At 37.1% G+C, this 72,089-nt stretch overlaps 1 protein-coding gene across 1 annotated transcript; it reads left to right on the top strand.

Moving 5' to 3' along the window:
• The first annotated feature begins 38,415 nt into the window (after positions 1–38,415).
• Positions 38,416–57,682, top strand: LOC149775196 (uncharacterized). Its single transcript, XM_089943875.1, has 7 exons — positions 38,416–38,535; positions 39,043–39,073; positions 40,746–40,925; positions 45,971–46,141; positions 47,818–47,934; positions 51,443–51,578; positions 56,079–57,682. The coding sequence occupies exons 3-7, from the start codon at positions 40,773–40,775 to the stop codon at positions 56,240–56,242; spliced, it is 741 nt and encodes a 246-aa protein (XP_089800001.1). The 5' UTR covers positions 38,416–38,535; positions 39,043–39,073; positions 40,746–40,772; the 3' UTR covers positions 56,243–57,682.
• The last annotated feature ends 14,407 nt before the right edge of the window (positions 57,683–72,089 follow it).

Here is a 72,089-nt window from a genome sequence, read left to right as displayed (position 1 = left end):
AGGACTCCGGCTGAGTGTTAGGTTGTTTGGTATGGAATATGTCTGGCTTAAGTTAAAAAAATACTTTCTACATATGCCCATTGTATTTTCCTCTTGACTACATTGATAAACTACAGCAAAAAGCTTGATGTGTCTCTGGGGGTACCGAAATAGATAAATACATATAGAACAAAGAAGGTCTATCTTTTAACACTAATTGATCTATTATCTCAAAATGTGGATAAGATTTTAAATGACACAAACAATTAAAAAACTCTCAATAAATGAGTCGAAACAATTACTGAAATTAACAATGATGCAACAATCACAAGGAAGACAATCAACAGAAAGCAAAACCTAGCTGCGACATGTCCAAGAAGACTTGTTAAATGTCAGCCTTGGTTTGACTCAGATTGCACAACCGCCAAAAGCAAAGCGTTAAGATATCTAAGACACATTAGATTAAAAGGCACCATTAAATCACTTAAAAATTATACATTTGATAGAAATGTGAATTAATGTCTCACAAGAAGCAAGCAAAAGCAATACGAATTAAAACAACAACAAAAATAGCCTTTTATCTGCATTAGACTCTAAACATACTAAACTTTTCGGGCACCTTGTAAAGAATCCAAGTACTGATATGCAAAGGAGCATCATGTCTGCAACTTGGTATGAAAATTTTTCAGAATTATTTAATTTTTCCAGTTCTGTTGACCAAATACAGGAAAATGAAAATATTCAACTAATTCATGAGACTTCAGATAGAACAGACACTGAAGAGGAGACACGCCTGACATTGAATAAACTGAAACACGACAAAAGTTCTAGGAATATATGCATTGTCCAGCAATTTCTTTATATGTACTGGCAACATAATAGCACCAATATTATTTAATACACTATTAGATGTTGGTTATTATCCAGAATATTGGTCAACGGCTATCATCATACTAATTTGAAGAATGGGGATGCAAATGAACCCTCCTATTACAAAGGCATTAGTCTACTACCTGTATTAAGCAATAGGATAAATGAATGGGTGGAAGAAAACGAATTGCTGATGGAAGAGCAAGCCGGATTTAGAACGGGGTATTCGATGGCAGGTAATATATTTATATTAAATGCATAAATTGGTAAATATTTAAGAAAACGTAGGGGTAGATTCTATAATTTATTTATAGACTATGAAAAAGCCTTTGATTCGATAGAGAGACGTTTACTGTACCCAAAGCAAGTTCTTGAAACTGTTGGTGGAAAAATGTTAAGAAAAATTAGGGCAATTTATAATGATGTAAAAGCATATGCTACGTCCAAAAATCTTACTACCGATGTGCTTAATTGCCCTTTGGGCGTATGCCAAGTTTGTCTTTTATCGCCTTTACTCCTTTCTTTAGTTTTGAATAATTTGAAGCCCTTTTTAGCTGAAGAAAACAGGAGAGGGTAGAAACCTTAGAACTATTTTCACTGTTGTATGCAGACAATTTAATTAATTAATGACACTGTTCACTAGTTGCAAAATATGCTCAACAAACCGCATACATATTGCGTAAAGTGGACATTAAACGTGAATATGGAACAATAACCAAAAGTGATTGTATTTCGCAGTGGTAGGTATCTCAGAAGCTACGAAAAACGATGATGTGGCTATACAGGGGTAAAGATTGAATCATATTAAAAACATTTATGATGCATATTTTCTTCAAAACACTTTAGTCAGTAGATGCCACAATATGCCACTACTGGGTGATTCTAATAGCCTTTTTAGTAGTACAATGGCTAAATTGAGACATGTACCGTAATTGTGATAGTCACAGCTGAAACTGCATCTATAACGTGAAGCCTCGTTTCATTTTAATGAAAAATTTATACATCTCGTGGTATATCATTCATACAGCGTGCATACTATATATATATATATATATATATATATATATATATATATATATATATATATATATATATATATATATATATATATATATATATATATATATGTGTGTGTGTGTGTGTGTGTGTGTGTGTGTGTGTGTGTGTCCTTTCTTCCCCGATTCGTTTATTTACATTAGTTGTGCCCTTAATGTAAGCTGTTGTACATTTCTTACCTCTTTATGTATTGGAAAAGGGTATATATGTAATATGACGCTTAAATCTTAAAACAATATTCTATATTTTTTATTTTTTCTATCACGTAATTCTGTAATGCAAACATTTACATGTTCTTCCTGGACGATAATTATTTACTTCAATGATTTTTTTTAATTTCGACTGACATGAATTAATTAGTAGATACAAAATAATGTATACACTAGAAGAATACAACTAAATATTGCAATAAATACATAAAAATAAAATGTGCATAATCTATTTGCAACGATAAAATGGAAACGGTACTTCAAATCGATGATAAAAAGGGAGAAGCCGTTTTCAATGCAGGGATTGCATTTTAGGGCGGGAAGGAGGGGGCGTGGAGGGTCAGGCCTGTACATGTTAAAATAATTACATCGTAAGTGTACATTTCGATGCGTGAGCCGTTAGATCTCAGTTTTCATTGAATGTCTGACTCGTGATCGATGAATAGAGGGTTCAATAACCGCCAGGGCCATCCCCGGTCAGTTGTCTCTGTATGTTCTTGGGAAAGACACTTAAGTAATGCCAATACTATCTTGCAAGTGCCGTTTATAATCAACCGGTCAATATTTATACTTAGCATTATTTTATTTTGCTTTCTTTGGTTACATCAAAGGTAGGAAACAAGATTTTAAAAAATTGTTTTTTTTAAATATTATTTCTTTACATGTGACGCTAAACCTCTGACACAACTTTCGGTATCAGAACTAAAGGGACAGAAAATATGAAAGACGTTCTTCATCATCTAAAGTTCTAAACGTAAGAGACGTTGGTGTTCTCAGTGTACACACAGTGCAGGAAGTACCTCTTTTAGCTTGTTTTCTCGTCATTACAAAACTGACTGCATATCAACTGATTTGATGTGTGTATGTGTGTGTGATTTGGATTTTTCAGGTAGCTTTAAAAAAATCGGTCATATCGCTACGATGTCTGCAGTGCAACAGTTTATAGTGATGTCTAGCACGGGGGCATCATGCATTATTATTATTATTATTATTATTATTATTTGTTTTGTGTAATGGATCATGACATCAGGTGGGTAAATGAGATGACAGTTCATATAGGGTCCGGTAAATCTAATTAAAATCAGATTTCCACTGTCCTTGGTGAAGACCTGACAGCAACCGCTTATGGGCCATGTTCAGGTGACCATTTTATAAGTCAATGGAAATGCAGCTTTCAAAAATCTGAAAGTGAATGACATGGTTCGGCAGACATTGATGCTCTTTAGCCACACTAATCTGTCTCCCGAAAGTGAATATATAAGATCTGATCTGATTGCCTGAAAAAATTAGCGATTATGGTAATAACACTGGTCACTGAAAAGTGACATCACGTAGGACAGTGGAGATCTGATCTAAATCAGTTTGTCCGTTCACCGGTATGTTGAATATTTGTCTTGTCATTTCGGATCATACAATAATGGTATACCTTATAACCCGGCTAAACAATACAGACGTATAATTTCAGACAATTGAATTATTAGAAACATATTTCCAAAGCAGCCATTATCCTATACATGTAATTGATTATTCCTACTCAAATTGTTATTTTAAATACAGTAGAATGTACGACAGACAAAAAAGTAATTCCTTTCATAATACAATATAATCCTTCATCACCTAATATGTTTTACAATTAATCAACATTGGATTCTCATTAACTTATCAACAAAAACAAAACAACGTAAAAACATTTTACAAAAGCAAATCTATTCTGGCTTATATAAGACCTAGGAATTTACAAGATTTCTGGATCAGAACTAAAGGGACATAAAATATAAAAGACGTTCTTCATCATCTAAAGTTCTAAACGTAAGAGACGTCGGTGTTCTCAGTGTACACATAGTGCAGGAAGTACCTCTTTTTAGCTTGTTTTCTTGTCATTACAAAACTGACTGCATATCAACTGATTTGATGTGTTTGTGTGTGTGTGTGTATGTGTGTGTGTGTGCGATTTGGATTTTTCACGTAGCTTTAAAAAATATCAGTCATATCGCTACGATGTCTGCAGTTCAACAGTTTATAGTGATGTCTAGCACGGGGGCATCGTGTATTATTATTATTATTATTATTATTATTATTTGTTTTGTGTAATGGATCATGACACCAGGTGGCTAAATGAGATGACAGTTGATATAGGGTCCGGTAAATCAAATTAAAATCAGATTTCCACTGTCCTACGTGAAGACCTGACAGCAACCGCTTATGGGCCATGTTCAGGTGACCATTTTATAAGTCAATGGAAATGCAGCTTTCAAAAATCTGAAAGTGAATCAAATCGTTTGGCACACATTGATGCTCTTCAGCCACACTAATCGGTCAGTAGTGAAGTAGGACGATCTAGCCTCAAGGGGACTTTAATGTTAAAATAGGGAGTTTGTAACCTGGCCTCAAGGGGAATTTAACATGGGGAGCACAGAGTTTGTAACCTGGCGTCAAGGGGAATTTGACATGGGAATAGATCGTGAGAATGTCTAGAGTCAAGGGAAATTGAACATGGTGGGACTGTCTAGCGTCAAGGGAACAATTAACAGGGGAGATGGACATAAGACACAGACACAGACACACACACACACACACACACACACGACAATAGACATTTGTTTTTAAAAAAGATAAACAAGAAAGTCAATGTCTTTTCGAGACGTAAGAAAGACGCTGAAAAGGGCCTTTGGTTTCATCATCATCTTCTTCTTCTTTTATTTCCTCCACTTCTTCCACCAAGTCCTCACTTTTTCCATCATTCCTTTCTTCTTCTTCTTCTCCTCCTCTCGCATGCAGTCTGGATGGCCCAATGCTCTGAACTTTTCCTGGACTTTTATCCAATTCTGATTGAGCCTCTCAAACTCTTCCTTTTTTTTTTGTTTTCCTTATCCTTTCGTTCCTTACTCCATTTCTCTTTTATCTTCATGACTTTTTCTTCCATCACTTTTCTCGTAAGTTCTTCCGATTTCTTAAGCTGGTTCAGGCCTTTTTTGACAAAGGACCACTCTGTCCATTCCATTACGTCTTTCATCACATTATCCATGGCTTCCTTCAAGTGACCAATCTTTACATACTCGGGATCGATCAAGCCTCTTAGTCTTTTTACATCTTCTTCCATCATGTCTTTCACCAGATCCATAGCTAATTTCAGGTTTGTCACTTGCCTTCTGACAAAATCCCGGGTAACTTCATGCTTCCATTCACGTTCAATCCTTTCCACTACATAGGCTCCATCCACCATCGAATACCAAATATCCTTCAGCTGGTTAAACAATTCTGTTACATCCACCATCTTCCTTGTCTTTATTCCTTATAATTTTGCGAACGACAAACACTGTGGGTTCTTATATAAAAAGCGCGGACGTGAAGGAAAACTTCCCCTACTTTTGTCATCTCATATTATATACTATCCACACACGCAAAGCAGCATAAAACAAACCCAAAATATACTATCCACACACGAGAAGCAGCAAAATCAAGCCCTAAATATACTATTCACACACGTCAAGCAGCAAAAAACATAACCATAATCTACTATCCACACAAACGTACTATAGCACTTACAAAACCAACAATCTACTATCCACACCAACGTCCTTGAGCGCTTACAAACACACATAAACACATACAATCACACCAGGAAAAGAGTGAGTGTTTATATTCACATTACTTCGCATAACACATTGCAAATAGTTTTTCTTTTCTAGAGTTTTGGTTAGCCCTGACAAGGGCTGTTTTTCAGAACTCCAGAGGCACCTGGTTAATGGTGGCACCTTCCAGGCCTGGCACCACAAATACAACGTCTACTTCAATCATGGGTCCAATTAACTTGAGTGGTTGGAAGAGCAGACGGGGGTTGAGTGGTTTCACTATCCCACTCCTCCGTTTGTGGAATAGTGAACACTTCTTGTTCCCTCTCCCTTCTTTGTCTTCTGTGCCACAGCCGCGGATGTAATCTTTGTGGTACTGCTGCTTGTGCTTGTTGTTGCTCTTGTTGCTCACGTTGTGGTACTGGAAGTACTGGCTCTTCAGGTGACAACGGTTTCACTCCAAACACAGGTCTAATCATAGTGTGAGGCAGGATTCCTATTTTCTTTTCCTCCTCTTCCCTCTGTCTTCTCTCCTCCTCTTCCTTCTTTATCCTCCCCTCTTCTACTATGGCCTCAGCGGCCAGTTCATTTAGCATGCGCCTGGCATATTCCAGGTGCATCTGGAGTTCTAAAAGTTTTTCAAGTCTGCTACTCATTTTTACTGTTGATCAATCAACAAGGGTAGCCAGACTGCCGAGCGGTTTTCAATTTATAAGAAAAGCGCGGACGTGAAGTAAAACATCCCCCTAAGACCCAAAACTTCTATTACTTAGATCATGACCAAACAACGCGCAGACCTAAAAGAAACACTCACTCACTTTTTTATACTACCCATCACTATTCTAAAAATTGTTGACACGCCACATAAAAGAAAATACTTATACACACACACACACACACACACTCACTTTCCAAGCAAGATAAAGAATTCATTTGCTTATACACGCACTTCTATTTTTTAACTTATTATAGGCAATCGATTGTGATTTCTTTTCTAGAGGTTGGGGTAGCCCTGAAAAGGGCTGTTTTTTGTGTGTGAACTTGAAGCTATGGCAATCTTTTAGGTTCTAAGATTACAGTCTCCTCTGACGCTAGGCTTTCTCTCAGGATAAGGTCTGCTTCTTCGGAAAGAGAAGAAGAACTCTTTGGTATCGATACGACATTCGACAAGGCCTCTGTCAGGTTCAGGTTGCTGCTGCTGCTGCTTTTGTTGCTGTTGATGCTCTCTCTGCTGTTTCTGAAGTCTGTATTTCCCTGTCCATTCTTCTTTCTCCCTGTTAATTTCTTCTCTGAAGAGCTCTTCTATCGGGTCTTCAGTGACTTTTAACATTTTCACATTCTCTATCTCTTCAGACTTCGGTATCAGACTGTGTCTGACCCTATGCAAATTTACGTAGGCTTCGTTTAGCTTAGCTAGTCTGGAGCACATCTTCGTAGGAAGATGAGTCGACAGTGGATGGTTAGACTGGAGACTACCCCCGGTTTTATGGTCAAAGCGCTGACGTGAAGAAAAACATCCCTACACGGTTTTAGAGTCGGAACGTTCAATGAGTGTCATGGGAGGGATAGTAAGAAGTCAAAGAGCATGAATCAGGATACCTATAGCCACACAAAAGACAAAGGCAATTTTTCTTCAAAACACAATACTTTTATTCAAAATCACTTAACACTAACAAGTAACAATTTTTTTTAGCAATAACTATCCAATATAACATTAAACATTTTTTTCAAATAACAAACATTTTTTCAAATAACAAACATTTTTTCTCAAATAACACTCTATTTTGGACAGGGTTGACAACGTTGTGAGTGAAATTGTGATTTCCACTTTTGGAAGTCATTAGGCCATTGATGGACACTACGTTTCCTAGCTTGAGACAAAAGATAACTATAATGGTCACAAAACCACCTATCTACTTTCACATCGTTTCTAGAAGAAGAACGAGGATCAAAATGAGTCACTAAATGTTCTAAAGAATAGTTCAGGCTGCGATGATGCAGAAAATACACACAGTACTGTCCACACACCAAGGAATCTGTGCCTTGTAATTTCACATTATTGAATCGTGTGGTCTGAGCATTTCTTCTCATAAAGTCAATGATATCGTCTTCCAAAGGAGGCAATCCATACGAATCAAAATATTCCACACATCCTTCTTGAGGAAAGAAGACAGCTACCCAGTGGGTTCCTGGGAGATGACTGTCGTCCGTGTTGATCACATAAGCTTGATGGTCTTGCGGTTTGCGATGAGGGAGTTCATCTTTAGCACATACGACAGGATTCCAAGAAGCAGTGTACAAGCTGTGGTTCAAAAGATAATAATGTTCCCAGGTATCCATCTTTTTTTGTGTGATTTTTTTCTTCACAGGTGATAGTAAGTGATCAATTCGATCCTGATTTTCTTTTGGAAAATGTCTATCAAGTAAAGGGGTACGAGCTCCGACTTCGGACCCTGGTTCACGAGAGTTTCGATGCGACGGATCTCCAGAGGCGTTAATGGAGGAGAAGAATATTCACGCAAGCCTTTATACCACTGATCAAACACGAATTCTATCTCGATGAGACTCCAAGCTTTTTCCAGATACTCGTCCAATTAACTTCGTCTTCTTTGTCTTGGGATTATTGTTCGACGGTCTCCTCACATTCCATGTCCAAAGTTTCTCCACTAGGTAAAGAGGGATAACAGTCTTCCATGGTTTCTAATAATCTAGAATGACTTCTCTCAAACTGTTGATTTCTATCGTATTATCAAATTCTGCATACAGGATGACGTTCACCGTTTTATCAGGGTCTCGGTTTGCAAACTGAATTTTCACACGAATCTGGCCGGATTTTATAGGGTGGAAATGTCACTCGTAGCTGCCTTGGTCGGGAGTGAAATCAAAAGCCCACAAAGCATAACCTCCTACATAATCTTCGTATGTAATACCGTGACTGGTGTTGGTTCCTAACTGTCCGGAGGCTTCGTAAAGGGACAAGTACGACATCAAGTAATTCTTCTTGTCAAAGTTAGGTTCGATGAGTCGGGTACACAAGGTTTTGCCATCGCGACTGACTTCGATCTTGGACACGCCAAAGTGTTGAAAGTAGAAAGGATTTTTAGCGATGGCTCCATTGAAGGTTGTATTCTCGACATTACCAAGGATCAAACGCTTGGGTAACTGGCCTTGGAACAGATGATCCTCGATCATGGATCGTTGCCCCTTGGGAATGGTGAAGGTTTTTACTTCCACGCGTCGTATGGGATACTTGGCGTTCGTTCTGCTCAACGTGTGACTGATGTCGTTTCCCACTTTGGGTAACATTTCCACGCGTCGCACGTAAAGCCTGGCTTCCTCGATGAGTTTTGCAATTGGCAGCAGCAGCATTAGCCATCAAGTAGAAAGCGATACTACTACGATTCAGTCTCAGGCGGACATTTACCCCGTTCAGCAAATACTTTTCTTGCAACCACATGTCCAAATGCAAACGATCCATCAGTTTTAAACTTTTGTTGACTCCAATGATTTTGTTTCTTCGTTCTACTAATCCCTCATTGCGGTCTTTCTTTGCATCAATTTCCAATTCTTCAAACTGGCCCGCATCGTCAGGTTCCCATACCACACAGGCATTGAGATGAGTGTTCTTGGCGTCTATTCCGTACGTCAAGAGATTTTCCAGGTACGCTCGATAAGGGTAAGTATCCATGCTGCTACTGACTAGTTTGTTATTCTAGTTCAAGTCCACTCCGCTAAACAAGGAATGTATGAAATTGTTGACGGGTGCTATTAACTCATCACCTTCTAGGCTCGAATTGTCCTCATCTACAACTTTGACTCAGGTACAAGTAACTGCTATTCAGATCGATATGATCTTCGGGCTGTCCTTTGATTTCAAACTCGATGGGAGCTGAGGCTGTCAAAGAGGAGACGGGGTGAAATTCCACCCACTGGGATTCTTGCATGGTCATCATGGTGGGTGGCATGGCAAACAGATCCAGTTCCGACTTGGAACAAGCGCAAGACTCTCGGTACATCATTTTTTCTCTTTCTCAATAATCGAAAACGTCTAAGTCTCGAACGGTTCTTCTTTTCTTTGCCTTTCTAGCTTTAGCAGTGTGAAGTCTGGTGAAAGGGTGTTTTCTTCGTCGTCTCTTTCTACCTTGTCCTTGCTGTGGCGTCAGGGAAGTAGGAATGCCTGACTCGGCAGCGTGCAGGGCATTTATAGGTGTTTCTCGTCGGCCCAAAAGGTCTTTACCCGTTTGCAGCAAGACATTTTTGCCTGCTCTCAAGAAGGCTTCTTTAGGGCTTTGTTTGTCGATGATGACATTTTGGAGAAATTCTTTACCGTGTGTCAATGCTGCATCTTTCAAGGCGTGCAATCCGCGTGTCACCATCGGTTTCAACACCGGAGCCACCGAACAAAAGGCTGATTTCAACATATCTCCTAAACCGTGTCCTCGCTGTCGAGCAACCCTTCGGTACACTGGATACATGACTTACGAGTCGTTAGAGAACCGTTTTCGAAAATGGAGTTTCACCGTGACTTTCCCTTTGGTGAATGGAATATTTTGTCCCAGATCTCCTTTTATAGCAATGTTGACCGTGTCCAAATAAGTCTTGCTGACAGGCAAATAATGAGGATATACAAATTCGCGGTGAACCTGATAAGTATTTCCACCTTCCTCGTCAGCGTTCGTGGCAGAATCCACTTTGAAAGGAATGACACGCAGTAACGGTACGGAGGTGTGTCCCACCACATTGTACTCCACCACATCGGAGTACACAAAGATTAAATTCAGTCCTTGGTTCAACTCTACCGGGGAACGAAATAACTTGGTAAAAGAATCGTTGTCGGAAATGACTGGTAATTCCTTTTTCTTTAATCATGGCCATTCTCATCTCAATGTCTCCGCCCAACATGTCAAACAATTCAGGACAAAATAAAATGGACATGTTTTACCCTCCTCAGGAAATTTCATCAGGAAGCGACGAGCTACTTTATGGTACTCCAGGGTGACACTTTTTTGACACTCTCCAAAGCTTTAAGAACATGACATTAAACCTGGAAAGCAATGGTGCTCACCAAATGTTGACCACTAAAATAATAGCCTGGGGGAATGAACAAGCGATAGGTAGCGATAGGTAGTCCACTTTTGATTTTTTGTGCTAGGGATTTTGTTTTCATATTTGACGTTGGTATCCAAGTACTGTTGCAATTGTTCGTCATGAACTTCCACTGAAAAATAATTTTGATTGGGAAGGACATTGAGGACTTGGGTTGGGTGAATGATTTCTACCAAATCCACTTCCCAATGGGCTTCGTGATCTAATTGAATGGCCTGAGGTAATTTGGCCGTGTAACAGCACAAAGTGTTGTTGGGAAACACCTCCATGGAACTGTCACTGGGTAAGGTTAAGTAAAATTGGTTAGTGTGACTCATAATTTCAAAGTTATGTGGCTGTCCGAGGGGTGACTGGAAGTCCGAGGAGTGTCTCCGCCCAAAATGGGATTGTTAATGTTGTTGGAGTGGTGACTGGCACTGGCACTGGACATAATGTTCCCGTTGGAAGAGAATTTCAGGGAACGATTGGGAAGCAGGTAACCGATGCAACTGCTCAATAAAATGGTCCACAATTGTTTGTCTCCTTGTTGCAAACTCAGATTGGCAATGGCTGCACCGATGACACAATACACCACAAAGATTTGGCAGAAAAAGACGACTTGCGTTTTAGGCACACGTTCTCCACACACCACACACAAGGGTTGTTTCTGTAAATCTTGCAGAGAAGAACTGGGTGAAGGAGTGGTCGCCGTAGCTGAGTCTGTGTGAAAGGGCATGATGGTCACTTCTTTTTATAGTCGATGACTTGCGAAGCGTCGATCCAAGAATCAGAACTGGGTGTATATCCTTTTCAACGTACTTTGACTTCTTTGACACGTCGTTTGCCCACTTTACGGGTTCTGCATTCGAGAATGCTTTCGATGTCGTACACGTCGTCTTCTTTTTTGGTGAAACGTTGTAACTCGGGCAAATAAAACGTTCCTTTGAGCACTTCTCCGTTCATGTCTTCCAATTTATAGACGGCAGGATGACGACCATGCACTCCTCCAGTGACACGAAACAATTCGGTAGTCCAGTTAGGTAAGTACCTTTGTCGAAAGTGCGTTTGGTTATGCCAATGCGCACCCAATCTCCTACGGCCAACACTCCACTTTTCTTGGGGACAGCCCCCGTCGGGGACGTACCAAACAGACGATCAGACATCAGCACTTCGTTGTCGGGAGTCACTTCTTGCGGGGCACGTCCAGTGCTTCGATGGTAAGATTGGTTGTACGCTTGCACCAGGTGCGGTAAGATGTCGATGTACTTCAGAGTGTGGTGATGCGTAAAATATTTCCACATGCGTTCTTTCAAAGTGCGTTGAAAACGTTCCACGATGCTGGCTTTGGTTTCGGTATTCTCGGTGGTAAAAAAATGAATGTCACGTTTCTTTAATTCTTTTTGGAAAGCTTGGTTCAGAAATTCGGTACCTTTGTCCGTTTGCCACTGAAGAGGGTGACGACCACTTTGTTTCAACACCCGTTGCAGGGCTCGCACTAACTCACAGCTAGATTTGGAAGTCAAGGGCACGACCCAGGCAAATTTGGAAAAGACGTCGATGACACAAAACAAATATTTGTAGCCGCGATTGTAGCTGGCCAAATGAGAGACATCGGCTAAATCGGCTTGCCATTGATGATCGATGCCTTCCACTTGGGTGCGACTTCTGGAAAACTTGCGTCGAATGGGTTTGTGTAAAGTGTAGGTAGCTTGTTCTTGTAACCATCGTTGCATTTGAGGTAAACGGAGACTTTTCAGTTGAGTTTTGGCAGCACGATACAATTTTTGAACTCCTGCGTAACCTGCAGGATGGGATGGATCGTAGTAAATGCTGGCTAACACCTTCTCCATTTTTTTGTTTCTTAATAAGGCACCCACTCTTCGAGGATGCTACTTTGGGTGGGTCGAAAGGGTGGTTTGGAAACGGATTTACGTGTCCGATGGGCTACGGGAGTAGACGTCGAAGGTAGTGGTGGAGGTGGCAATGGAATGGCTTTGGTCTTCTTTTCTTTTTCACTTCTGGTTTCCCTTCTTTCTTTTTTACTTCTGTCGAAGGAGGAGTGGACATCATCTTTTTAACCCAAGCTTTCATTTCTTCTCGTTGGGGTGTGGGGGAAGGGGTCAACAAGGATGCTGAAATCGTACGAGACATAGGACCTGCTGACGGTGTTTGAAACACTTCTCGTATCTCTTCTTCCTCAGACCTTCGTGGGGTAGCGTCTCTGGTGACCCCTGGGGATGGTAGTAGTGGTGGTAGTAGTGATTATGGTGCTGGACTTTTCATCAAGGTTTAAAATCTTTCAGAGTGGGTAGAGCTGTTTCATCTAAAGCTTTTTGGTGAAAGAGTTACAGTCGTTGCATGAGTTGCCCGTACTTTTGCGATTTTTCTGTTTCGGACAAAGCTTGGCTATCCATCAAGGACTGCAATTCGTGTTGTAACTGGGACATCTCAGTCAAATTGGGATTGGGAGGTAAATGCGGCGTCCGTTGTTCTTGCCAACGATGGTATTCCATCCATCGTTTGTAAGGCACTAAAGCTAGTTTTCGTCCTTCCATTGGATGTCAAGGGTCAATTCTGAGATCTAGGGTCTCCAAAGGTCGTTTCTATATTGCTCCCACGAGTCCTCCCAACACGGTTCCCAAGACTCCTTTCAGTAATGGGCCTAGCAAGAGGGGTAAAATTCCTCCACGTTGGACCAACATCTTCTTCTTTTGTCCGATGGGAATTTTCTTTTGAACCATTTGGCGAGGAACGTGACGATGTTTGCCTAAGCATTGTTTCTGGTGTTTGTACAAAGGGATCGTGCCTTTCAAAACGTTCAAACAACATTCGCACACGGTATCGGTGACCTCTTTGGAGGCCGTGTGAATGAGTTTTTCTCGCAGGGGTGGAGAAGCTTTGGACAGGACAGATAACATGTACCCATGTTTGACTAAACGTGGAGGCAGTCCTTTCCTTTTCTTTCCTTGGGGTTTAGAAGAGGAATGTTTTCTGGAGGGTGACATCTTTGCTTGTTGGTTCCGGGACATTCACCAAACATACACTAAATTCGATGACTTAACACACGCCCTTTTATCTTTTTTGGGACTATCGCTTTGTCATAAAGGTGACAATGTTTTTTCCAAAATCGCCAAGGAATCCTCCCCTTTGTTGACGCCTGTTTTTCTTTGAACGACTGTATCTTTTCTTAGAGTAACGTCGATGCTTTGTTACGCGCTTTGTCGGATGACGAGTCTGCCTTTGTCTCTTTCTTTTTTGACGATAGTGACGGTGTGCACTTCTTTGAGGTGACATCTTTTGGGAGTTCACTGATAACCCTACTTTGTCGCAGCCTTTTTTTATACAGGAATTCGTCGCCATTGATTGTCTTTGCGTCGTATCAACTTGAGGACAGGCATGCCACGTCGTGCAGGGGTACGCAACGTACTAAATGGAGCCAGTTCTTGCTTGGACAAATCCAGCAAACTCTGTAACATACCCGATCTTTCTTGAACTTTGATTTTGGGAGCAGGTACTTTGTGAGCAGCGGCCACTGCCACTAAATTGGAGGGTCCTGCCACTGCAGAAGTTCTTGGGGTCATCAACGGAGAAGTTCTTGGTGTGATCAACGGAGAAGTGGATGAACCTGAGGCTACCGGAGACGCGGTCACCGCCGTTGCAGGTCGTGGTTTGCGAGTGTAAGGTTGCGTCCTGGCCGAAGTTCCTGTCTTGCGACTAGTTTTCTGTGGGCTTTTCTTTTTCTGGTGACTTTTTCTCTGCTTCTTTTTCTGAGGGCTTTTCTTTTTCCGGGGTGGTGACTGGAAAGAGGAGGGTCCCGCCACTGGAGAAGTTCTTGGAGACACGGGTCTCCTTGGGGACCTGGTCTTGACACCGTGGCTCTTTTTCTTCTTGGAGCTTCGTTTGGCTTTTTTCTTCGGGAGAACTTTGGGAGCATTAGGATGCCATGTTAAGAGAGAGCGAATGATGACACCTCCTAGAGTACCGCTCCCTCCAGGTTTCAAAATGATTTGTTTTTTTGTTTGAGTGTCGATGCGGCGATCAGCCAGTTGGGTCAAAGAGACTTTGTTTCGATCAAAAAAGCGTTTGGTTTGATGAGGAATCTGAATTCCTTGCTGTAATTGACGTGCTGTCACCGTGAACCTTCGTAAGACTTCTTTGAGACTGGCTTCGAAGACACGAGCACGTATTTGTGGATTTTTTTCACGACTGATGCCATACAAGGCACGAATCAATTTGACGGGAAGATGCGACTGAAGGGACGTCATGTTCAAACTGTGTGAGACAGACAAAAAGTGTCTAAGGTTTTTTATAGATTTTTTGGGGTTAAGTCGAGGACGGAGACGTGTACAGGACAGGCCCTCCGTCTTGGCACCAGTGGTGAAACAATTGGGTACGAAATCGCAAATCATCGGGGGTAGTAGGTTTCAAATCGACGAGTACATAAGCGTGTGGAGTTTGAGTGGCATCGTCGTACGCCTGAGTGAGCCAAGGCGTACCTAACTGTTTGGCTAAGACTTGCACTTGCGATTTATCTCGAGGGCTTTTAAACAAGACCACGTAATGCGCATTGAGACTGATACCGAAATTTCTAATCAGGTTCGTTTCGATGAGGGTTGGGTGACATGGACAGGAGTTTGCTCAGGGCTGGATGAGATCCGTAGGGGGGTAAACGTGAAGGTTGACATCCACATTTAAAATGAAACCTAGTAAAGTGTCCAAGAGGACGAGTGGCATCGCTTTCGCATCCCTCAGGTTTGACACGCACAGCATCACTTTCCATGATAGGGGTAGTGAGAACAAAGTTCACATCGCTAAGGTCACAGCGTACAGCATCACTTCCATCGCAAGGCTTGCAATCGCATTCTACTTCAGAGGCCCCAAACTTGAATTGTGCCTGTCTGAACTTGTTTTGTGTTTCTCTGAAAGTATTCATCTTGTTCGCTTGGTCTTGGTAGTAACAATGAACTATCGATCTTGCCTATGGTTCCTTTTTATACTAGTCGCAATGAAGTCTCAAGCTTGCACATCGTTCCTTTTTTATGTCTTGTTTTGGAAGGTGCCGTCTCTAAGGTGCCGTTATAATTGTACCGTAGCGTAATGGGTGGAAAGGCCATAGAAAGGTAATGACAGTGCGGAGACCATCGAGTATGTTCCAGAATATCTGAATCTTTATAGATACATAGATCCATTCGTAACTTCAGGCCAGAACTGAAACACTGTACTTCGTATCCCAATCCAGTCTCAGGTCCCAAGTAGACAAATCCTGTTCTAGCTAAAACATGCGAAGTAGGTAATCCTTCCCTATCCGTGGGACCATTTTTCAAACGTGTCCAATCGACGGGTACAATCACAATAGTCAGGTAAGAAGACAGGAAAATGGTGGGGTTTGAACTTCGAGTTCTCATTGGGTTTCTCACTCGATTCTTGTTGTGGCGAAGTCATCCTTCTGGTGAGTGGCTATCCACTTACAACCAGTGTGTTATACCAACGTGTCCATACGGCAACGTAAAGTGATTGGGAAGTCGTACTCGCTTCTGGTACACGATTTGATAGACTTTTTCCAAGGGTTGACTGACGATGTGGTGAGTGGGTAAACGTACAACCTTGTTTGGTTGATAGGTGGTCACGTTAAAGTGTTCATCTTTTCGAGACTGCAAGGCTTCTTTCAATACGCCAAAAGTTCACCACTCGACTGGTACGATAATTCAGAGTCAATCCTTTCACTTTACACTTCGTGTGCACTTCTCCTTGTTTGTCCCGGTATTCGTAGCCGTAATTTTTAGGACCGCCACTTGCGAAACTTAGAATCTTGTCGTCGGGGTGCTCGTCTGTCCAGGCTCCTAAACGGTCTCCTTCATGTCAGGGTGCTGTTGACTCGGGTGATCGATGTAGATGCAACTGTCTGTGTCAAAGTACTGGACGCGATCCCCTAACAGTTCTAAAGCTTCGTACAGTTTTAAGTGACCATGAGCTGTCACGTAAGCCGTAATGATGACATTTCCAAATGGGTCGTCTTGTACAAAGTCCAGATCATCTTCGTAATTGACCAAGATCAAATCTTCACGAACGACGTCCACGTGTTTCATGAATTTGGTTTTGTCGTGAATCATCTGAAAGTAGCGAGAAGGTTCTGTCAAATACTCCGTCTTGGATAAACACGGTCGTTGTGCCATTTTACCCCACAAGCAATTTAACATCACTTTGGCAAACGATCTCCTGCCTTCGTTTTTCTTGATGTGGTCTAAAGTAATGCCTTCTTGTGCCCAGTATTTCTCTTTGAATGTCTTTTGGTCTTCGGGAGTGTGACACCAGGAAGGATAGCCACTGGTTTCTTGCTTCAGTTTCAAAAAGGCATCCACGTAGTCGGCGAAAATGCCTTTCTGAGCTGGGTCACCCTTGTGGTATTGTTGTGTCTTGGGAAAGTGACAAATTTCGTACACTTCTAACAGTTGGTATCCCATGTCCAGAGCTTTGAACAATTCTACGATGACCCACGTCCCCGTCAAGGCACGTTCTTCCTGGGTGTGCTGACAAGGATGGTCTTGGTTGCACGTTTCGGCCCAAGTACGGCACGAAGGAAACATCAGTTTGTCTTGACAACGGTGAGGTAACAAGGGATGGTACAAGTCGGTGGGAGGCAAAACTTTACATTTGATCAAGCCTTCGTATTGTCGAATGTTTTTCAGGTCGATGTGTTCCGTTAACAATTGCGGGTGCCCTGCAGGAAAGTGACAATATTTGCACACGTAGGGATACAGCGAACACACGTCCAAGTATTTGATTTCTTCTCCTTTCTCTTCGTCGGCTTGGTACAGCAAACAGGTGGCATTGGTCCTTCCTCCGTACAAACTATCCCTCGGGTTCAAGGGGTCCATGAACTGGTAGCTTTCCACGATGCGTTTAAACTCGAGATCGATTTTCAAACGGTGATCGTATTCGTGTTCCCACATTTCCACCACTTGGTATCCTTGCTGTTCTAACTTTAGGCGTCGCTGATAAGTGGCCTTGTACAAGTCTTTCATGGTTCGATGTAAAAAATGATTTTTAGTGTTACGATCAGGGTAACAGACGGGACATCCGTGAAATAAGCAACCGTTAAACTCGTACACGATCTTGGGGTTTTCTAAGTCCCAGCCATCGACCGAATACGTTCCGATGGTCTTTTTGCCCCCTCCGTTGCGGTCATGCTGAATCCATTTGTCTTCCTTGTCGCACAAGTAATGTAACCAGCGCAGGGCTTTGACCGAGTATTGATGTTTGACATAGTTGGTCGTTTGAGGACTGATGACAGCCACGGTGTTTTCAGGCATGAATCGGTGCCGGTACACTATGGAACATGCTTTGGCAATGGTGCAAGCTTCTTTCAAAGGATCGACCCCTCCGTGTTCCATGAACAGTTCTAGAAATTTTTCACAGCAACGTCGTAAAATGTCCACGTCGGAACGACAATACTTTAACATTTCTTCTTGAAAGTCAAAAGGGTCCGAGGCGTGAGCCTGGTACCAAGCGTAGAAAGCTTCTCGTTGTTCGGTGCGCATGTTGTCGCGGTCGTAATAGTGAGCCTCAGGCAAATGGGGTAGAAAAAGTATAGAAAGTACCCTTTGGCCATTTCTGTCATTCCAAACGTTTTAGGCATTCGACTCAAAGACATGGCCAAATAGCTCATCGAATCTTTAAACTGTACTTGACCCACTTGCATGAAAATGATTTTGGCTCCGTTCAAAGTCACTTTAGGACGTTCGGTGCCATATTCCGTATAGTACCTCAAAAGAAACTGTCCATCGTATCCGGAGAAATTGTGAGCCATCACCGTGGCATGACAATGACAATCTCCGTAACGTTCGATGTCCTCTTGACTCCACGTCTTGTCGATGGGGTCTAAGATCCATTGAGCGAAATCGGCTAACGTGTTCGGTCCCCGAAAATTTTTTCACGTCCTCCAGGAATCTTACTGCAGTGAGGGCAATGACTGAAGATAGGTTCTTGAATGCACTTCTCACACGCTCGATGAGCCACACAGAAATTAGGAATGTGAATGCCGATCTCTTGCATGCATTCGAAATCGAAAAAGATGAAATTGCCTTTCTTCTTGTGACCATCCTCTTTCTCTTGTTGGGGTTGGTATTTTTGCATGTAGCATTGATGTTCCAAGTCCACGATGTGATGACAAATGTGACATTTTTTCTTTCCTCGACATACGTGTGCCTTGGCATTACTGGTAAGTATGCCTTGTCCACACGTAGGGCACAATCTCAAGAGTTGACAAGCACATTTCTTCTGTGAACCTTGTATCTTCAAATGTTGTTGATAACAGGAAGGACTGACAAACGTGCGCAGACAAGCAGGACAATGCACTCGTTCTTGTCCTTGGTCCAGACAGGGTTGAGAAGCCAAACATCCTGAGCATTTCGATCCACAATGCTTGTGTTGCTCTCGATTGTTATAGCCATAGTCACATTTTTCACAATAATAACCCTATCCCAGGAATCCAGGGACACTGGTAATGGTATCGAAATGTTCATCGTGATGATAGAGGTGAATGTATTTTCCATCTTTAGAGTCTTTCCCTCGAAACAAGAGAGGCCCGGGTGTGTCTTTGGACAGTCCGGCTTGTTGTAAGAGGAGTTCTGCTTCATTTCGTTGTTTGGCTTGGTCGGATTGTCGAAGAGTTTTCCAGGTTCTTTTCCATTCTACCGTGTCGTTCTTGTTGGCATAGGTTCGTCCCACCACGATGGCACCGGCTAAACACATCTGGTCTTGAGGATTGTTAATTCGAACGAGACTTGTTTTGGTGCTACGAAGTTCGTTCACCAATAAGACCTTTTTGCGTTGTCCGGTCCCTTGAGGAGGAGAGACGTGGGTCATGTCCATCAGTGATGTCAAACTGGTCATTAGATTGTTGCACGTGTTGAATCTTGTCCATGACTTTGGAAGCGGTCAATTCTGCAGGGCTGCTAAACTCGATCCAAACAGGGGATTTCAAGCCGTCGTGTTGTATGGAAAGTCTCAAGCGATCGTCTTCTTTGGGTTGACATTGTCGCTTGAGTGTGGTGAGCAAAGAATCCTACATCTCGGTGATGAACCCTTCTGCTTTCTCTAACGGTACTTCGGACTTGAAATCTTTAAACTTCACCGTGTATTTGTAAGCTGTGGTTCTAAATTTTTTAGACGGACGCTTTTCCGTCTCTCGAATGGAATAGTACTTTTCAGGGTTGACTAAGGGTGGTGAACATTGTTTAGAGGAAAACTCTCTGGGTTTGGATTCTGGTTCACTCATGTCCTCTTCAAAATCACTAGCATGAATTTGTGCCAAGACTTCAGCGATGGTACGAGGCGATAGATCACGTTTCTTACTTTCTTATTCTTTCTTCTCGAATGAATTGGATCGTTTCATCTTGACTGCAAAAAGTCAAATGACTAAAGTTTAAACACCATGGGTTACTTTATAGCCATGACAGACTAACGTATATAAAGGGTGTGTGTCTTGTCCTTCCACTATTCATTTCACTCTCAAACTGAGCAGAACGATGGAAAAGACTAGACAGATCGAACTTTTCATCAGAGCTTTGCGAGGGGTCATCAGAAAATTCTCTTCAGACCAGTCGATGGATTACTCACCCACCTTTCGAGATAAAAGTCAAGGTACTTGCTATATCTGTCAGAAGAAAGGACATTGGTCTTCAGAGTGTCCAGACCGTAAAAAAAACCAGGGGTTAGAAGAGACAAAAGTCAAGATACCTGTTATCATTGTCAAGAAAAAGGACATTGGTCTCCAGATTGCCCTAAGAAACAAAAGGAGCAAGAAGAAGAGGGAAGTGATGAATAAGAAGAAAAGAAAGAAAGTAAAGAGGTGAAGAAACAGAAACAGGAGAAAAAAAGAAGAAGAGAAGAAAGTGAGGATGAAGAGGAGGAAAAAGCTGTGAAAGTGAAGACATTTAAAAAAAAGAGAGAGTGAAGACAGATAAAAGAAGAAATGTATGGACTTTTTAAAGCGCTACGTTGTGTTGTGAATTGAATTGTAAAATTTGTACAAGAATAGAAAGTCTGTGAGAAGTAAGTGTCTCTTGGCTATAATTTTTAGAATAAGAATCTACACTCACACACTCAATCATTCACACGTATTATAGGGGTAAATAAGGTTATTTTTGAGTTTTAGCAAATTGAAATACTATCTCTTTTCAAGAGACATGGGTGGCCCTGAAAAGGACCTTTGGGGGTATTTGTTGGTTTAAATTAACTTTAACTGCCTTAAGCCTTTGCCACGGGCAAAGCCTACTTCTGGACTGCGTACTGTCGATGACGATGATGATTTGGTAGAAATAATTAAAGGTGGTAAGGTAGGTGTTGTCACAGGGTTGGGTTGTTTAGCTCTTGAAGGTCTTTTTCTCTTCGGTCGTAATAAAGAAGTCTGATACATTTGTTTCAGACTTCTTAACTCCGCTAAAATGTCCAACAGTATCGTGGCCGTTTGACTTTCACCCTCTTGTTTCTTCGCTGCTTCTTCTTCTTCTTGTTTCTTTCTTACTTCTTCTTCTTGCTGCTGTTGCTGTAGGAGAAAAGCTTGTTCCGCTTCCTTTTGCTGTTGTATAAATTTCTTCAATTCTTCTTTCTGTCTTTGTTTAAAATTCTCCACGTGCGGTAATGAATGAGAAGGTGGCGAAGGTTCTGGAACAAATTCTAGCGAAAGAAAATCCACAAAATCCCAATTTACCTCTTCTGAAAGTAAGTCCGAGTTCACTTGGGTTGTCTCTGCGACTGGTGCACCCCAATTCACAGTCTTCTGAGTTTGCGCCATCTTTATGCTCACTGTGTCGCATGGATTGACTGCACACAAACGCTAGTGCCTCTATATAGGACATGTGACGTCACGGACTGCTTTCTTTCGATTGGACAAAGGGTGACTAAATTTTGTAATGCGTGTTTGGATTGGTCAATGAACTCAATCCGTTTCAATCCTTCCTCTCCCTATAAATAACCGCCGTTCGCTGCATTCCTTCACCTGTTCTCGTCACCAACATGTGGACTGACGTGGAATCATCAACCCTTGTCTCTTCCATGATGTTTAGAAGGGACTTACCCATGTACGTCCGATCCACCTGGACTATTGTTAGAATGACAGAAACCTGTGCGTGGAAAAGAAGAATCTACGTGGAGGGGCAAGGATGTTTAAAGAGGGTTCTCATTTATGGCCCTGAAGTAAGACAGAGTTTGAGGACAAGAAGAAGACCAATACGATGCCCTCTATGTTAACAGCATGGTATGTTAACATAAAACCAAAGGCCCTTTTCAGGGCCACTCCCATACCTCGAAAATATATTCACTTTCATGCCTACCTTTTTTAAAAACAAATGTCTATTGTGTGTGTGTGTGTGTGTGTGTGTGTGTGTGTGTGTCTTATGTCCATCTCCCCTGTTAATTTTTCCCATGACGCTAGACAGTCCCACGATGTTCAATTTCCCTTGACGCTAGACAGTCCCACGATCTATTCCCATGTTAAATTCCCCTTGAGGCCAGGTTACAAACTCCCTATTTTAACATTAATGTCCCCTTGAGGCTAGATCGTCCCACATCACTACTTCGGTCTCCCGAAAGTGAATATATAAGATCTGATCTGATTGCCTGAAAGAATTAGCGATTATGGTAATAACACTGGTCACTGAAAAGTGACATCACGTAGGACAGTGGAGATCTGATCTAAATCAGTTTGTCCGTTCACCGGTATGTTGAATATTTGTCTTGTCATTTCGGATCATACAATAATGGTATACCTTATAACCCGGCTAAACAATACAGACGTATAATTTCAGACAATTGAATTATTAGAAACATATTTCCAAAGCAGCCATTATCCTATACATGTAATTGATTATTCCTACTCAAATTGTTATTTTAAATACAGTAGAATGTACGAAAGACAAAAAAGTAATTCCTTTCATAATACAATATAATCCTTCATCACCTAATATGTTTTACAATTAATCAACATTGGATTCTCATTAACTTATCAACAAAAACAAAACAACGTAAAAACATTTTACAAAAGCAAATCTATTCTGGCTTATATAAGACCTAGGAATTTACAAGATTTCTGGATCAGAACTAAAGGGACAGAAAATATAAAAGACGTTCTTCATCATCTAAAGTTCTAAACGTAAGAGACGTCGGTGTTCTCAGTGTACACATAATGCAGGAAGTACCTCTTTTTAGCTTGTTTTCTTGTCATTACAAAACTGACTGCATATCAACTGATTTGATGTGTGTGTGTGTGTGTGTGTGTGTGCGCGCTATTTGGATTTTTCACGTAGCTTTAAAACAAAAATCAGTCATATCGCTACGATGTCTGCAGTGCAAGAGTTTATAGTGATGTCTAGCACGGGAGCATCATGCCGCAGACATGTAATCCCACCCTGTCACATTCTCCTGACACCAGGCCAACTTCTTAATGCTGAGCACTAAGCGAGGCTGCTGTTAGTACCATTTTTGTAAGTCTTTGGTATGACTCAACCGGGTATCGAACCCACAACCTCCCGCATCCGAGGCGGACGCTCTATCCACTAGACCACCGGAAACTGATTTGATAGCCTGTAATATATGTGTTTTGTTATTTTCTTTAGAATTAACCCGTCAAAAAAGATTGGAGTATAGTGAGGTAACTTGAGAAGCCTTCTGATTCGTCCCATTTCCTTGGTATGATGTAATGAAATAAAGTGTTCAAAAATCACGTGAAAAAAAAGAAAAACATACCATCTACCCGTCTTATTCAGCCAGCTAGGTGCCCTGAACTCAATATTTAGAAAAAACTCAACAACATAATAAATCTTAACTGACGCAAAGTAAAGGTGAGATTATTTACTAAATGTATTCAGCCTGTTATGATATAATTTAATTTCATTCTTCACCAACAAGACGCATTAAATATGATTTTTAGAAAATGCTTATTTCTTTTAAAATTTGAATATTTATTTCCATGTGGTATGATTTCCTCGACTGACAGATGAAATGCGCGTCATATACTGTAGTTGCCCATATGTGGCATGAACTTAATATCGAAGAGTGTAGATTTATGATTTACCCAATTTATCTCAAAATAAACTGGCAGATCAGGGTCTACTTTGATCTTTGTACTTTTGGTTTTGAGTGAATAGCGTGAGTCGAAGATGCAGTGTGAATCTGCTTGCGAGATATGCTCGTATACTATTATATCGAAGTATAACAAAGTCGTGATGGAATGTAGGAAATTGTTGTTGTTGTTGTTCTAGGGTTTAACGCCATTTTTCAGCACACGATAGGCTATACATGGCGGCCAGTATTGATGGTGGAGGAAGAACCCGGGAAAACCCCAGAAAGAACCACCGATCCACGAGAAGCTACTGGCAAGCTTTCTCACATACCCACATTGGCTGAATCCTAGACTCGAACCCACGCAGACAGAGGTGAGATGGCAGTGATCCGTAACGGAGAGCACTTTAGACCACTCGGCCACTCGGGGCCCCGAATGTAGGAAATAATTGGACACAGAATGAATCTGCAATGTAAATTGACTTTAAAGTTTTTAATACGTACATGCTGAAGATTTGCACAAAAGTAGGTTAATCAGCGAAAAATCATTCTTTTCATGGATATATTTTGCATTTTGTTTCACATATAACATAGATACAGAAAGCTGTCAGAGATTTAGCGTCACATGTATACAAAAAGAAGACAGTTTTACCCTGTTTCCTACCTTTGATGTAACCAAAGAATGCAAAATAAAATAATGCTAAGTATAAATATTGACCGGTTGATTATAAACGGACAGATAGTATTGGCAGTGTCCGAGGAAATTGTACTAAAGTGTCCTTCCCAAGAACACAAAGAGAAAACTGACCGGGGATGGCCCTGGCGGTTATTTGAACCCTCTGTTCATGGATTACGAGTCAGACGTTCAATGAAAACTGAGATCTAACGGCTCACGCATCGAAATGTACACTTACGATGTAATTATTTTAACATGTACAGGCCTGACCCTCCACGCTCCCTCCTTCCCGCCCTAAAATGCAATCTCTGCATTTCAAACGGATTCTCCCTTTTATCATCGATCTGAAGTACCTTTTCCATTTTATCGTTGCAAATAGATTATGTACATTTTATTTTTTATGTATTTATTGCAATATTTAGTTGTATTCTTCTAGTGTATACATCATTTTGTACCTACTAAGTAGGAATTAAAATATCGCCTATAAGGAAATCTTTTAAAGTTTTTTAGATTACAAATTACAACTACATTTCAATGCTAAAAATATGTAGAGATAATTATACCTCGTTTTGATTCGCATATCGCCACTAAGGCGAAGAAAGTTGCAGTTATCGAATATTGCATTTTTTAAATATATCACACGAACTCTACTGATCTGATAGTGAATATTAGAATATATCAATGGAACTGTACTGATCGGTTATTGCAGTGTAGAACTATCGCATGAACTGTACTGATCGGATGCTATGTATTAGAATATACCACATCAACTGCAGTGATCGTACGGTGCGTAAGGACATAAAATCAGCAATGCTTGGTCATTTTAAAAGTCACTTCTGGCTTCCAAAGTTTAAAGAAGTGAATGTATGTAAAATGCTAATTATCTGTTGTATTTGCAAATTGTAAGAAAAAAGATTTGAGCAAGCAAGTAGACCAATACACTTGGTTGTAAATAAGAAGAAAAAAATCAGAATTTCAGCTTCAAATCAGAAAGACGATCTTCTTCTCTTGAATGTTCAAATGTTCTCAAGACACATACATACATACATACACACACAGATATATATATATATATATATATATATATATATATATATATATATATATATATATATATCCTCTCAGAATACAGCATGCTGCAAGACATGAACCAAGTTCACATAACAATAAGCAAACTTGCTAATTTCAAGTTCTCCCTCAGTGATAATAAATACTAAGATTGGTATCGGTGATTTTTTCAAAGCGACTTTCATAAAATAATTAGTTTGAATAACAAATTTATCCACACAGGTAGGGGTGGATCGGAATTAGTTTGAATAACAAATTTATCCACACTGGTAGGGGTGGACCGGAATTAGTATGAATAACAGATTTATCCATGCAGGTAGGGGTGGAACGGAATAATGCAATAAAAAACAATCTGCTAATAATGACAGAATCAGAAAACCATTTGAAATAGATCGTATAGATGATGAAAGGAGGACATTGGAGCCTATATTGCTGATATTATGACGGGGGTGGGGGGCCCTGGTCAAGTGGATGCAAGTAAACTGACTAAATAGCAGGTTGCGGAGTGTCAGAGCCGTAATCCAGGTGTCAAGGTATCGATTGTAGCCCAGGCTTATAGCCAATATTAGCTGCCTCGATCTGTCCTAGGGAAAGCATTTAGATTTTATTTCGTTTGAATAGTGTGTGTGTGTGTGTGTGTGTGTGATTTGGATTTTTAACGTAGCTTTAACTTATTTTCAGTTATATCGCTATGATGTCTGCAGTGTAACAGTTTATAGTGACATATAGAACTGTGGCATCATGTCGCAGACATGCAGCTTCATGTCCCACCCCCTTTCATTATCCTGACACCAGGCCGACCAGTCCTAACACTAACCTCTTAATGCGAGCATCAAGCGAGGCAGGTGCAAGTATTATTTTTATAAGTATTTGGTATGACTCGGCCAGGGTTTGAACTCGCGACCTACCGCATCCGAGGCAGACGCTCTACTTCGGCTACCGGAGAGATCCGTCTGAAAGTTGAATGTGTCCGTAAATCCATATCATGATTATAAATAAGAAGAAAAGGTTGTTTTACTTCTATGCCTATTGTTAGTACATGCCCATTGTTAGTACATGCCTATTGTTAGTACATGCCCATTGTTAGTACATGCCCATTGTTAGTACACGCCTATTGTTAGTACATGCCTATTGTTAGTACATGCCAATTGTTAGTACATGCCTATTCTTAATACATGCCTATTGTTAGTACATGTCTATTGTTAGTACATGCCTAATGCCTATTGTTAGTACATGCCTATTGTTAGTACATGCCCATTGTTAGTACATGCCTAATGTCTATTGTTAGTACATGCCTATTGTTAGTATATGCCTATTGTTAGTACATGCCCATTGTTAGTACATGCCCATTGTTAGTACATGCCTATTGTTAGTACATGCCTAATGTCTATTGTTAGTACATGCCTATTGTTAGTACATGCCCATTGTTGGTACATGCCTATTGTTTGTACATGCCTATTGTTAGTTGCCTATTGTTAGTACATGCCTATTGTTAGTACATGCCCATTGTTAGTACATGCCTATTGTTAGTACATACCTATTGTTAGTACATGCCCATTGTTGATACATGCCTATTGTTAGTACATGGCTATTGTTAGTACATGCCCATGGTTGGTACATGCCTATTGTTAGTACATGCCTATTGTTAGTACATGCCTAATTCCTATTGTTAGTACATGCCTATTGTTAGTACATGCCCATTGTTAATACATGCCTATTGTTAGCACATGCCTATTGTTAGTACATGCCCATTGTTAGTACATGCCTATTGTTAGTACATGCCCATTGTTGGTACATGCCTATTGTTAGTACATGCCTTTTGTTAGTACATGGCTATTGTTAGTACTTGCCCATTGTTGGTACATGCCCATTGTTAGTACATGCCCATTGTTAGTACATGCCCATTGTTGGTACATTGTTGTAGCTTGTTCGTCTTGTATAACTTTGAGCCATTTATATTTCCCTGTATGTCTCCAAAAAATTAAAACTCTCAGTTTCTCATAGCAGCAAGTCATTGCGATAGACAATGGCTCAATGGAGACTTCGAGGGGGGAAAATGGATGTTAAAAACGCATAGAATAAAAATATGTTCAATAAAAGAGACAAAAAATATATCAAAAAATATCGCCTGCGACTAAAATAGGTGTTATTTCGTTTGTGAAGATTTCTTTATTCCGAAAGAAGTTCGCTTTATATGACAAGGACAATTTTTCACATATTCATTTTAAATGTAAAATTGTGTTTAAATAACGACACGATCCGACATCAAAACTCATCTAGAAATATGTGACCTGTGATAACTCTATAAAGACGTTTCTACGGGTGCTCTTTCGCACTTATTTTGCACTTGTATGGGAAACAATAATACACCCTTGTGTTTATTGCAGCTCACTGATAAAATCTGAACTGGCACACAAATATATTCTGCTGACATGTAAGTTAAGCAAAAAAGGTGTGTACTTTTGTAACTTAAGAACACTTTAAAATTTTCCTTATTGGTGATATTTGAACTCACTTTAAGAAATTAAGTCACATACAATGATAGATGTGCTTTTTGTGCTGATATATTTAATTATACCTATATTCCAGCACGACTTTGATAGACCAAGGCTCGGTTAGCGTGGGTACGTGGGAAAGCCTGCCAGTAGCTTCTCGTGGGTCGGTGGTTCTTCCCTGGGTTTTTCAGGGTTCTTCCTCCACCATTAATACTGGCCGCCATGTATAGCCTATCGTGTGCTGAAAAATGGCGTTAAACCCTACAACAACAACAACAACAACAACAACGATAGACCAATTTACTAATATGTTACTCTCACCCAGATTCAGTTAACGTCTATCAGATATGACGGAAAATTAGATCCGCGCTGTGAACTTAAAACGATCAAGGCCGACCCTGATTGGCCGGTACATGCTGGGATCAATGCATTAATTAATAGGATCTATGTTATATACTGTTATGTTGCTGTCAAATACGAGTAACTACGGTCACTGAAATGCATTTCATCTGTCAGGAGAAGATCAGTCGAAGAAACCAAGACACTGAGAAGTAAATATTAAAAATTTACAAGAAATGTTCACTTTCCTTATGTGACCGCTCCGGTGGCCTAGTGGTTAGAGCGTCCGCTTCGGAAGCAGGAGGTCGTGGGTTCGAACCGGCCGAGTCATACCAAAGACTTACAAAAAGTGGTACTAACAGCTGCCTCGCTTAGCGCTCAGCATGAAGAGGTCAGTGTTAGGACTGGTCGGCCTGGTGTCAGGATAATGTGACTGGGTGGGACATCATGCTACGTGTCTGCGGCATGATGCCCCAGTGCTAGACGTCACTATAAACTGTCACACTGCAGATATTCTATCGATATGACTGAAAAATTGTTAAAGGTACGTTTAAAATCCTAATCACACACACACACACACACACACACACACACACACTTTCCTTATGTGAGATCTCGCGTCAGTTAAGACTTCTTATTCTTCTTATTTTTAGTTGTAACATTAGTATTAGTATTGATTTGACTTCTGGTACACACGAAGTGAATCACAATAATCGTTCTCACAAGAAAATTCCCTAATTGGTATGATAATTTTACAGATAACACATGGGTGCGTTTTCGAAGATGTGACATCAACAAATTTATCATCTCAAATATGCATGGACAATAAGATGAATGTTAGAAGGTGTGCACGCAGGATGTCAGATACATGTACAAACCCGTGCAGAAGCGGCTTCGGGTCTCACTGACCTTAGATAAAATATACTGTTCGCCGTATGACAAGTTTTAAGGTCGGTATCAGTTTGGAGCAGTGGAGGTGTCGGATGTATGTTTCTTCCAATAAAATAAATATCTGAAATGTACACCAATCACAAAAATGGAAAGCATTAGTTTATCTCTGGCAGTGAAATGTGTATTTTTCCAGATATTTGTGCACTCAGTGGAGACTAATACAGGTCCTGGGTATAGGGGTAGACTCTCAAAAACCAATCAACGAGGCAGAGCACATCCTCAAAGGTCACGAACGACATATAACCCTCCCAATAATCATCTTACTGTGGAACGGGTGACAAACTCGCAAAAAGACATTATCTACGTGGATAGGAAACTCTTAACCTAACCTGATAAGTCCAGTTTGTGACTTGTGTTTCTGCACTAACGCAGCAGAACTCCCGCGCCTCAGCAAATAGTACGTCAGAAAGGCAAGATATGAATGATGATACCTTAATAGAGATGGGAGAAACAAAGGCTCCAAAAATTTAATGCTAGATATAAGAAATGAAGTAAGGAAACTTAATGAAAGATTTTCAGCTACTGAAAGTTCCCTGCATGATAAGCTGAAAAATCAAAATGAATTTCTGACAAATCAGAATATGGTTATATGTAAGAAGACTGAGAACCTGCAGGAGAGAGTTAATGAAATGGAAACACGATTGTGGGAAAATGAATAAAACTTGAACAACAAAAGGCGTATTCTCGTCGAGAGAATTTATTGTTCTTTGGTGTGTCTGAAACAAGACAAGTGGGAGGATACAGAAAAATCTATTACAGTGTAGATGAGGAATGTACTTGGTTTGGATTCAGAGAGGATAGAAGTCGAAAGAGCCCATCTGGTGAGATCAAAAGAAAACCTAAAACACGTGACTGTCAAATGTTCAAAATACAAAGACAAAGAAAAAGTGTTGAGACGCTTTAGAGAAACAAGGAAAGCAGCACGTGAAGCAGCCACGAGGACCACAGCTGATATACAGCGGCAGCTAGCAAACCAGTTAACGTACGTGTAGCTGAAGATTTTCCATTCAGAGTGAGAAAAGCTCGTACCAACCTCTACCCAACATTGGACAAAGCAACAGAACAAGCATAAAAGCTTTTTACAAATATGACAAATTAATAAAAGATGGTTATACTTATCCCTTTGATGAGTTTCGAAATGATGCTGCTATTGTAGACAAAAGATAGGACTCCAGCTGAGTGTGAGGTTGTTTGGTATGGAATATGTCTGGCTTAAGTTAAAAACTTTCTACATATGCCCATTGTATTTTCCTCTTGACTACATTGATAAACTACAGCAAAAAGCTTGATGTGTCTCTGGGGGTACCGAACTAGATAAATAAATATAGAACAAAGAAGGTCTATCTTTTAACACTAATTGATCTATTATCTCAAAATGTGGATAAGATTTTAAATGACACAAACAATGAAAAAAAACCTCAATAAATGAGTCGAAACAATTACTGAAAGTAACAATGATGAAACAATCACAAGGAAGACAATCAACAGAAAGCAAAACCTAGCTGCGACATGTCCAAGAAGACTTGTTAAATGTCAGCCTTGGTTTGACTCAGATTGCACAACCGCCAAAAGCAAAGCGTTAAGATATATAAGACACATCATATTAAAAGGCACCATTAAATCACTTAAAAATTATACATTTGATAGAAATGTGAATTAATCTCTTACAAGAAGCAAGCAAAAGCAATACGAATTAAAACAACAACAAAAATAGCCTTTTATCTGCATTAGACTCTAAACATACGAAACTTTTCGGGTAAAGAATCCAAGTAGTGATATGCAAAACAGTATCACGTCAGCAACTTGGTATGAATATTTATCAGAATTATTTAATTCTCCAGTTCTGTTGACCAGATAAAGGAAAATGAAAACATTCAAGTAATTCATGAGACTTTAAGTAGAACAATCACTGTTGAGTAGATACGCCTGACATCGAGTAAACTGTAGCGCGACACAGTTCTAGGAATATATGCATTGTCCAGCAATTTATTTATATGTACTGGCAACATAATATCACCAATATTATTCAATACACTTTTCGATGCTGGTTATTATCCAGAATATTGGTCAACGGCTATCATCATACTAATTTTGAAGAAGGGGGATGCAAATGAACCCTCCTATTACAAAGGCATTAGTCTACTTCCTGTATTAAGCAAAGTGGTTACATCGGTTTTAAACAATAGGATAAATGAATGTGTGGAAGAAAACGAATTGCTGGTGGAAGAGCAAGCCGGATTTAGAACGGGGTATTCGATAGCAGATAATATCTTTATATTAAATCTATAAATTGGTAAATATTTAAGAAAACGTAGGGGTAGATTCTATAATTTATTTATAGACTATGAAAAAGCCTTTGATAGGATAGAGAGACGTTTACTGTACCCGAAGGAAGTTCTTGAAACTGTTGGTGGAAAAATGTTAAGAAACATTAGGGCAATTTATAATGATGTAAAAGCGTGTGCTAAGTCCAAAAATCTTACTACCGATGTGTTTAATTGCCCTTTGGGCGTATGCCAAGTTTGTCTTTTATCGCCTTTACTCCTTTCTTTAGTTTTGAATAATTTGAAGCCCTTTTTAGCTGAAGAAAACAGGAGAGGGTAGAAACCTTAGAACTATTTTCACTGTTGTATGCAGACAATTTAATTAATTAACGACACTGCTCACTGGTTGCAAAATATGCTCGACAGACCACATATATATATTGCGTAAAGTGGACATTAAACGTGAATATGGAACAATACCCAAGAGAGGTTGTATTTCGCAGAGGTAGCTATCTCAGAAGTTACGAAAAATGATGATGTGGCTATACAGGGGTAAAGATTGAATCATATTATAAGTATTTATGATGCATATTTTCTTCAAAACACTTTAGCTAGTAGATGCCACAATATACCACTACTGGGTGATTCTAATAGCCTTTTTAGTAGTACAATGGCTAAATTGAGACATGTACCGTAATTGTGATAGTTACTGCTGAAACTGCATCTATAACGTGAAGCCTCGTTTCATTTTAATGAAACATTTATACATCTCGTGGTATATCATTCATACAGCGTACATACTATCTATCTATCTATCTATCTATCTATCTATCTATATATATATATATATATATATATATATATATATATATATATATATATATATATATATATATATATATATATATATATATGTGTGTGTGTGTGTGTGTGTGTGTGTGTGTGTGTGTGTGTTTCCTTTCTTCCCCGATTCGTTCATTTATATTGGTTGTGCCCTTAATTTAAACTGTTGTACATTTCTTACCTCTTTATGTATTGGAAAAGGGTATATATGTAATATGACACTTAAATCTTAAAACAAGATTCTATATTTTTTTTTCTATCACGTATTTCTGTAATGCAAACATTTACATGCTCTTCATGGACGATAATTATTTACTTCAATGATTTTTTTTTAATTTCGACTGACATGAGTTAATTAGTAGGTACAAAATGATGTATACACTAGAAGAATACAACTAAATATTGCAATAAATACATAAAAATAAAATGTACATAATCTATTTGCAACGATAAAATGGAAACGGTACTTCAAATCGATGATAAAAGGGGAGAAGCCGTTTGCAATGTCGAAATTGCATTTTAGGGCGGGAAGGGGGGGGGGGTGCGTGGAGGGTCAGGCCTGTACATGTTAAAATAATTACATCGTAAGTGTACATTTCGATGCGTGAACCGTTAGATCACAGTTTTCATAGAATGTCTGACTCGTAATCCATGAATAGAGGGTTCAATAACCGCCAGGGCCATCCCCGGTCAGTTGTCTCTGTGTATTCTTGGGAAAGACACTTAAGTAATGCCAATAATATCTTGCAAGCGCCGTTTATAATCAACCGGTCAATATTTATACTTAGCATTATTTTATTTTGCTTTCTTTGGTTACATCAAGCAGATTCACAATGCATCTTCGCCTCTCGCTATTCACTCAAAACCAAAAATACAAAGGTCAAAGTAGACCCTGATCTGTCTGTTTATTTTGAGATAAATTGGGTAAATCATACGATCTACACTCTTCGATATTAAGTTCCTGCCACATTTGGGCAACTACAGTAAATGACACGCATTTCGTCTGTCAGTCGAGGAAATCATACCACATGGAAATAAATATTCAAATTTTTAAAGAAATAAGCATTTTCTAAAAATCATATTTAATGCGTCTTGTTGGTGAAGAATGAAATTAAATTATATCATAACAGGCTGAATACATTTAGAAAATAGTCTCACCTTTACTTTGCGTCAGTTAAGATTTATTATGTTGTTGAGTTTTTTTTAAATATTGAGTTCAGGGCACCTAGCTGGCTGAATAAGACGGGTAGACGGTATTTTTTTTTCTTTATTTGTCACGTGATTTTTCAGCACTTGATTCCATTACATCATACCAAGGAAATGGGACGAATCAGAGGGCTTCTCAAGTTACCTCACTATACTCCAATCTTTTTTGACGGGTTAATTCTAAAGAAAATAACAAAACACATATATTACAGGCTATCAAATCAGTTTCCAATGGTCTAGTGGTTAGCGCATCCGCCTCGGATACGGGAGGCTGTGGGTTTGATACTCGGCCGAGTCATACGAAGGACTTACAAAAATGGTACTAACAGCAGCCTCGCTTGGCGCTCAGCATTAAGAGGTTGGCCTGGTGTGAGGAGAATGTGACAGGGTGGGACTACATGTCTGCAGCATGATGCTAGACATCACTATAAACTCTTGCACTGCCGACATCGTAGCGATATGACTGATTTTTGTTTTTAAAGCTACGTGAAAAATCCAAATCACACACACACGCACACACACACACACACACACACACATCAAAATCAGTTGATATGCAGTCAGTTTTGTAATGACGAGAAAACAAGCTAAAAAGAGGTACTTCCTGCACTATGTGTACACTGAGAACACCGACGTCTCTTACGTTTAGAACTTTAGATGATGAAGAACGTCTTTATATCTTCTGTCCCTTTAGTTCTGATCCAGAAATCTTGTAAATTCCTAGGTCTTATATAAGCAAGAATAGAACTGCTTTTGTAAAATGTTTTTACGTTGTTTTGTTTTTGTTGATAAGTTAATGAGAATCCAATGTTGATTAATTGTAAAACATATTAGGTGATGAAGGATTATATTGTATTATGAAAGGAATTGCATTTTTGTCTTTCGTACATTGTACTGTATTTAAAATAACAATTTGAGTAGGAATACGGACTTTATTCAAGGCTTAACCAATTACATTTATAGGATAATGACTGCTTTGGAAATATGTTTCCAATAATTCAATTGTCTGAAATTATACGTCTGTATTGTTTCGCCGGGTTATACGGTATGCCATTATTAAATGATCCGAGATGACAAGACAAATGTTCAACATACCGGTGAACGGACAAACTGATTAAGATCAGATATCCACTGTCCTAAGTGAAGTCACTTTCCAGTGACCAATGTTATTACCATAATCGCTATAAATAAAATTCAGCCATTCACTTTCGGGAGACCAATTAGTGTGGCTGAAGAGCATCAATGTGTGCCGAGCGATTTGATTCACTTTCAGATTTTTGAAAGCTGCATTTCCATTGACTTATAAAATGGTCACCTGAACATGGCCCATAAGCGGTTGCTGTCATCTCATTTAGCCACTTGGTGGTATGATCCATTACACCAGTGTTTCTCAAACTTTTTTGTCTTGCGGCGCACCAAAAAAGATCTAAAAAATTTCACGGCACACATGAAAAGATTTAACAATTTTTGTGATGAAGAACTTATTTATTTTTACATATATATTTAATTTTAAATTTAACGTGAAGGGTGTGCCTGCTTTTGAGAGCTAATGAGATTGAAGCGAGGCTCCAAAGTCGACAAACAAGCGCGCATTTCATCGTCGATTTTAAGAAGTCTCTTCTCTCCTTTTCGATTTGATTTCAATCAATGCTGAAAATCCAAACTCACAAAACCACGAAGACACAAATGGCAAAATTACTTTTATTGCTTTTGAACTGATTGCAGGATATGACTTCTTGATTGAGATTCAAAACTCATCCAGGCTCTTTTCGGGAAATGTTGATTGAAAAAATGTATCGTTTTCTAAATCAATGAGCTGTTCTTCTTCGGTTGTAAGATTTATAGTTTCGTTGTTTCCGAATGGATTGATCATCCATCCATATTCATCGCTTGCATGTGATGGAAGTAATGCTGCAGTGCCGATTGTAGGTCTGTCAGTGTGTCCAGATTTCGGGGATGATTTTCTCGTTTGAATGAGATTCGTTGACACTAGGAAAGCAGTCGAGGACTCCTTTGCCAAAGTGACAACTTTCATCAAATGACTTTAGTTTTGATGTTGCAGTGATGATGTTGTCCGATGGTCCTTGAAGACTTAAATTCAGCGAATTTTATTTGTCGAATAAATCGGAGAGAAATTGAACCTTCAGCCACTAGATTTCGTCATGAAGAGAGAATCCAAAGTCTGTTGTTTTTTTTTTTCAACCTCCAAGAACGAAACCACTTCAATCTTGCGATGGACAAGACGCTTTAACACTTTTCCCCATTGAAAGCCAACATACGTCTGTATGGTACAGCAGGTATTTGTAGTCTGAATACATCGTTTCACAGAGTTGAGAGAAAAGTCGAGATTAAGCGGTCGAGATTTGATGAAGTTTACAAATTCAATAACTTGGTTCAGAACAGACAGAGATTGCGTTTTTATATATGTTACTTGTTTTTAAACTTTTGCGACATTGATTTACCATTTAAGGTTTCGAAACGCTAGCAATTTTAAATATTTTTCAAAACTCCCACGACGCACCTGCAAATCTCTCGTGGCACACTAGTGTGCCGCGGTACACAGTTTGAGAATCACTGCATTACACAAAACAAATAATAATAATAATAATAATAATAATAATAATTCTGAACTGACGACAGACTTGATGGTAGGAAAGTGCATATTTCTTGTAAAATTTGAATATTTGCTTCCAATGTATCTTGATTTTTCTTAGACTGATCCTCACCTGATGATCGTTTACGGTCCTAGCTAATATGAGGAAGATACCTAATACCAAAGAGCGTACATACGAAGATACACGGCATTTATTTCGGAATGCACAGGCCGATCAGCGTCTACGTTGATCGTTTTAAGTGGACACAGGGCCAGATTTATATATGTTGAGGCCCTAAGCTGTGGGAGGCTGTAGAGGCCCTATTTGGTTAGTTAACAGAGAATAAAGCCGTAAAAAAGCTGAAATTTTTAGAGGCCTTAAGACTGTAAGGCTCTAAGCTGGACCTTGTTTAGCTTATGCCTAAATCCGGCCGTGAGTGGACAGCATGGGTCTAACTGGTCGTTATTTCTGATCGACGATAACTGAAGCTGAGTGACAGTTACATATTAGTAAATAGGTACGTTAAAGTCGTGACATTGCTATAATTAATTCGTGCATGAATCAGCGTGAAAGTCACGTGTACTGACATTCAATTATATGTGGCTGACGTCAGAAATTGTTTTCTTCTTCGCCAAACCGCTCTTTATCTTTTTACATCTGAGCTGGCTGCCAATAGCTTCAAATTCATTTAAAGTAAAGACGTTTATTATTATAAGTAGGAATTCAAATATCTCTTATGAGGAATTTTTTTAAAGTATTTTTAAATTACAAATTACAACTACATTCCAATGCTTAATATGCATGCAAGTAGAATATAACTGTCGGCCATTTCAGATATAATCGTACCAGCAAGTAGTACTGTCTTCGATACAAATGCACAAATGTTTGTCAGCGCCCCTGTAGAAACCACAGGTGCTCGACCCGAGCTTAATATTAACACAAAACAATAATAGAAAGAAAAAAGACGAAAATAGCAGGGGATCGAATGACAGGCGGGGAATGGCGTGTTTGGAAGTTACGTAATTTGTCTCTTTCATAGTATGATAAGCAGGGTAGTTTTGCAAAAATAGTTATCGGGGTCACCTGATGAAATGATTGTCACTCGGTATTATTTTTTTCCCCCTTATGTTATTGCTTTTTTTAAAACATTAAGCTATCTTCGAGCACCTGTGGTAGAAACGTCTCTGTAAAGGTAGCTGATGTCGTATTTCACAGATGAGTTTTCATGCTTAAACTGTAGGTCGTATCGAAGTTTAAATATTGTTAACATTAAAAACGAATCTGAGAGAAAAGTTGTTCTTGTCACATAAAGCGCACTTAACCTGGAATCAAGAAATATCCACTAACGAAAATATGCCTCCAATTATAGCCGTAGTTACTGTCATATATGTTTTAGTTCTCAGTTTGTTTTGTAGCGTAGAATAGCAGAGATAGTAAGTATGAATTTTGAACCCCCTGCATCCACTTTTCCTCTCAGTGTATAATTTAGGTCAATCTTTATCACAACGATAGTTACGACTTTGTACTCTGCGAAACTAAGGGTTTTAAAATTTAGACATGGAGGACAATGTAAATGGCTTGAAGTTACACAAAACGGACAAGCAGGTATAATGTACACAAATGGGCATATCAGTGAAACAACTTTCATATATATATATATATATATATATATATATATATATATATATATATATATATATATATATATATCACATGGATTTTAACGACAGTTTCAAAGTACAGAAGAAATATTTGCCAGGTTCCTTTCGTACGTCACACAAAGACACAGCTGGTACCGGCTGGGCGGTTAAGTCTGACGTTCTACCAACTGAGCTTCAGTGGGAGGTGTTCAACAAAGATATCAAGTTGACATCAAGAAAAGTAAAATTGCAAACGTTTCATCAATTATGCATAATTAACATCGGTAGGATATCTCATATATTTTGATAAAAAAATCAGCAGCAGCAGCGTTATCGTCTTGGACATAATTTTTATAGAGTTGCCTATGTTAACTTAATAAAACAATTATTTATGCAGGATACATATCATACAAATCATATACCCCAGTTGCATCTACGAGAACCTTGACCTCTAAGAAATTGTTTGCTTCAGCAAAAAATAGGGGGGCGTTTCGAAGAGGATAATCTGATTGGTCCGGCTTCCAATTACTTGCGAGCTAGTCTCCTATATATTAGTATAAACTGAAGTCGAACTTAATCACACACTCTCCGAGGCGTTGGGCTTTAAGGAAGACAAACATCGCGACCAGGTAAGTTGAAATATTCGTCTTTCATGTTTTTTTTTTCAAAAGTAAATGGCTTTGCCTTAAAATACCATATATAATATAAAATGTGCGGATTGTTTTTGTCATGGCTCATTTATAATAGCATTCAGGGTAAAAATTATTATATATATATATATATATATATATATATATATATATATATATATATATATATATATATATATATATATATATATATATAACCTTAGTGATGGAGCATCTTCGCGAGTGTAATTTTTCAAAATGAATAATTCATAAGTCTTTTACAGTGACGTTATGAAGAAAGAAGAAAAGAATTTTCTGGTATTAAATAGTAATGCGGTTAAATGTTAATTTATATCTATGTATATTTAAAACATTTTTCTCAGAGACCGTCATTAGTGTCACATGAATGGTTCCTCCGAAAGTCTCGAGAATTTATAACTTGATATAGTAATATACGTATCCAAAAATCCTATTCTATCTTTAAGTATTAATTTTATTTCTTTTCAGTTTTCGCTGTTGAAAAGGGTCTAATATCAAGGTATCGTAAACTCATTATATATTTTCATGTTTTATTGAAGATTTGGAGACTTTTTTTTATATACTTTTTTCTGCAGACAAACACGGTTTATACGTTTCATATATCGTGTTTTCCAGTGTGTATCACTGGTAGTTGATATCGCCTTCTTTCATCACGTGACTACCGTCTTTCGTCGCCAGACATTGTACAACTTTCATAGAGAACAAAATTTCCAGATTTCCGAAATCTCTTGAGCATTCTTTTTTCAACAATTTAAAACAAAAATTAAAAATTTTAACACAGATACATGCTGGAATGTGGAGAGGTAGAAGTTAAGACATTTTGCCCTGATTAGTCTAGCCATATACACAGATTATGTTGTTTGGTTTCGGGTCTAAAGAGCCGTTATTGTACTTCTTAGTTTTTAACACATGCACCTTCCCACTCTTTTATTTTTTTATTTTTTTTTTCGGGGGGGGGGTCAACTGATAATCAATTATGGATCAAAGTAAATCGAGGCTATTATTCCTTAATCGTCTCGTTTAATCGGAGCATCTTCAAATATGAGTTTTAACAAGTGTTATTCGCAGAATCCGAGTTTTAATGGAAGTAGAGAAATTTGTTTTGTGTGCATATAGTGTTGACATTAGACAATGTAAACAGTGATAATCAAAACTATGTTTTTGTTAAACGCTATACCCAAACAGTATAGGTTTAAGACGTTCAAAACTTTAGAAAAATATGAAAACTGCTTTAGAAGCATGGAAATATATGATCATGTCATTTTCATATGCATATAAATATGCTTACAAGATTTAATATTTCTGTCTTAAGTGGTGTTGGCTTAATTGTTTTAACAAGATATTTGCTTTTTAAAAAAGTCCTAGTTCTGAAAGGTAACAAATGCGTTAAAAAGCTTTGAAAATTGCTGCAATTTGGATGCAAATATGCTAGCAAAATGTAATGTGTTGGTGACCGTTCCGGTGGTCTAGTGTTTAGAGCGTCCGCCCCGGATGCGGAGGTCGTCGGTTTGAACCCCGGCCGAGTCATATCAAAGACTTCTAAAAGTGGTACTAACAGCTACCTCGCTAGGCGCTCAGCATTAAGAGGTTAGTGTTCGGACTGGTCGGATAATGTGACTGGGTGGGACATCATGCTACGTGTCTGCGGCATGATGCCCCAGTGCTAGACATCACTTTAAACTGCCACACTGCAGACGTCGTAGCGATATGACTGGAAAATTGTTACAGCTATGTTAAAAATTCTAAATATCACACACACACACACACACACACACACACACACACACGTGTTGGTGTTGAGTAACTTCTTTGTCACTCTATCTAACAAGCTTCTCGCATAAATGAATGGACATGACCAAATGCTGATGCCTCCATCAAGCTCCTCCCCCACCCCACACCTCTTCCTTGGCAAATAGATATGGCCGAAAAAAATTATCATCAGTGAAAGTTCTATTATAATGTAAAATGTTAACACGTGCTTACTTTTAGTACGAATACACACACGCAGGTTAATAGATCAGTTATCAATCGGGACATTGCAACGGGGTGAAATCCACGATGAAGAGTATGATCTTTAAAATACTTATATGGCCCTACCAGGTAAGTGATTAATGCGTAGAGAAATTACAACTGGGTGTTTATACTTACTAGATCATGAATTCACTATTCAGGTATCGAAACGAAGTTTGTTGTTGGAAATGGCTCGTCGTCTCCATCTTCCCTACATGTGGCTTTCTATTTTCCTGCTGGTATTACCGCTAGTATGCAGCAAGGACGAGGAAAACAATGGAATGGATAACATGGAAGAATTACTGCAGAAGCTTCTGAAAACCGAGAAAGAAAGGCGAAAGGTATTTAAAACCTACCTTTTCAGACTTTTCGCTTTTGTTATTTTTGTTTTCCCCCCAACCATCTTGAACTTCGTCTTCCTGTAATATGAAAACAGACATATTAATAAAATCTTAATATTCGAAATTTACGCATAAATTATGTTTCTGACCCCAAAGGAAAATACGAATAGAGTACCAGTCTATTTATTTATATATCTGCATACATCGTGACATTAACAGAGATGGCAATGTATGTTCATGCATATGGCGATTATTATGAATTTAATACGTATGGAAATTGTGTGTATATGTTTTTTGTTTCAAGGTAAGGAATATCAGTGTTTTAGAAAACATTCTTGCATTTCGTTAAAAGGTTTAACGAATCTAATATATTTTGAATTGTTATTATTTTTATAATTTTATTCGGAGAGCTTTGCTTCAAAAACGTCAACATGATATCAAAGATTTAATGACCATATTTCCATGGTCAAGTTTGGTCAAAATTTAGGCAGTAAAGTATTCCAAAAATAACATTAACATTAAATTAAACACATCAAATTAATAATTTTATTAAGCACACATAACATAGTCGTGTAATTACGATGATAAGTAGCGAATCTTATTTCGAGAAGACAACCTAAATGCTAACAGAGTTGCCGTTCTTAGCGTGACCTCGTTTCGAGCTCGGACTTGCTTAGGTGGCGCTCTACAGTTTCGTATTTTGCATAAGGGTTAGGAGGTTAAAGAAAAAGAATTTCCCCGGCTTTCCTCACTGATTATACTGGCTATTTAAAAAAGACCTTGTATATCTTAGGTATAATGCAAAGAACCTTTAATTCCCTTTATTTTGGTGTATGATTGATGGGTGTACTATGGGTTATAGAGTATACAGCTTGGCCTTACTTCAGATGTGCATCTTTCATAAAAGTGCTAGCTCTACTTGGTCATTTTCACTTCCTGAACTTAAGAGGTAAATTTTATAAAAAAAGAGCTGATAAGTTTTTTTACATTTTATATATTTGGTAATTCATTCATTGCACTTTCAGAAGCTGGTATTGTCTAGTCTGGCAAAATTCATTTTCCCTATTTTAATAGCTGCTATGTATAGTGTACTTTAGACTAATTCAGGCTGATTTTTTAACACAAGGGAACAGTCATTTTAGTTAGCAGTATACTTAAATCATGTAAAATTTCCAAAAGTACAATACCCAAAAGAAATATCATCCACATTACATTAATGTAGCATAGAGGTATGCCAACATTCTCTCCATTGTGCATGTTTTAAATGCGAACTACTTCACCTTACATACGTCACTCTCTCAAAAGTACATATTATCTGGTGAGCGCCCCAATAGCACTGATCGTTGCTTATCTCAAGCGGTAATAGCATCCCATAATGATTACCGACTTAAGTTTAAGTTCGGTTCAACATTTGTTGCATCCCATAATGATTACCGACTTAATTTTAAGTTCGGTTCTTCGTTTGTTGCATCCCATAATGATTACCGACTTAATTTCAAGTTCGGTTCAACATTTGTTGCATCCCATAATGATTACCGACTTAATTTCAAGTTCGGTTCTTTGCTTGTTGCATCCCATAATGATTGCCCGCTTAAGGTGGCAGGGTCCAGTTTCCTAAATTGACCCCTGGCAAATTTCTTAACTTAAGGCTATGGTGTGACTTTTTCAGCTATTATTGTTTAGTATTTATAGATATGGATATATTTGTGAACTAGGTGTTTTGGGCTTGTGTTGTTCTTGAAATTGATGTTAGGCATGTACACCTTCCATAGTTGCTCTGCAGTATGTTGATAGTGAAATACCAATAGTTGGCTAGGAAGAAGAACTAGCCTCCCATAGCAGTAGACACGTGGGTTCAAGGCAACTAGAGTATCTCAAAAACGGCTTGGATGACAACTATTCTGAATTGCATCAAACTATTTAGTAGACAATGTTTTTCAAAATTTTCATCCAGGGAAAGGGCTTGCGTTTGCACTGTGAGCACCACATGCTGTCAAAAATGGCATTTGGATGTGAAAAATGCAGGTATAAAATAGGGGTTGGGGTGCATAAACCTCTTCTGCTGTGAACTGCTATTGACTTCTCTGGTCAAGTGAATACTATTCTTATGCTTTGTTTTAATATAGGTATCTAAAAATATGGACTTTTTTGACCTCACTTGTGTATTTGATTTTTTTATGATTTTTTATACTAGCTCGCTGATTGCGGCATTAAATTTGTGCATAAAAACTGGACCCTGCCCCCTTAATTTCAAGTTCGGTTTTTCGTTTGTTGCATCCCATAATGATTACCGAATTAATTTCAAGTTCGTTCTTCGTTTGTTGCATCCGATAATGATTACCGACTTAATTTCAAGTTCGGTTCTTCGTTTGTTCGAAAGATCTAAGTAGCAATAAATAGCAGTAACATCGAGTCTAATTTACATCAACGTTATTCGTTCTAGCCAGTATAATACTATTAATAAACTTTTGTTGTTTGTGTAATAGCAAAAACTTACGGTGTCTTTTCACTAATTTAAATTGAAATGTATACAAAATGACAAAATTAAAGCCAGATGTAGCAGATTAAATGAAAATTTGTTCTATTGCCTCAGGTCATCTAACTAGGAGATGTTAGTAGCTCAAATAGTATTGTAGTATTTTATGCACCCGAGGTCTAGAAGTAATATAATTGATGTACTTGTTCCTTTGAATAAAGACACTAAACTCGTATTGAACAGTAGCATCCACCGTTCTTGCAATTTTTAAGAATTATATACTTTGCATTTTATTTATAATGTGTCAGATGTAAAGGTAAATGATTACAAACAATGAAACATGATGATAGGTGTATTAAAAGAAAACTGTATATATAACAGTAAAATAATATCAATACATTAGTTCACAAGCAATTAGAGCAGAAACATGTTACCAAGACAATAAATGAGAAATAAGGAAGACAAAGGTATGAACGTGTTGGAATTGATGCAGGGGTGGGAAGTGGGTGTTAGTTGGAGGACTTTTTAATATAGCTTCAGGTCATGTGGTGCGTATTAAGTTACTACCTAACTAACTATATTTAGTCAGTTATTTAGTAACTTAACACGTACCAGAGATATAGCAGCTTAGAGTGAAGACGTAAGTAGTGATTAAACAAATCTCTGAGTTGCAAGTATGTCCTTTGGGACCGCCTTGAAAAGATTCTCGTTGATCTCAAGCCACTGCAATGGATTACACAGTCATGTCGAAGTTATAGCTAGAAATATGCAGTCAAATTTTTGTTTTTCTATTGTTCGGTATCTGATGGTAACTTTTTCTTCCAATGTAAAGAACATGCTTTGCAGATTTTGGGTCACCACTTGCCTTGCTAATGGATGGGTCTCATCAGGACCACGTGCCTTGCTAATGGATGGGTCTCATCAGGACCAGTTGCCTTGCTAATGTTGATATTTTGAAAGTAGCCTAGGATGGGTCACATCAGGACCTCTTGCCTTGCTAATGGATGGGTCTCATCAGGACAAGTTGCCTTGCTGATGTTGATATTTTGAAAGTAGACTAGGATGGGTCTCATCAGGACCACGTGCCTTGCTGATGTTGATATTTTGAAAGTAGCCTAGGATGGGTCTCATCAAGATCACGTGCCTTGCTAATGTTGAGATTTTGAAAGTAGCCTAGGATGGGTCTCATCAGGACCACGTGCCTTGCTAATGTTGAGATTTTGAAAGTAGCCAAGGATGGGTCTCATCAGGACCACGTGCCTTGCTAATGTTGAGATTTTGAAAGAAAATCTTCTGTATCATTAATGATGCTGTCAGGAAGAGGTATAGAGGGTAGTGTTGTTAACGTCAATGTCAGGGAGATGTATAAAAGGTAGTGTTATTAACGTCAATGTGAGGAAGAGGTATAGAGGGTAGTGTTATTAACGTCAATGTCAGGAAGAGGTATAAAGGGTAGTGTTATTAACGTCATTGTCAGGGAGATGTATAGAGAACAGGGTTATTAACGTCAATGTCAGGAAGAGGTATAGAGGGTAGTGTTATTAACGTCAATGTCAGGAAGAGGTATAAAGGGTAGTGTTATTAACGTCATTGTCAGGGAGATGTATAGAGAACAGGGTTATTAACGTCAGTGTCAGGAAGAGGTATAGAGGGTAGTGTTATTAACGTCAATGTCAGGAAGAGGTATAAAGGGTAGTGTTATTAACGTCATTGTCAGGGAGATGTATAGAGAACAGGGTTATTAACGTCAATGTCAGGAAGAGGTATAGAGGGTAGTGTTATTAACGTCAATGTCAGGAAGAGGTATAAAAGGTAGTGTTATTAACGTCATTGTCAGGGAGATGTATAGAGAACAGGGTTATTAACGTCAATGTCAGGAAGAGATATAGAGGGTAGTGTTATTAACGTCAATGTCAGGAAGAGGTATAAAGGGTAGTGTTATTAACGTCATTGTCAGGGAGACGTATAGAGAACAGGGTTATTAACGTCAATGTCAGGAAGAGGTATAGAGGGTAGTGTTATTAACGTCAATGTCAGGAAGAGGTATAAAGGGTAGTGTTATTAACGTCAATGTCAGGAAGAGGTATAGAGGGTTGTGTTATTAATGTCAATGTCTGGAAGAGGTATAGAGGGCAGGGTTATTAAGGCCAACGTCAGGAAGAGGTAAAGAGGGCAGTATTGTTAAGGCCCGTGTCTGGAAGAGGTATAGAGGGCAGTATTGTTAAGCCCAGTGTCTGGAAGAGGTATAGAGGGCACGGTTATTAAGGGCAATGTCAGTAAAAGGTATAGATGTCTGGGGTATTAAGGTCAATGTCAGGAAGAGGTATAGAGGGGAGGGTTATTAAGACCAATGTCAGGAAGAGGTCTAGAGGGCAGAGCAGTGGAAATATCGTCTGCCAATGATTGTTTAGAAAAACATTAATTAAATAGGTTGGTTTAGGTGGCGCTCTGCAGTTTCATAGTTTGTATAGGGTTAGATTTTTTTTAAAAAAAGAATTTCTCAGCTTCATACAACCTTAGGTAATCGTAATCTAAAATAATAATTTTAATACATAATCAATTTCCTTAGATGTCAGATGACACAAATACCGATGGTTCTGGAGGAACCAAACAAGAAAATACAAATGATGAAGAAAACGGAAGTGAGGTTTCCTTTGAAAAGAAACCTGGGGGAGTGAACGAAAATGACGTTAAGGTGAACGGCGAGCTGACGCAGAAGATCATCCAAGATTGTGAAAACGTAATATATTATTTATCATTTTCCTTATATTGCTGTACAATTACTAAATGAATCTGGATATATTTTAGTGTTCATTGATTTTTAAACGAATTAAAAAAGTAACACATTTTACAAACTGATATTTGTGTAAATTTCACATCCAGTTACTGCACAGTGAATCTTCCACTTAATATAGTGTTTTTCTGTGTTTAGTTTCAATTTGTGTTTATTTGCACGGAAGCTTAGCGGTCAAAAAGCCAAAAATCCCACCCACTCTCTCATGTGTCACCATATACAATATGTAAATCTCATATAAACCGTAATCATTTATTTTATGTATCGTGTTAAAATACTCATTTGAATTTTCTGTTATCTTAAAATGTTTGATCTATTAGCAAAACGTGTAACAGTCTTACTAATCATTTAATGCATTGCTTAAAGTTCATATTTTTAACCTTTTCGTTTTCGATTCACTTATTCACAACTTTAATTTTATTTTTCGTTTCCTATTAATTTGCCTTTTTGAGATTATTAATGTTTACGAATCACTTGATTTTCTGATGAAAATAAACTTGATAATTCAGTGTGGCAAAATATATTGATATTTCCTTACCGCTCGTCAATAGACACTGATAACTTTATGAAGAACAAATCTGAAGTTTTTCTTTGACGCCCGTGTAGTCTTGTGGTAAGTATGGTCGCTCCACGTTGAAGAAAAAACGAGTTCAAATCCATCAAGGTGAAACTTCTTTTCTCTTTTTAATGTGCTATTTTACTTTGAGTTTGGAATGGTAATTATGACAGTGTTTTTATTTTGTGTGCGAAAATTCACAAAACACAACAGAATATAAACAGTCTTTATCGGGTGGATGAAAACTTCAGTTATTTCACTCGTAGCTTCGCTGACCTCGCGAGGGATCAAGTACTTGTGAAAACACTCGATGAAACATATCCGTTATTCGCTCGTTTCAAGGAAATATGTTCTCAGTACTTGTTATTGATTATCCGTGTGTCAGATTTTGTAAACCTAAAGCTTACTGCGCAGGTACAATGATGTCATTATTAATTTGTCACGTTATTGGTATGTCATCTATTGTTACATAAATGCGTCGTTGCGCCATGAAATGAGGGAGAAATTGGACTTGGTTTTAAGCCCTGTCGCCTAGAAACTAATAGGAAAGAAAAATCATTAATCAGTTTTAATAATAGCAAAAAACAGTCTTGTAACTGAAAAAGTTTATGAAAATCTTGGATAATTCTTAACCGTTTATGACCTGCCTTATTCGGCTGCGCGAGCATTATTTTGCCGAAAAACCTTTGTCATCTCAGTAAGTAGGTCATACTGAACACACCTACATGCCTTTTTCTTCGCTTATTTGATTACAAGGGTCTGTGATCTCCAACCTCTACGAATTTAGGGAATTATTAAACACTTATTCTACTTTAATGAACAATTACTGACAGGGTACATTTATCCCATAGTGTTCCGTGTAATGATCGGGGATCGAGATTCAGCGAAAAATCGATAACGAAGGTGCACACCACCCTATACATTTGCAAGGTATTTTCCATTTCTTGTAACATTATGCAAACATATGAATTCGTCAAAAAGTCAAATACTCTAATACTTCAAAAGCAATACTCCTATAAATGACGGCAGTTTCAGCTCAATATTCTCTTCATTTTATACAATACAGAAATATGAGCTGATAATGGATAAAAGCGATGCCAAAGCTGGAGGCAGGTGCTACTTGCACAAGATGAATGACACAATATATCAAAAAAACTGTAAAGGAGATTCCACCGAAGGACAGGTATTAGTTACACTATACTTAGTTTGTACATATTACATATGGGATATTAGACGAGCGTGATTGCATGCTGGAATTCACCCCAAAAATTGAATTATTATGATTTTAATGACTCAGTATTCTTATAATCAGCTTCTAATTTTTTTTATAACATTGGATTTATATACAACGTAGCATAATTTTTGGAAGAGTATTGACATAGAAACACTTGGATGCATGTTCAACTCACGAGTGTTTACCATATGAAATTGTTACGAAGAATATTGTAACAAGCAACATTTTGGATAACCTGTCTTAGAATAATCCATAATGCAAAACTACATTTCTCTCAGACAAATTATCAAGATTCGAATCCTTTGAAAGATTCTGAAATATTAATAACAAATTTAGTTCATGCATCCTTTTTGACGGAAACCAGAACGTACCCTTATTCTCTTTATCATTTCAACACTGTAGCACAGTTCTTGACGAACTTTACTATAGATTACGGTATGCATGCCAAAAATGTGGAATTGTTTCTTTAACTTTGATTGATTATATCATATATAATTGTTCAATACTTGTAAGCGTCAAAGAAAAAACTTCTGGTCACATGTAATTTATATATTTAGTGTTCTCAATCATCTCATAACGGTCAGTTGCCGTCGGAAATCCAGGTTATGATGGGAGCTACTGTTCATTTCAAGATGCATTCACAAAAACGTAGACGCATTTAACCAGTAATTTGTGTTATTGTTGTTATAACTAGTATTATATACCTGCTGTAATATAAACTATCTCTGGTTTAGAGCGCCCGCCTCGGATGCGGGAGGTCGTGGGTTCGACCCATGGCCGAATCATATCAAAGACATAAAAAAAATGGTACCAACATCTACCTCGCTTGGCGCTCAGCATTAAGAGGTTAGTGTTAGGACTTGTCAGGATAATGTGACAAGGGTGGGACATCATGCTACATGTTTGCGGCATGATGCCCCAGTGCTAGACACTGCAGACATCGTAGCGATATGACTGAAAAATTGTTAAAGCTACGTTAAAAATCCAAATCACATCACATCACATAAACTATCTCTATCCCAATACTGATATATGTAGAATTATGTGACCATACGCTATGCCTATCCCAATAATGGTATAAATATAATTATGTGACATACAGTATGTGTATCCAGTAAGGATATAGGTAGAAGTATACGACCATACAATATATATATATATATATATATATATATATATATATATATATATATATATATATATATATATATATATATATATATATCCCAATAAGGATATAGATAGAATTATGTGTTTGTAAAACACATATCTCGGGTCTTGATCGTTTTGAAAACCATCACGAAGTCTAACACACTTGAACAGGTATAATAGTGTGAAAGACTTCCCCAGGAGTCAATATTAGTTGCGCATACGTATTTGTTTTGTCACGCTTAGAATTTATTACATGGTTATAGAGTCCAGATGCCAATATTTTCCAAGCATATTCATTTCGGCGGTAAGAATTGATACATGGGCCAATCTACGTTGTATTTTACATTTATATTGCACTACTCAGTAAGTGACTATTTGTGTACGTGTCAGAGATCTTAGCAGTTTCCAAGTTTTGAGCCAAGTCCTTATGGATACAGATGGACCCCAGGATCAGTATCAGATACATGTATAAATTTGTTTCATCATGGGTAAAGGGTGGGGATCTCAGTATATTTGTCTTATGTCTCTAGGGTCTAATTATATTTACCGGGGGAGTGGGTAGTGGTAGGTACCAACACTATTAGATATGTAGGACACCTGGTAAAAGAGATCAAAGTTGTAAAGGTGTTGGCACAGACTTCAGCCACACAACTATTATAGGCTCAATCTTCATGTATCTAGCTGTAGCGATATAGGAGGAGTTTGCACGTAGATATGGCATACGGACGGATAAACATACTGGATCACAACAACCTCATTAGTTCTTTGAAATCGAAGAGATAATAATGTCCATGAATCTTAATTTTCATATGTAAATGTATATGTCCAACACTGCTGTGGAGGAAATAAAGGAAGGAAATAGAACAGTCATGTCTAGAATACATTTCCCTTTAATTATTTTTATTTCCGCGCCGAATTTGCCTTCTGTGTAATCAAAATTTTACTTTGATGTAAGTATATTTTGTACAGTGAGCGGCTAAATATGATGAAACCACTTTAATTTGCCTAATTCAGAAAAAAAAAAACTTACAAGGAGTAGCCTAAAAGGTGTACTCTAACTTCTAGATTTGGGAAGTTGTTGTTGTTGTTATTGTTATAGGGTTTAACGCCATTTTCCAGCACACGATAGGCTTAACATGGCGGCCAGTATTAATGGTGGAGGAAGAACCCGGGAAAACCCCGGAAAGAACCACCAACCCACGAGAAGCTACTGGCAAGCTTCCTCACATACCCACATTAGCTGAATCCGAGACTCGAACCCACGCAGACAGAGGCGAAATGGCAGTGATCCGTAACGGAGAGCGCTTTAGACCAGTCGGCCACTCGGGGGCCCGATTTGTAAAGTAAGGGTGGAGATAAGCTCAACCTCTTCGTAAGTTCTATGATCCAGTGCAGGCGTACTTTCACCTCTGCAGGGTCAGCGACTAGACTAGAAGGATGAAAGTGTCAAGACTGACACTAAATATAGACTAGAAGTTTGAAAGTGTGAGAACGACACTAAATATAGACATGAAGGATGAAAGTATCAAGACTGACACTAAAAACAGAATAGAAGATTGAAAGTGTCGAGATTGACACTAAATACAGACTGGAAGGATGAAAAGCGTCGAGATTGATACTAACGCAGGAACTCAACCAGAAGATTCTAGTATAGTGTAAGATCAGAAAGAGATTTCAACACTGGATTTGTTTACTTTCTTGCATTCCACATCATCCTTGAGAAGAATTGTGGTTCCTAAAAAATTGTTCTCTTTTAACTTTGTTTAACCAAGACAAGTTCATTTGTTTAAGGCTTTGCCGATTGAATTGTAGTTAGCAGCACTCTCGAAGATTCACTAATGGCTTATAGGTTCAGTTTCATACTCGTATTGTCTTGTATCTTTCAGTGTTAGATGCATGAAATTAAACTCTCGTAGCTATGCTTTGAATTCCATTTATGCTATAAATTTTAGAACGCGTGGAAAGTGTATACAATATGGTGGATATATATATATATATATATATATATATATATATATATATATATATATATATATATATATATATATATATATATATATATATATATAAGTAGTCTAAACAGCTTCAATCAGTCTAAACGTGAGTAAGTTGTATTGTTTCCTCACTTTATTGTGACTTTCCGGAAACTCGATATTCGAGCTCTTGATATCACGCAAGTGTTTTTTAATGACTGAGGATGTAAAGCAAATTTATATCGATCTTCTAAGCTATATTAACTTTGGTATTTAAAGGAAATGTATTTCTATCTTCTGATCTATATTGACTTTGATGCTGTGTTATGCAGATCAACATCAAATATGAAATTGGTGCAAAAATCGAAGACAGTACCCTCCTGTCAAAGATAGCGGGCATTGAAGGATGTACGGGAAAAGACGTTTTTGAGCTGATCCCCGTCTCTGGGAAAAAAAGAAATATAGACGGTAAATATTATATGCACTATAGTCAGTTTCATTCATTTCGGGAATCAAGCTGCTAGCAGTGGTGTAATTCTTGGAGTTATACTCAGAGAACATTATAGAGCACGGGGATTAAGTTTTAGTTTTGTTAACACAGATGGAGTGAACATTGGTATCATTGGGTAATATAGAAACATCACAGAGCGGTTGTTTCCAACAGACTTCAAAGCGTAGAAGATTTCAATGATTGTGAGTTTACCTTTACGGCTTTTGATTCTTTATTTACTGTCAATCTGTATAATTAAAGTGGAAAACTAATCTGTCTAAAGTTAATACTTGAAGCCTACAGTTTGTTGTTTCGAGTTCCTTTCCAAGAATATATATATATATATATATATATATATATATATATATATATATATATATATATATATATATATATATATATATATACGTGTGTGTGTGTGTGTGTGTGTGTGTGATGTGTTCTTACACATGTAGAAGAGGGGTACAAGTAGAAGAGGGGTACAAGTTATTGTGAGAAGGAAAGTGAATGAAAACACACAGGGTTCTGTATTTTTAACTTGATGGATGAGATTGTAAAATTCAATGTGCAGACACTAGTCTACTCTTTCCGAAATCGACAGAGTCGACAGGAAAATAGAGAGTGAAAAAACAGGACTCCCTAGGTCAGTCGTGCAAATATTATAAAATCAAAAGAGATAGGTATATAATTAAAACAAAGACAAACGTTGTGTTTGATGCTGGGCACTTTCGTGACTTTGTATTGAACATAAATGATATTAGTGAACCAAAAATATGCTATGTATTTACAGCATAACATAACTATGTGGACAAAATATATAGCGTAAACGTGCTGAGAAATTGAACAATGAGAGACAGCGTATAATACAGAAATTAGTTGAGGCTGCAACCGCCATAAACATAGTTGTTATATACTGAGCAGACTCGACCTAAACTATGTATTTAGGGCAATATAACTGTTCGAACAAAATATATCAAATAAAGGTGCTAACAAATGAAACACTGAGGTCTCACTGGACAGTTTATCTGGTGAATTTTCATCCAACAGTGACCTATTGCAGAAAAATGAGAATAATTTTGCCCTGAAGATACAAATAAAAACAAACTAATGATTTTTGTAGAAAGCATACATGTGAGATTTTGACTGCAGTAATCAGGTTAACTCCTTATGCAATTAATGGTTTTTATACTGAACCAACACTGCCACCAGCCCCTAAATTTTACATTAATTTTTGACAGGAAATATCTATTTTGAATATGTTCCTGTGACAAGGCAGCTAAAAGAATCAGTATGTGCCTTATGCATGAATAAAGTTCACTAGTACTATAACAAATTAGCATACTTTTCATCACCCCTCAATCATCTGGATTTTTAGATATTTACCTCTGTAGCAGACACACATAAATACGTCAGCCAAGTCGGCTGCTCAGGTGCAGCCCAAGTTACGCATTTGATCTCCAATGCTCATCTAAATGTGACAGGCAGTCACCAACAACCCAACCCATTTCCAAGCCGAACTCAAAGTAAATCTAAACCACACTGAAGATTTAGATTACGCATGAATTTATAAATGCTAGGCTTGTGATAATTAGGTTCATGCCTTCTACCTTAAAAATTAGGGGGTGTCAAAATACGAAACTATGCAGTGAGACCTGAGACGGGCGATATTATAAAACAACGAGACTGTAGAAGCCGTATAACCTTGTAAGAGATTAGTGCGGATGCAAGCGCCTAAAAACCAGACAAATGGAGAAGGAACAAAAACAAAAAACAAAAACAAACAAACAAACAAAAAAAACCAGAAAACAAACATATCATTAACAACAAGATAGCATATAATAATTCCATACAGGGTGGAGGTGGGAAAAATGTATATATTAAAAAGAAAACACGTCCGCACCCAAGAAGGAAATTGGCTCAACTTTTGCCAAGGTCCCTAGCAAAGAGAATCCCTCCGCGCACTTCCGGTGCGAAAGCATTGCATTTGGCTGGGCAGAACACGTGATTAAAAACTTTAATTATATTGGCCCTTGACAGTGCGTTACCCAACAAATCTGGCGGGAAATTGTAAACCCAATCATACGATCAAAAAATGTCCTTACGCGAGCATAAATCGTTTTCGTTTTATGCGATGTGTTCTTACACATGTAGAAGAGGGGTGCAAGCTATTGTCAGAAGGAAAGTGATTGAAAACACACAGGGTTCTGTATTTTTAACTTGATGGATGAGATTGTAAAATTCAATGTGCAAACACCAACCTACTCTTTCCGACATCGACAGGAAGATAGAGTGAAAAGACAGTACTCCCTAGGTCAGTCGTGCAAATATTACAAAGACAAAGTATGTGGGTACATAATTAAAACAAAGACAAACGTTGTGTTTGATGCTGACTACTTTCGTGTCTTTGTATTGAAAATAAATTATATTAGTGAACCATAAAATCTGCTACGTATTTACAGCATAGAATAACTATTTAGACAAAGTCAATAGAGTAAACGTGCTACGAAATTGAACAACGAAACGTAGCGTATAATACAGAAATTGTTTGAGGCTGCAACTACCATTAACAGAAATACAGTAAACAGATATATATATATATATATATATATATATATATATATATATATATATATATATATATATATATATATATGCCGATATTTACAATCTTTACATCTTTTTATGAGAGAGAGAGAGAGAGAGAGAGAGAGAGAGAGAGACAAAGACAGAGACAGAGAGCCAAAGATGAAGAAAACTGAAATAGGACTAAATGTGGAAATACATGTTTGAATAATAAACATAAGGGCGCATACATTTCCTAAATGGGACAAATTAAGTAGTCCCAAAATAGATATCACCATTGTCGCGATAAAAGTGGTATCACCGCTGTGGAGATTAAAAAAATGTGCTCCCATCGGTTCGTTTCTATATGTTATTACGAAATATATAACAAAATCCATTGCAAAGAAAATGTGGTTTTTAGTTACGGAAGAGCAAGAACATGTTTACACAGACATCACCATATTTTACAGTTAATTATGTGGCAGGAACTGTTGACATCAAGCTACGTCATTACGTTTTTAAATGTCCTTTGATTCATTTATGGATATATCAATTAAATTGACAGATATCTACGCATAGAACTGGACTGAGCCAGTAGAGTATTTATTATTGGTACCAGACTTTCCCTCCATTTAGGCAAAACTGAATTTATCCTTTTATTGAACAAAATAAAATAATACATTAACAGTTAAATTACTATATGCGATGATGCGGTCAACTCTGCGAAACAAAGAACTCACATTAATATCTATGTGCGGATATTAGAACATTTTAAGAATATAACTGATGGAAGTGTCCATTATCCAAAAGTTTAAAGCTAGAGTTAAATTTCTTCTCTGAATTGTCAATTATTAATATCCGTCAATTACTGTCGAGTGCCTTCAGTGTCGTTTTGAGTATGCATCTTTGTTCGGGTACTCAGGTCTATCACAGATAATCTTAAATTTAGACTGCAAGCGATTCGAAACAAAATTGTTAGATATGTTTTTGGTTTAGAATCAACTTCACATATTGGCACCGATAAGTTCACTCCAGTCTACTGGCAGTCAGTTGAATATAGAGTGTAGCTAATAAAACAAGTCGTGCGTAACGCATTGGCTGCAGTTTTATATATATATATATATATATATATATATATATATATATATATATATATATATATATATATATATATATATAGGTTACACATTTTAGCAGTGTGAAACATATTTAGTCCCAATTTTGGCCTCATTTGCCTGTTGATCTTAAAGGTATATATCACATGCCATTGTCCAAAAGTTGGTTCAAACAAGAGGAATATTATTTTTGTGTGTGTAGGGGGATATCCTTTGTGGAGACAATACAGTGCCATTTGATCAAATATACATTTAAAATAAAATGCATTGAAATGAAACAATATTTATCTCGACATATCCCTATGTGAAACATATCAGATGAAATGAATGACATATCTGTGGACGCCCTCTAAAATAAATAGTCATTTATAATCATTAAATGTGAAAATAGAAATGAGACTCTATACTATTCATTTAGAAAAATGCGTTTCCAACAGAATGACATCGTCTAATGTGGGTGAATCCTATAATTGCTCCACTAATCTAATTGTATTTACTTCAATATTTTCTTCAGCAACATCAGCAATGTTCCTTATGTCGTTGTCACAGAAAAACAGTTGAGGTCAAGGAAACTTAATTAACAAGTAGAAACCATCTTGGAACTCACTAATGCTTTGAAATTAACCAAGAATACATGGTGATGTCATTGCTGCTGACAGATTATATGATGAAACTATCTTTCACCGTAAATAAATACAGAGAATTCAGCATGTTTCATGTGGTACCAAAATTTAATTATTAATTGAATAAACAATAGCTTTTCATTATACAAAATGATGTCTCGAATCTGTTTATTTCCAGAATACGAGAAGAGGCTGGCTGAAGGAAGAGGTTGCTCGTATTGCAATGTGTATGAAACAGTTTGTAACTGGGTTTGCGCCGAGAAAGCTGGGTGGTGGTGGAGCGAGCATTGCGCGCGTCAAGTCTATGAATGTGCATCTCGTTGTAAATACGACTGCCGCTAAAAATCAGTTACAGATATGAGAACCAATATCAAATATGTTTAACTGAAATTAATCAATATTATACTAAACTAAAATAATCTCGATAAAGAATGTAATATCTTGTATGATAATGTAGGAAATTCAAATGAAATTAATATGCAATACAACAAAAAAAAGACAATCGTTTAAATTAAACAAGACACAATAAACGTATTCAAAAGCCACTGCTTCAATTATTTTAGAACAAAGAAAAAATGCACAGAAGTGTACGCTAGTTTCGTTGACGGAAACGTCCTCTAATTATTTTCATTGAAAGATGACTTTTGTACTCCTGAAATTTTCATTTAATGTCACATCACGAGATCAGTGAAAAGACTGAATGCTTTGAACTTGATTAAGCTACAGCTATAAGTTTCTTACGGAATTCATATTGTCTACATCGCTTAATATCAATAGTGGTGCGATCCACCTTCATTATTACCCTTTCTTTTCTTTTAATATACTCTTTCTGTATATATTTTGTTGTCAACCACATATTCATTAATTTATGTAGATTGCTTTGCGCTTTTAACATCGAAAACACATTACGATGCCAACTTTACATAATTTATGAGAACGTGTGTCCTACCACGTATGCTAAATGTTAATGAATACAAATAAAACATTTAAAACAAGAATGAGCCTTAGATTCTTACTCTTTCTTGAGTGAAATTTTCCACTGGTAATATTGAATGTCAAGACTTCATGTAGCATTCAAACTGCAAGTATTGCCATATGTGCTTATTGTGAAGAGATCGGAATATACCATGGAAAATGACGAGATTCTTCTAATGAAAATGATAAGGAAATATTTTTGATAACATCAATTATATAGCATTTATTTTTCAATTAACTTCAGGGATACCCTCACCAGTAAACACTACAGTAAGAAAGAGAGGTATGATCTTTCAAAGTTGATTCAATCATGGCATACACAACGGAGGAGGCCAATAAATTAAAAAAGCAATAATTAACGAAGCGAAACGACGTTTGATTTTCTTTGCGTCTGTGTGTACAATATAAAAACATATCCTGTTGTATAAGCATATATATATCGCATAAAAAGAATATGCATTTCCTTCTGGATTGAACAATTCTCCATTACAAGAATCAGAATCAACACAACATGACCGAATATTCTCAGAGTAAACAAAGAAATTTGTATTTCTTTACCAAGATATATAACAAAGTTGCTATCAAGGTCGCCTTCGGTGGTAACATTTTTGCTAATAGCTCTGTAAATTAACCAAGAAACAACATGCATATACAGTGTATTAGATGTTGGTAGGAAATGCAGATTTAAAGATGTTAAATGTACTCACGAATGACTCTGAACATGATGCCTAATAATATTTGCCTTTATATTCTCTGTGCTGTTTGATGTGTGTCTCTATTATGCAGAAATAAAATTGTTGTAATTCATCTGTCACTTGTTTTAAATCTTTGTTCTGAACAAGGTTTTCTTATTTACCCCTTGGAGGTTAATCTCTTTAAAAGATTTCAAAATCAAAACTTCAGGTGATACACGTTTTAAAAGCCTAGTATCATTAATCCTAATCTAGATTTGTTGGTAATTAGCTGTTATCTTTGATATGTACCTATATGTGGATGCCAAAATAACCAAAATAAAAATAAAAATTATGTTACGGTTATCGCCACTTAACGAATTCCTAAAACTGAAGAGTAAGCGAAGGTTGAATAAGAGAAGAAGAAAAAATTATGTTCTTCTCAACGGTTTTTAAACATGAATGACATTCACATAAAGACATTTTGTTGCCGTCCGTTTGTACATACCAAGATGAGACCTGCCTATGAGAACATATGCACGTACACATGTATGTATGTCCACTTTAAAAGAGATCAAATTGAGTTTATCATCTTTAGGATAATACATGATTTTAAAATACAAACACACAATCGGATTACAGAGCAAAATATAAATGTTACATCAATTAAAACATTTAAAAAAAAAATAAAACACCTAGTTACGTACAAACATATAGTTATGTCTATATGAATAACAGAATCTGTGTTTAGCTTGACATATCACTGGCATTCTTTCAACATTATCCTTATGCTAATAATGGGGCAAATAATAACTGTACGGACTTTTCACCTATTGTTAAATTATTAAATTTGAAATAATAAACCAAATAACTGTATCTTTATGTCTTTGGAACATATTTGGCGATAAATATGCATATATATGAAAATTATTATTTTATAATGCAAACCCATTCCTTAAATAATACATAGGTAGCCACATCTATATAATTCTTTAAATTAATATACGTCTAATTTTTACGGGAGATATCCTATCCCCGAAAAACTTGCGCCTCATAATGTATGTATGCATTTACTTGTCTTTCTGTATGTCTACTTGTCAGTCTGTCAGATTGAAGAACTCTAAGGAAGGGTCTACCTCACTAATAGTTTTTATAAATCTACACTGCCAATATCCCGCTGTATATAGCTAATACCGATAAGAATACCCTTATTTATCCGATTAGACTTGACTATATCTATTATTACTCCGAAGAGTCTTCAGATTTGATATAGCATTTTTTGAATCGGGTAAGTAAGTGGCTACTTATTCTTTGTTGAATTGGGAATATGAAATAATTAAAGAACTCGATGTCGAAACTTTTCCATCGAGAATAAGTAAATGGTTTCTTAGTCCTTGGAAAATCAGCAAGTGGTCACGCAATCCTTATTGAATCACGAATAAGAAATAAGTGACCAACTTGATGCGAATTATGTAAGCCTTGATGTCAAAGCGCGTGAGCATAAATCATGGAAACAGCATATGTTATAACGAACGCATAGGAAATAGCGAACCCTGTCAAATGGTTGAGGTATGACTGGCATACCAGTAATTTTTCAACCAATAAAGATTACAGTGCGATAACTAAACATAACGTAGGCATCCATTATTTGATCTCATTTCAATAGGATCCGATACATGAATCAAAATAATGCAATGCTAGTTTTTTAATCGATTTCCAATAAAAATTATAATTTTGTAAATAACGCTAAATAATCACTTTGCTATTTCTTCTTTTCATAATTATTATTTGTATTTATCACAATGCTAAGGCTATTTCAATTACAGCAGTGAAAATGTAAATTAATTTAAGCATCTATTTATTAATGAAGTATAAAGACTTACTTCAGTTCTGACAGAGTGACGCTCATCAAAATGCTTTCCTTCGCTAAGCTTCTTTATTATAGGTAAGATAGTACGTAAATGAGCTAAACACAGAACTGTAACTTAAGTCAGTATAATATGAAATGTAGGTCACAGTAACCTTTCAATACTGGTGTGGTACTAATAACTCTAGAAAGAGCAGCTAAAGCACAATATTTAATCGAAGTCAGCGATGCGTGAAATGTGGGTCAATTTGACTTACTTTTATGAATTAGGTCATAGTACTAATCGAGATGAACACCCGAAATAGGTTTCATGACTTCAAGTATAACAGTATTCGAACGTGGTGCAAATGACATATGAGATCATGAGGTTAACGCAAAAACTTAACCTAAGTCTGCAATATTTAAAATATAGGTCACTGTGACCTTCATTTTGTTGTAAAGTTGAAGTAATATACCTTGTTTTGCACAACATCGAACATGATAACTGCATCTGTAGCTCAATGAATTTAATTATGTCTGTCTTTAAATGTAGCTAAAAGTACATAATTTGTGTCGCACACGAACTATGTCAACAACATTCGAATCGTCATGCAGGGTAAAACATCTCATTAAGAACATATTAAAGTAGCTGTTAGGCTATTTGAGAGATATAGGTTACTGCATTTGTATGGGAAAATATGATCTAGTTTTTTGGATGGAATACTGCACGACCTTGGGAGTGCAGTATTTCCATCCGACAACACGAGTTCATATTTTCCCATACAAATGCAGTAACCTTTAGATTATATGCTCATTTTCTTATTCTACCTAAGGCTTAATCATATAAACAAATACACTACAAGAAACAACGTAAATGAATGTATGCCGCATTCCAAACTAAATACACAAGCCCAGATTCATCCTTACACAACAACAACGTTATCAATGCGCACATAACTCTGCCCAGATAAATTTGAACTTGTTGCGCGCTAGACATAAGTTTCGAAAGAAAAATGGTGTTTTTGTCTACTTAAATTCAAAATTAGGAGTCATATTGTGTACGAATGCGCATTGAACAAGTTTTCCATATGATCAGAAATGAATAAATTTCGGTATTTTTGTCGATTCTACTAAATTTCGTGATTATGGACTGGATTCATCTTTGCAAATTGTACATGAAATACATCGGACTGAAGCAGCGCGGGAGAAGCGTGTTTACATCTGCAAGTGTGCTTGTTCTGTCATTGACTATTTGAAATCATAATGTGGGAAAAATATGAAGTGTTTCAGTTGCAATTATCAAAAAGACGCTGTTGAATGTAATATTTATTTCATTTTGAGTGCAGTAAGGAGGATGTAATTGCACTTGGAATATTGTCGAAATTACAGTACAATTTCGAAATGTGTAATGAAGCTTGAGAACTCATGACATGGCTTATGTAATTCGGATTTGCAGAACTAAGAAAGTACATTTTGATGAAATTCAGAATGTAAAACTGTAAGTATATTTTTTTTTTGCCATTCTTATTACCAGCTACAGAAGACAGTTTATGTCTTTACAACTTACATGTTATTTGTAGGTACCAAGCAATTTTATGAAATCGGGCGTCTATCGCCAAAATTCAAAACATTGTAGCAAAAAACTTAACGTGGAGTGTAGCAGAGCAGCTGGTATGTGGCAGTCCACGAAACATCTGCTTTAGTTCATTCAGAAACGAATGTAATCAACCAAAACGTAAAGTGTCTGCTACACGAGAGTACATGAGTTGTTTTACAAAGTAGTTCCTAATACACTATTGGGCACAAGTGTCCTGCGCGTGAGTGCAATATGAAGGTGTGCAATTTCGTAAAATACTGAACTAGTCTGACAATTTAAGGTTAACGGAGAAAAAAATAGCATACAATAAAGTTTTAAAAAGACTCATTAACGTAAAAAGCATCATCTTTGCATTTCTCTTCAAAAAGTCTACATATTGTTATAAAATGGATTTACATCAATTTGCATACAATGCATGTTTTTAGTATCTCACTATCGTGTCCTTGTAAGTTTTAGTATCTGATACCAATGAGTTTTTGCTGCAACTATCTAAGCAGAGAAAGCAAGCATTGGAATTGCATTTAAATCATGCAGATAGGAATTTAGATACTTAAATCTAAATGATGTTACATTATCTTTGATTTACAAAGAACATCGTTTCCAGGTGAAGAACTTAAGAATGTTATATTTTGGGAAATGGTCACGTGATGTTATTTCGTTGCAAAATAAAATCGCTATCAAGCGACAGAGGTGAGATCCTTGTTGAATTAGATATCATGGAGAGTCAACAGACAATAAAATAACAACTACAACAACAACAAAGATACTACTACTAATAATAATAATATTAGGACTACTACTACTACTAAAGGTGAAGAAGCAATAACAACAGTAGTAGAAGCTACAAGAATGACATAAACTGGTCCTACCACCCATATTACTAGTACTACCAATAATGTTGTTGCTACTACAGCCTATATTTGTTCCGTTTAGGACAGCTTAGCCCGCTCATTTCTAGTAGATATGTTTAGTGATCGAAATTTTTGAATCATCTGTCGCATAAGGTTTTATGAAACTTATTAGTATATAAATAAGTGTCCTGCGAAAAGTGTGTTTAACTATCATCTCTTCTTTACTTGACTAGTAAACACTGTAGCATTGTTCATCACTACTGCTCCCAATCCTCCCACCCACCCAGCCCCCAAGTATGGGCGCCCGCAGGATTTTTTGCGGTGGGGGGAGGGTCAGTCAGTTACGACCGGGAGAGTTAGTTGTGTAGTTCCGTGCGTAATAATTAGTTGTGTAGCTCCGTGCGTAAGCAGTCTGAAACTAAAGCTAATATTTATTAAGCGTTTTTAACAGAATCTTGTTACATATGTTCAGCCTCATTTACATGATTAAACTTTTCGTTATATATATATATATATATATATATATATATATATATATATATATATATATATATATATATATATATATATATATATATATGCAGTATGATTTCGGGGGGGGGGGTCACGTGATCTGTTACTGACAAAGCCTCTGCAATTCTGTTTTTGGTATGAGTTCCCTGACGGGTAACATTTAATGAAAGGGACGCAGTAGGAGCAATGTGGGGAGATTTGGGGACATATGAGTTTATATTGGGGACCACTCCGGTGGCCCAGTGGTTAGATCGTCCTCACCGGATGCGGGAGGTCGTGGGGTCGAACCACGGCCGAGTCATACCAAAGACTTCTAAAACTGGTACTAACAGGTGCTTCGTTAGACGCTCAGCATTAAGAGGTTAGTGTTAGGACTGGTTGGCCTGGTGTCAGGATAATGTGACTGGGTGGGACATCATGCTACATGTCTGCGGCATGATGCCCCAGTGCTGGACATCACTATAAATTGCCACACTGCAGACATCGTAGCGATATTACTGGAAAAAGTTTAAAGCTACGTTAAAAATCTAAATCACACAAATCACAGTTTATATTGGGAAATTGTCAGAAAAAAATGTACAGTGACAAGGATGAATTTTACATGGGCGGGGGGAACTTGAAGGGTACAAGGGAAATTTAACATGGGTGACGTCACGGTACCAGACACAACGGGAAAAGAAAGCTGCAACTGTGTTAAAATTGGTTGACCTCAATCGGGCGGGAACTACGTACTTACATTGGTATATTCTTTTTTGAAAATCTCAATGAATTGTCACAAAACATCATTAAAGTCCAGTTTTGTCTTCTTTCACTCTCTGTCTCTCTTTTTTAATTTCTTCAGCGACACAGGTTATTACTCATTGTCACTTTCTTCTTCTGGAGTCCTTGACGGAGAGGGGTTCTTGATCTTCCGAAGACATCTCATCTTCCTCCTCTTGGTTCTTTTGTTTGCTCTTTTTTCATTGAGCACTCTGAAGACCAGTGTCCTTTCTCCTTAAATGATAAAATGTATCTTGACCATAGTCTCACTTTTCACCAATAGTTCCTTAGCTTTGACATTGTGGGCATCCTGGAGCCAAATGTCCTTTCTCCTGACAGAGCAAGTTTCATATATACATGCAAGTATACATGGATACATATATATATTCACGCATATATACAAGATTTATACATATAAACATGCATATATACATGGACATGAACATATGTAGATGCTTATATACATAAATATATAGATAAATACAAATACATAAATATATGCATATATAGATATATACATGGATATATACATATAGATTTACATGGATGCATACATATAATACATGGAGACATAAATATATACGTCCATATATACATGCATATCCACATGGATATTTACACATACACGTGCATATATATGCAATAAACTGACAGAGAATAGGGTGAAACTAGTATCTAACTAGCCTGAGCGCTATCGACTCATTAATAAATCTTTCTCAAAAGCAAATACAAAACATAGACAATATAAACAAATAAAACAGAAAAACGGTTGTGTTTGCGAAACTTTACATAGCTGTTTATTACAGGATTTCAACATTTTACCCTTATTATGTTATAACTAGTTTATTTCCGCTTGTTACTGGTACTGCAAAATATTTGTATTGACCTATAAATTGATGTGCTATTAATATATATATATATATATATATATATATATATATATATGGCTGTGAAGTTCTATGTTGTGCGTTGGGGTGGGATGCACACAATATTTATTTGAATTTTTGAATTACTGTGGAATTCCCACCCTGGCTCGTTTTTGCAGGAAGTGAAATTAGTGATAGAGAGAGGTAAAGCTCCGAGCCCCCAGTCAGCAATACCGACAATTAAATTATTAAGAACACAAGGTGAAATTCAAAAGAATAACAATTTAATACAAATTAAACGATATTAATTTCTCAACCAATCTTCTTCCCCTCGACCATGTAACAACCTATTTCATCACGTGATTATAGTGTGAGATGGTTTTCCCCTGTACTTGCTTTCTACTCATTTGTGCTCTGCTCTGCTAATTCCATTCCTCCTTCCGGCGTTCTCCGTACTCCGATTTTTCCTATCCTCTTCCCCTTTATTCTCCTTTTTTCCTCATCCTTCCCTCTCTATTTCTTCAGCAACTAGGCTTGTTCTTCGCCTACTGCCTTGTTCTATCCCGTCTCTCTGAGACTCGGGACTTGACTACCCGGTAGTTCTGAACCCAAAAGCTTCCTACGAAAAACACAAGGACGTTAGCATTTGTGTTAGCCATCTCGCCTCACACTACATCAACAATCAATCAATCGTCAGATAAAGGATATCTACATCTTTGGTCACGCATTCGTGCACATCGAAAACCAAACACGTTCTTATAGAAAACAACGTTGCAATAAACAACGGCAACCTACTTAACATACAGACATCACTAAATTGCGTCACATCAATAAACTAGAGACAAACAGTCATACATATAATTATATTGTTATAAAGGATATACAATATATCAATGTAAATTATACAATTTTATATAGTGCATTAGCATTAAGTCCATTAGGATACAGAGTATCTAACTTATGAATCCAGTAAGTTTCTTTTATGAGTCTATTCATGTCACCATGCACAATATCTATTGGCATGAAAGAAAAATCAAGTAGAGAGTGATTATTGGTGTTAAAGTGTGTTGAAACATTAGAGGAAAACTGAGGATCTCTATAATTTTTTATATGAAAGCGATGATTATTCATTCTCTTAGAGACTTGTTGTAGTGTTTGTCCAACATATTGCATGCTACATTTTTTACAGGTTATTCAATAAATCACATCAGTTGATATGCAGTTAGTGTTATCGCGTAGAGAAAATACCTCTTTTGTATTAGCACTACTGAAAGAAGTACTTTCTCTTATGCTTGCACATTGAGAACACCGGTGTCTGTTACATTTAGATGACGAAAAGTGTATTTTTTTATTTTCTGTCTGTTTAGTTCTGATTAAAAAATCTTGCAAATTCTTGGGTCTTCTATAAGCGAGAACTGGTTTAATTTTGAAAAGTGATTTGACGCTAGTTTTATTGGATAAATTTAGGAGACTATAATATTTATTAATTATACGACCTATATTAGGTAATGAAGGATTATATTGTATTGTGAAAGGAATTACATCTCTCTCTATTTTACATTCTGCTGTGTTTAAAGCCTCATGTTGAGTAAGATTGAGGGCTTTGTTCAGTGCAGAACAATGTATGTAGGATAATTTCTATTTTGGAAATAAGTTCGTAATTTATTCAAAGAATTTTGTAATTGACAATCATCTGAAATAATGCGTCGGTATCTTTTGGCCTGGCTATATGGTATGCCGTTTTTACATGACATGGGATGACATGAAGAATATTCTACATATTGGTGGATATTAGTTTCTTTGATATGAATATTTGTAGAGATAGTGTTATCAATATTTTTTATTACATTTACATCTAAAAATGAAACTTGTGTACTTGATGCAGCATAAGTAAATTTAATTGTCGGATGAAAATGATTCAGGCGATCAATAAATATTTTTAGTTCTTCAGTTGAATGGTTCCAGATCATAAATATGTCATCTAAAAATCTAAACCAAACAGATGGATTAAACTTTTCGTTTTGACGAAAATCTTTTTCTAATTTACCCATGAAAAGGGAAGCGTATGAAGGAGCCATGTGACTACCCATTTCTGTACCCATTATTTGTATGTAATTCATATTATTGAATTGAAAATAATTGTTTTCCAAGATAAGTTTTATTATTTTACATATATCTTCACTAGATAGTGTGTTATTATCAACATTGTTATCAATAAAATATTTACATGCTTCAATACCATCTGCATGCGGAATGTTGGTATATAGTGATGTTACGTCTAATGATACAAGGATTGAGTTATCCGATAGTGTGGAATAGACTTCAACTTTTTAATGAAATCAGTGGTATCTTTAATGTATGAAGGAAGCGATTTCATTAAAGGTTGTAAAACACTATCAATAAATTTGGACAGGTTTTCAGTATATGAATTATAGCCTGATATAATAGGTCGTCCTGGATAATTTAAAGGTAAATTATGGTCAGGATTTTTATGAGTTTTGGGTAATATGTAGAATTGAGATGTACGCATGTTAAGAGGGAAAGTATAAACTCCTCAATTACGGAATTATTATTTTTAGCAATCTCATTAATGCATGTTGAAATATTTGATTTAATTTCTATTGACGGGTTTTTGTCAATATGTTTGTGGCATTTTTCATCATTTAATTGACGTTCAACTTCTTTAACATAATCATCTTGATTCATAATAATAATAGTGTTTGATATATCAGCCTTTTTAATAATTATACTGTCGTCATTCATTAGATTATGTAAAGACTTAATTTCGTCCTTAGAAATATTACTATGATATTGCTTTTTATGATTATCAGTTAATATCTCTTTTGTGATAGCGTCAATATAAAAATCTAAATATGAATCACGTCCACTAGCTGGTGTAAAAGATGATTTAATTGTGTTAAAATAACCCATTTTTTTAGAATGAAAAGAAAACGATTTACTTTCTGAATTATTGCATGCTGTATCATAAAAAATTCTTTTAATTTTAAGCGTCTAGAGAAATTAAAGATATCTTCAGCTAATTTAATTTTATTGTGACATTTTGGTTTAGGACAAAATTTTAGCTCTTTTCCTAATAATATATAGTCATTGTCAGTTAATATTCTACGTAAGAGGTTTAAGACTGTTTCTTTACCTCTCTTAATTTGTTTTATTCGCTTTGTTTCTTTTTTCCACTCTCTTCTACTGTTGAACCTGTGGAACCTCCTATTATGTTGTCTTGTGATGTCGTCTCTATTAGACCTTGTAAAATCTTTAAAAGGTTTATCAGTGTCTTTCTCATGGTCACTGTTTCCGATTCATCCCGTTTTACGGCTTCTGCGGATGTCTTCTTTGTTGTGCCCTGGGGAGTCAAATTTTTTCGCTGTTGTTCATCCTGTTGGTTCTTATTTGAATTTTCATAATTCCTACTGATCTCGACTCTTTCGGTTACTGAAATTTTGGGAGGTGCTATAGGAGTATTACTCTTCCTTACAGTAGTTTCTGTGGGTTTAGAATACTTCTTTTCTTGCTGTTTAGTACTCTGTTGTTGTGTTAATTTGTTGTTTTTCTGCTGCTGTTTTTTCGGTTGTTGATGGATTATATGCAGTTCTCCATTTTTTTTTGACTTGTTTATTTTTCTCCTTTTTACTCTTTCTTAAATTGTTCAGTTTTTCATTTTGCTTCAGAAGTATATCATTCTTCAATGACTCTGTTTTTTGATATATTTCTTGGTCGAAACTGAAAAGTCTTTGCCCATCTATTTTCTTCCTCAGTTCATCCCTAATATTTTCCATCTGTTTTCCGATATTTTGTGATATTATTTGTTGTTCTTCTGCTAATCTCTCAACTATGTTTAGCGAGACTTTATGTAACGGTCTGTCGATAGAATCTTGGAAATCTTTATTTCCGCTTCCTATGTATATCTTCAGTTTCAGTCGTAGACCTGATGGAACGATCCCCTCCACAACACATTTGTTCAAGAAATTGCTGTGGAGGCTGCTTTTCATTTGTTTTTCAGATAGTTTCAATATCTGATATTTCAAAGACGTCATTACTCTCGGCGGATCATAATTTGATGCCATTATGTCTTTGAAAAAGTAAAGAATTGTGATAAAAAAAACAACACAAACGCCGAAAATTCTGTGCAACTAGTTTCGCACAATGTTGTGTTAATTTGTTGTTTTTCTGCTGCTGTTTTTTCGGTTGTTGATGGATTATATGCTGTTCTCCATTTTTTTTTTTGACTTGTTTATTTTTCTCCTCTTTACTCTTTCTTAAATTGTTCAGTTTTTCATTTTGCTTCAGAAGTATATCATTCTTCAATGACTCTGTTTTTTGATATATTTCTTGGTCGAAACTGAAAAGTCTTTGCCCAACAATGTATGCTTCTTCAGGCACGATATATATATATATATATATATATATATATATATATATATATATATATATATATATATATATATATATATATATATATATATATATATATATATATATATATATATATATATATAGATAGATAGATACAGATATATATATATATATAAATTTATAAAAGCGTCGACTCTTTACTGAGAAAATCTCTCCGGGATTTGTCTAATTAATATTACTCCATTGTCGTTGGTGATTTTTTTTCTATTTTATTATGCATGCGTTTTACGTAAATTACGTCCGCGCAAGGTCCCCCCACCCTCTCTGCTGCTATTGATCCAAATATTTTATTTAGTCCTACACGATATCTTGATCTAGGATCGTGCAAATTTATTGTTATAAATCCATGCGGAGTAGCTTGCTCTCGTGAAAAGAATTTTTTAAATTTAATTATATCCATGTCACCGCTGCACCAAGTTTGATGTATATTTCTCATCGTGTGTGTATCAACTCCATTAAACACAACTAAAATATTAGAGTTATCTCTGATCACTGCTACTCGACTCGATATCAGGCTCGATAATCAAGATCACCCATAACCAGACGAGGAACCAAAAAACGCTATTGATAAAGCATGTCATGCTCATGATGTTGCGTATAAAAGCAATGGTCTATAACATAGGCATATTGCAGATGTGAAATTAATTCATGCGCTAAATTCTATAAAAAATAAAAATATCAAAGAAAAATTAGCTAATTGGTTAGTAAGATCCGTGATGAAAGGTAAATTAGCTCTTGGGGCTGGTAATATATAAAAATGGAATCGATTTATTATTCTCCAAGAGGATACTGGAAAGGTAAAGCAGCAATTAGTAAACTTCCTGATGCAGCAGCGGTTAAACATTCTACTGCTAAAGCGTTGTTATCCAAACAGGCAATATGGCAAATTTACCTACCACCACGTAAGCAAATTCGATTTGCACATTTCGATGTTAGTGTTCCTAATGAAGTTCATCAAGCTGATATTCTGTTTTTACCACATGATACTGTACGTAGAAAAACATACAAATACGCGCTAACCGTTGTTGATGTTGCAAGTAGATATAAAGATGAAGAACCGCTATCAACGAAGACAGCATCTGAAGTAGCCGATGCGTTTGAACGAATTTATCAACGAGGACCATTACGATGGCCACAATTATTACAGGTTGATCCTGGTAAGGAATTTCTTGGTCCAGTATCATCGTTGATGAAACAACATAATACCAAAATACGACGAGGACATACTGCAATTCATCGTGATGAGGCAATTGTTGAACGATTTAATCGAGCGGTTATTTGGATATCAATACACGAAGGAATTTATTCAGGATACGAGATCTCGTGAATGGGTTGCAAGATTACCATGTGTGATAGGAGCGTTAAATAATGAGAATCACTCGAACAACCAACATGAAACCTATTAATGCAGTCACAAAAAAATATATCTACACAACGACGTGATCTTTCAGCACAGCCAGTATTAGGTAATATCACTGTCAGGTATTTATACGAGGCCGGTGAACCCGAAGGTGGTAAAAAAAAGAGCAACTGATCCTATCTGGAGTGTTATCACACATACGATATCCACCGTAACTAGATCCTCAGGTACACCCGCAATCTACAGGCTGGATTAAACTGCTCCTCAACGTGGATTTGTACGTGTACAATTACAAGTAATTCCCGAGGATACACAGTTACCACCGCGATCACTTAACTAGCTCCGTTACGTCGGTTACATTCAAGACAGGTCAACATGATATTTTTTCGTGTATGACCGCGACTGTTATCTTTTCTGTCTACCGTAAATTGTCTTGGATCATTTTTTAGATACCGCCATAACATTATACAATTACAACTTGCACAATGATTATTCTGTTCTTGTTTCAATGTGTTGATAAATTTGACGTCGAGATCAAAATCGCATTTATTTTTTTTATCAGATTGATTTTAACCAGCTAATTTTCTTTCTTATTATATCATTGTCAATATCATCACTAATCACTGACGAGTCCATGACGATTTGTCTCAATTGAGATATTTTTCTAACTCGAGACACTGCAAGATAAACTAAGTTCGACCATTCAATGTGATCATCGATGATCCAACAACTGTATCAGTAATAGTTAATCCCTGAGATGAATGAATCGTCATTGCGTATCCAAGCGTCCACGGGGATTTATCAGTACGTAGAGCATCTTCAACAACATCAACATCAACTGCGACAATATCATTCAGCACAAGATTCTGTTTCCTTGACTCGGTCTGTCTTGGTATATCAACGTCAATATTTTGTTGTCGCGTATCTGTTGGTCGATAACATAACGGAACTGGCAATGTTGGATATTTTTCTTTATGCAACTGAAACAACTCTCGTTAAAGTGTATCACGAACTATCTTTCTACTTGCAACTATCAGATCATTTGGTCGCCACGTTTGTAGAAAGTCGTTCATGGGTGTTTCTGAAATTATTCCACGCATTACTTCACACTGAATTGTATTCGGTTGTAGTCTGATTAATTTTTTAAACTGTTTCAACGTTGCATCAAGTGCTCTATGATCGTCATTTATTTCTTCGTAAAAATCGACAAAGTTTTTAGCCATCCATGTGGAGATGGACCATGATCACCGCACATCATTACAGCAGTATTTCTTGTTAACAACCAATCTAGAAATATTTTTAATGTTTCTAACGGCACCGTACATATTTCATCCCAAATGATGATCCTTGGAATGTGTTTCTCACCCATCCTTAAAGATGTCCATGTATCACCCTTCCATCGGAAGAAGATATGATTAGTAAATGATTGTACTCCTCGTTGTTTCATTTCTCGCGCGAGTCTATGTGTTGGTGTCAGCACGATCATATCTGATTTCTGAAATAGTTCGATCGCTCGAGTGATTTTACCAGAACCACCCGGTCCGTTTATGTATATCGTTTTATATCTAGTTATTGGATCATATATCGATGGTAACAACCAAGTTGTCGATGATATATTTGATCGTTGATTTTTATGATAATCATCTTTGATCGTAACATCAGCTGATTCTGAATAATCAAGTGTATTTTCTTTCTTTATTCTCCATGAACCCCACGGTGCATTATCGTCCGTAAAATCATCCAACAACATTGCATATTTCTTATCGATATAGAACGAATCCGTTGCAACCCTAACTGCGGTATCAGGAAAATCATTTATCATAGATAGCAAGTTTTTGCTCACGTAGTCCAACATCGATGATCTTAAATGTGTATACTGAGGCGATTCTCCATCCATATAGCTTACAATCGTACCTCATCCTGTTTCATTTGATAAATAAACATCTTTGCGGTTTATACATATATTTCTCGCTGCTGCATCAGCAACTATAAAATCGTATTCGGTATCATCCAGTATTAATCGTGCATGACGTTGTTTATGATCATATGCTCTACCTTGAGTAAACTTTCCTATTATTTTTCTTCCATGATCCTTTACTGCTTTATCGCTATTATTGAGTTTAATCTCGAGGATTCTAGGAGCTTCTTTGATGATATCATCCTCGAAATCGTCAGGACATTTTTCTCTAAATTCCTTAATGACCTCATCGAGACTGATATTTTCCCCCGGTGGTAACCAAACCTTGGTTTGTTTCTTATATGATATAACTGCCTCACTAACCACCAACGATATCGCACAATCGAGCATATATCGTAATAA

The sequence above is a fragment of the Sinohyriopsis cumingii genome, chromosome 19, assembly GCF_028554795.1.
Source record: "Sinohyriopsis cumingii isolate HCF-2022 chromosome 19, ASM2855479v2, whole genome shotgun sequence".
In the NCBI taxonomy this organism is placed as follows: Eukaryota; Metazoa; Mollusca; class Bivalvia; order Unionida; family Unionidae; genus Sinohyriopsis; species Sinohyriopsis cumingii.
Note: the sequence above shows the minus strand (reverse complement) of the source record. Positions and strands in the feature narration are given on the sequence as shown.

Coding starts and splice junctions, on each gene's coding strand:
- LOC149775196 (XM_089943875.1), top strand. CDS start 40,773: ATGGCTCGTCGTCTCCATCTTCCCTACATGTGGCTTTCTATTTTCCTG. Junction 40,926..45,970: donor CCGAGAAAGAAAGGCGAAAG/GTATTTAAAACC, acceptor CAATTTCCTTAG/ATGTCAGATGACACAAATAC. Junction 51,579..56,078: donor GAAAAAAAGAAATATAGACG/GTAAATATTATA, acceptor GTTTATTTCCAG/AATACGAGAAGAGGCTGGCT.